The sequence below is a fragment of the Myripristis murdjan genome, chromosome 6, assembly GCF_902150065.1.
Source record: "Myripristis murdjan chromosome 6, fMyrMur1.1, whole genome shotgun sequence".
Lineage (NCBI taxonomy): Eukaryota > Metazoa > Chordata > Actinopteri > Holocentriformes > Holocentridae > Myripristis > Myripristis murdjan.
Genome location: NC_043985.1, coordinates 22122984 through 22193636, shown reverse-complemented (window position 1 = coordinate 22193636; position 70653 = coordinate 22122984). Strand labels below are relative to the sequence as shown.

Sequence of the window (70653 nt, the reverse complement as noted above, 5' to 3'; positions counted from 1 at the left end):
AAGTGGTTCTCAAAATTAAGACCACATTTCTCATTATTGCTGATGCTTCTTGTTGCTAGTAGGGGATGCTACTGCTCGTCCCTCCCTCCTTGTCCCTGGCATCACTGCATGCATTTAATTCCCTTTTGTTTTACTGAAGATTTTCACTTGTTCCACCATCTGCCATTACAAGAAAGTCTGGGGGCTTTAGCCCTGTTTTGAACTGAAAGAACAGCACCCTCTTCCTGTTTTGAGCTGAAAAGCAATCCAGCAGATTTGTAGTACACACTATAAAGTGCAGCCAATCTTCTCTTTGATGTTTACTTTAATTATACTGCACTAATTTCTCACAAATAATGTGGTGATGTGGTGTTGCCTCATGCAGTACCTTTAGGCTATATAGGACACGAGGGATGTAAAGGAGTAGGGAAAAAAAATACAGCTCTTTCCAGATTAACACATAGGCATTTGTTATGCATGCTTGTACGAGTCTGTTTGTATCTCTGTGTGTTTAAGTGTGTATATCTGTGTGCACATGTGTGTCTCCACCAATTAAAATCGGAACAAGTCATTACTAGTCACTCTCAGCTAATCCTGATGGACGGGGGATAGAGACAATTAAAACCCTGGGGAGAGGCACAGGGAGGAGAAGGTGTGACATGAAAGCAAAGCCCTTTCTTTCTGTCCTTACTTTTTCACCTCAGATTTCAAGTGATCGGTCTCCTGACCCTCTTATGTGTCATGATTTCCCTCTCAGACCTCATCATAACAAGCGACTTCGGTATATTTTAGGCTGTTGTATGGAGAGATTTATGTGATCGACCTTGAATACATGCATATTTTAATTCACTAATCAGATTGGCTTTCCCTGTTTTCCTGCTAACAAGACAGCTCTTCACATTGACAAGGACCCGTTCAGTGCTACCTCACACCTTATGGAGGACAGTCAGCCCCATCAGGACTTGTCTCAAAAGAGGGTGGAGGATAAGAGTGCGCGCGCACACACACACACACACACATACATGTATGCAAATACGTTCATAAACACTTGCAGACACACTTGCATAGACGAAAAGAGAGAAAAAGTGAACTTGGAAGCCAAAAGAGACTGGTCTTTCTACTCAGACATCTGCTCGGTCCCAGAGACAGATGGTGAGCCAATCAGACCGCCTGGTGCCTCTGCTACTCTCCACCCCTCCTGCCACCGTGATGCCCCTCCCCCAAACCTGCACCCTGGCATACAGGACAGGTGGCGCCCCACAAATGTCACATCGCTACTGCCCTGGAAAATCATTAGTTTCTTCATTACATAAAAAAAAAAAAACTAAGATACAGTTGAGAAGCATAAAGGTCTTGTCATCTTTTTCATCTATCCTCCACTACAAATCTTTGCTTCCAGGTTCAAACAGGACATTATACTCGGAGTTGTGAAAGAACAGCACTTAACCGCCTACTTCCTCTGCTGCAAGAGCCGCATTGCCCCTAACAAACTTAGAGGCTCGCTCTAGGCTCTACCATGATTGATTAAACTGGAATACACTGAGCTTATTATGTTTAGATGCTCTGGCATTGAGCTGGAAACCCTCATCTATCTAGCCTGAGAGGTTTATTTCCACAGTAGCTTGACCTTCTGAAGGGGATAGCCGTCAGATAAATGTCAAATACGAGGGTTTGGCCGTGGGCAATTCAAGTCTACGGCAAGGGGATGAGAAATTCCTGAAGGTGGCACGGGAAATTCATCTTTACATTTCGACCCTGTTGTGAAATCACTGGTGGATTGCACCGTCTTGTAGGTCATGTATATGTGCATGGGTAATGTGGGAGTGTGTGTAGGCGTTCAGGAAATACAGAGATGAGGTTCTCTCTTGTGCTGCTGTTTGATCAATATGGGCCAGTTAAAGAAGCTACATCTTCTTTAACTGGATGCATCTGAATGCAAAGACACATTTCAGTGCTCACTTTGGAATGTGCACGTACACACACACAAGCACACACACACTGCAAAGACTTAAGAATCACATAATTAGCTAGCCTAATTTCATCTGTGTTATTTCAGTGCGTATTAATGCAAATCCAGAGGCAGCCAGTGGAGAGAAGCAGAGCCCCAGTAAACAGCATGATGAAGGAAGAAAAACAGAGCAAAGGGGAGTGCTGGCAGACTTTGATGAGCATCTGCCATGGCACACATGCGGGGTTACGTCCTGCCCATTGATGGCTGTTTCATCGGCTCCTTCATCGCATCATCTCTGCACACCAGGCTCAGCTGATAACCTTGAATCCCACAGCCAGTTGGCCACGAGACACACAAAGAACGCTGTCACACTCCACTGAAGCCCTGCCATACATTAGCATGCGGGGAGAATGAGCTCTGCACTGCTCACACACACACACACACACACACACACACACACATACACATAACAGTATACACACCTTATTATGTATTCACACCTGAGACCTCTCTCTCTGTCTCTCTCTCTCTCTCGCACGCATACACAGACAAACAAATGACCACAGCTGAGTGAGCAGATACTGCGAGGAAGTCAATTAGAATTGGGGTGCCTTCACCTCTGCAGCTCATCAATAGTCTTTAAACAGGCTGCAGAGTAAACAACTCCGAGGATTTAATGGTGTGCTCTGGTCAAATCCATGTTCCGATAAAGCCGCATGCACACAAGTACACACACACTCACACACGCAGACACACACACACACACACACACAAAAGCCTTTATACATTTATGCATGTGGTGAGGAGTGAGAACCATCTTTATCGCTTGCCCCTGTTATTTCTTTCTCTCTGGCTTCCACTTTTTTTCTTCTTTCACTTTCTCGTCCTCTCTCTGCAGTAAAGTGAAATTCCTAGTGGCTGCAGTGGGAGGAAAACACTGGCATGCGTTGTCTGAATGATTTCACAAAGATTATAGCCTGATCCTCCCTAAAATAGAATTAACATTCCTTTGATCTCAGACAGGCCAGTTAATACCTGATGATGAAAAAAGAGCCAAAGCTCAAAACCGGAGAACAAAGCTCCAATCAATACAACACCTGGAGCTTTATCATGTATCTATGACTTTGTGGACTGAGAGGACAGTTTTAAATTCCACCTTTCGGCAACTGATAATATAATTAAAGCCAGACAAGTCTTGTCAAAATCTAAAACAAGTGAAAACTAGCACGTTTCAAGCTCAGAACTTGAAGCTTTAAAGCATCTTGTGGTTGTAGCTGTGAACTTATTGTGTTCTTAAGGCTTAACCCACAGCCTCCAGGCGATGTTCATGCTCCGCTCCATTCCTGTACAGTTATTACAACTGATGCACAACATATGACAGGCATGACAGCCAGACAACCAACAACAACGCTATAACAGTTGGCCTCAGGCATTAAACACCCAACATTTTGTCCATTTTGGAAGAAAAACAGAAAACAGGAAAGCTACCTCAGACAACACGCGTATTAAAGAAATGTTGCTTTCATTTTTGCAGAAATATTGATGTTTTAAAGTTATCACATGGTTTTATTTACTGTAATAGAACACTTTGCAATGCACAGTCCTAGGCAAGTCCTGCAGCTTGAAGGCAAGATGACACTGTTTCCTAAGCGTTCCTCACAATTCAGCTGTTCAGGAATGGAAAATCTAAAAAAATATGTATGTATAAATGACTAAATATAATCAACAGCCATAATTATGAATGCCCCTACCACCACATTAAGCCATAAACGGTCAAATTTCGCTAATATCACACAATGCACATAGTTACAGCTTACTGGGTAACCTAAATGTCACATTTTACACAGAGAAACTCCAGAACAAAAACAACTGACACAAAAGTGAAATGCCGTCTAAAAGATATTTTTTTGTCCTGAAATGAAAGTGTTGCCTCCGCCCTGCAGCAACTCTGAGACGGAGAGATCCATGGCTGGATTTAGCTGACATCAGCGGTTCAGATTCCTCACATCACTCAGGCATGCCTGTTCTGCAGTCTGACTCCGCGCTTTGGACACAGCTTTAGGAAAATGACAAATTGGAAAATCATTAGGGCTTTATTTATTTATTTATTTATTTATTACATAAAAGCAGCATACTGCAGATAAGCAGAAAACCAAAAATATGAGTCAAAGTTACACATCGACTTTTTTCCCCCTCAAGTTTAAAAGAGATCACTGAGATTGCGCTCTGAGGAATATGCAAAAGTAGGAAATACAGGATAGGAAGAAAAGGTGGTAGACAGAGGGTGAGAGAACATCAATGATACATTGCAAAAAAAAAAAAAAAAATGATATAGCATCTGTGTCTGTAGCTCTAATTCTATCTAATCATCCATAGGGGGTAGAAATCTATACGGAATATAAATTGGTTCAGCAGGAGAGCCTGGAGATTGATTAAATTTTGCACTGGCAGTAATATGAAGCTCTGCGTTTGTGTGTATTTGTGGATGTATGTGCAAGAGTGTGCCTGTGTGTGCATGTATGCGTGTGGACGTGCATGCACGCAGTCTGGTGTGTGTCTGTGTGCAAGGAGGTGTGTATTCCAGGTCACCAATTCACTGACAGGCTGATTCATAGCTTTTGACAGTGACAGAGGACAGATTATAAAATGTGAATCACCGCAAGACTCTGTACTGATTGAAATGTTTTGTCCAAACACTTATTTGGCCAACTAGCTGTGGCAAAGCCGCAAAGTACATACCAGACACTTCTTAAATACACAAGCACAAACAACCACTCACAAATAGATACACGATTTTATCAGCTTCTCTCCCTCTGCCATTGTCACAGGGCAGTAATCAATTATCTCAGTATGATGTCATCCTGCTCCAGGATACACTAACCCTCCCCCACACTGTTCAGCCCTCCTCCATTCATACAGAGGCTGCTCTGCTGTTGTGTGCAGCTGGAATGAAAAAGGAAATTTTTTATCTGAAATGCTAGGCCTATTATATTCCAAAACCAGACACTGATAATATCCTATTCCTTTCGGATCCCCCTTTATTTGCAATGAAAAGGACATTTTCCAACACATATCACTGATGGATACAGTTACACCTTATCTTCTCACCTCACTACCCACACACTCCCCACAGGTGCCCCCCGAAAATCATACTGGAAGCAAGCACATTGAAGAGGGATAATATAAGTGAGCTACTGAGTGAATGATACAAAAAGTAAACAAATACATGACCAAACTCAAACAGAAAGAGAAAAAAGGGCTTACTGCAATCAGTCTCAAGTAAAAACGACAGCTGTCTTCATGGTCATGGTATGAGTGGTTTCCAGGGCTTTAAAAGCTTGTAAGGAAGCCTTTGAAGGAGAATTGTGCCTTCTGGTGTCAAACAGTGCATGATCTCACCGGTCCGGCTACTGCATGTCGGGGGGAGAAATGTTTCCATTTGCGGAGAACAAGACGTCGAGCTAATAAAGTGGCGAGGGCGACCACCCTCCTCTGGGTAGGAGGAGGAGAACATAATAACCTATTTTTCCATGTCGTGACTCCTGCAAGGATAATACAGACACATAAACATAGACGCACTGCATCCCATCATAGAGCAGTGATTTGATTAGTGCAGCATGAATCTTCAGGCTACATCACACTGAGTCATCTGGTCTCCATCCTCAGCGGCAGGATAATTGAATGAAGGTCAGTAATGAAGAGACATGGACGCCAACATGAAGGGCACTGTAAGGTCTTTGGTATGGGGTCGCCTCTCTCTCTCTCTCTCTGTGGTCATAGGTTGTTAGCTGGTGGCTTGCCAAGCCTCTCCATTATGGAGCTACCGACGTGACTTCACATGTAATCAAGTGCAGGCCACACACCTGCATCATACTTGATGTGGTAATTGGTTTAGGAGGTGTGTGGTGATGTCATCTACAACACTAACACTTTGTCATGCAGGAAGCAGACAGAAGGCCACAGATGAAGTGGAACATGCATGGTGCCATATCGCTGAGGAGCAGTAGGGTTGTATGCTGCTGTTCTCTCATTGGGGCTCTGTATGCAGAACAGAGCCCTCTAGCAATATGACGGTAATCCGCTTAGCTTCCCTGCGTGTCGAGATACTGACTTGGCCTGCTTTCTCTCAACTATGTTTACAGGGTCCGGCAGAACGGATAGCAATATGCATATTGATAACCCGCAAACCTGCAGGTGGAAAAAGGCAAATACTCAAACAAAAACAAGAAGAGTGGAAATGAAAGCCAAGCCAGAGCAGAACATGCAGACGAACTGAGTTCCCATTTTTTTCAACATCATCTAAAATAGTTCCTCCCAGTGCTATATAGGTGTAATTCCATGTGACACTACAGCATTTTTAATAAAACTAGCTGCATCAAAAAATTAAATCCCAATGACTGAGGCCATGATCAATTCTGTAGACAAAGTTGTTTACCTCCCACACAGAAGGGACCAATTTAAACCAAGTCTACCTACGCTATCCATATTTAATTAGCACTATGGTTTTGTTGCCATATAATTTTGTAGTTCAGGGTGACACCCACGCTATCCATCTTGGAGATAGCTAAGACAGGCTCTTCTCGGAGCACTGAGGAGTGGAGCTAATCAGCTCACTGATGAGCGTGGTGGCAGAGAGTAAAGCTGCCCTACTTTTGATTTTAAGCGGAGCGAAAGCCAGTGATAAAGACCTCACACATATTAATTTATGACATCATCATCATCCCAACATAATCACACGAGTGACTGCAGAGGATCGAAATGGATTCTGTTGTATCACTGAGGTAAGATGCTGCTATCTCTGGTGCAGGTCTAGCAAGTGTAATACCACTTTTACACCAAGGGACTACCGGCTAATAAGACGTGAGTGATATTGTTCATATCAGCAGAAGCCTTCTACACGTTTCACATCCACATTACCTGGTGTCGTAATCCTCCAACCTGACAAAGAGCCAGCCTTTTTCCGCCTTGATGGTTGCTTATTAAACTACACAGTGAACATAAGTCAGGGTCCAATACATAATATGGTGATTTATTAGTTAATTATTGTGTTACACAGGTTACAGCAGCAAAGATCACAACTGTGGAAGGATGATTTAAGTGAGGGTAGACGTAACTGACAAATGTGTGGAATAAACATTCAACTTGAGTCTACAGTGGTGGAAAAAGAGTTTTCGGACACTCCATGCATTTGTGAAATATTGCATTAAGAATCACTCTTAGGTCTTCAAGTGCAATTTCTTTTAGTACAGTCACAGCCAAAATACTAAACAAATCCTAGAAAAGCCATTAAAAACTTAAAATTGATTGGTTCTATAAAAATACATAAGAAACTTTGAGAATAGGGTCATTTTGGTACCAGTGATGAAGGTCGTTCTTTTTATTAAAAGACACAATTTTTGTTGCCAAGCTTTGTGTCTGTATAAAGCCAGCGCATTTGAAAGTTTTTGAGACACAAAAATGGCTAAAACAAGGAACCTAATGCAGGAAAGAAGCCTGAGGATAAAGATTCTCAGCCAGGAAGGGTACAGCTGCCGCCAGATAGCCAGGAAGTGCAGATGCAGTCCTTCAGCAGCTGGATACACTCTGCAGAAATACAGACGAACCAACAGCTTGGAAGACAAACCAAGATCTGGGCATCCAAGGGTTTCTTCAGCAAGAAAGGACCGCATCCTGATCCGCATGTGCAGGCAAAACCGCCGAATGACATCACAGGAGCTTCAGCAGCAGTGGTCAAACCAAACTGGTGTCCAGTGTTCCACCCGCACTGTACCTGGCCGACTTTTAGATCATGGCTTAAGGTCCTACAAGGCTATCAAGAAGCCCCTGATCAACGAGAGACAGAGGTTAGCCCGGCGTCGTTGGGCCCAGGCACAGAAGAACTGGACAGCCAGGAATTGGAAGAAGATTCTGTGTGTTAAACTGTCAAGAATTTAGTTTTGTTCGTTTTTCTTGTAAACAATAAACACAAAAAATATAATTTGTATTTGTTTGTATCTGTCTAATGCAGCCACACCTTTTGAAACACAAAAAAGATTTATCCACAAATATTTCATGATAATATTTGAGATTGTGTAAAATTTTAAGGGTGTCCGAAAACTTTTTTCCACCACTGGATTATGTTTGTATAGTCGCTAATATCCTAAATTACGTGCAAATTCCACATTTTTGTTAGCTGAGTCTAAATGGTCATGCCCACCTGTAAATGTAATGCATGTTCTTTGTTGTTGTACCTTACACAGGTCACAAACTAGCGAATGACCCACTTATACCTGAGCCAGTTGGAGCTAAAACACTTTTGCATGGCTTATAATGTAAGACTGAAATGAAAGAGGTTAACCTGTGTACACTGAGCTCACGTCCCGGATGGTAATGGGATTTTAGGTCAATGTAAAAAGGGATTAAGTAGAGCTAGCAGGTAGAACCATGTCGCTAATCTCTGTGATAGGAATCTCAGCAGTAAAGCCACAGCCAGCACTGTTGAGGTCAAGCGATTCCAACTAGCTCATGATCCTATCTGCTCCAATATCAGATGACAACATGTCTGCGTGTGTCTTCGCTGGAGACAGGCTTGTTATCGATCTCCAGATCCTCGGCTAAAACTGAAGCCCTTCAGACGAAGCGGCATACAGGCAGACAGAGAGAAATGCCGCATCTGCTCAGAGATCATCTCCACATGAGCAGAAATGCCAGGAAATCCCCTTAACATCTTTTGTGAGCTTGTGAGCCCTGCAACACGAATCGTATGATGAAAAGGTAGCATGTTATGTTTCAATGAGATACCATGGCTGATCATGTAATCACTTAAGATAAAGGACATGAAATCAAATAAAAATCCCCTCTCGCTCATTCATCTATTCCCCCTCCAGCCATATTACATTAATGACCCAACCCATTCATAACAATATGAGGATATTGGCTCTGACGCTCAATCATACTGAGCAGCGCTCTCCCCCACTTGGCCCAGTCTCTATGACAGGCATGAGACCATTCTGTTTTATAGCTGAGCTACTATACATCTGGGCCAATCACATTAGTTCCAGACCAATGGAGCCCCGAGGAGAACTAAAACACAATTTGCTGCATTTATTTATTTGTATCAGGCACAACAGACGAGTGTGAGAGCACAAGCAAACGTCATTTTCCTGTTTGTGATAACTGAATGAGGTCACTTCCTGCCAAATAATTAAATGGGGTTGGCAAGACTCTTGTTGAATGTATACATGCATATGTGTGTGTGTGTGTGTGTGTGTGTGTGTGTTGTGTGTGAGGGGGCTTGAATAGGGCACAGTGAACACACATAACACTGAATTCTACAGTAGTCTTCCACATGGACACTGAACCAATGATTATTTATGGTTCCTCTTTCCTTGTGCTTCCCCAAGATTTTCCACATCCATTTTCATTTGAGACAGTGAAACTTTTGTGTAAAGTACACTTTGATTACTTTATTATTGCAATCTTTAAGCTCCAAGAGATTAGAAACAGGAACAAGAGGAAAACAAATTGCAAAACAAATCAAGCACAAATACCCAAATACCCATTTATCTATCCATCTATCTATCTAGGTTGTGGGTTATGTGGGTTATTTGTTGTGCCGTCAGTGAGAGTTATTAAAAGCACTTCCTGTAATTACTGCAGGAGATAATCACTTCTTCACTTGAAATATTAATACACACAGAGGGAGGAAGCATGATCAATATTTATCTTGGCTCATGCACAACCACATGCACATACTCTCTCTCTCTCTCTCTCTCTCTCTCACACACACACACACACACACACACACACACACAAGCTGCATAAACTATCATTAATAATTTAAGCGAGTTCAAGCATTGAACATGTCCGCGTGAATACAAATTCAATGGATGTCATGGTCAAATCACTGAACTTCTAAATAAGTTATGCAATCCCTATCTATTTAAAGGCATGTATTTAAAGGAAAATTCAAGCAGAATTCAGTCATTTTAGTCTTTTTTTTTTTTTTTTTTTTTTTTAGCTCAGTTGAACAAATCCCTACTAAGGGAAACACCAAAAGAGCCGGTGAGCTCCACACTAAATGGGGTAGCTGTTTGCCAACTGAGCTTAATGTGATTTTGAATGGTGAGAAAATAGATTTTGTAATCATAACTGAGCAGTAACAATAAACAGTTGTGACAGTAAGCTAGTTTTCCTGTGCTATCTGGGTTGACAGCCAGACAGTTTTAAGACTGTCAGCTCTGACAGTAAGAACACTTGTAAGGAAACGCCCTCTATGCTAATGCTAACATATGCAGAGGCAGTGTAAAATGGAGTCAGGGGAATAAGGAACTGTCTGCCAGTGATATTATACTGTGCTTGGTAGGTGAACCCATTCACATCTCCAACCCATACAGGGCTGTGAAAAATTGTCTATTTTGGTGGAAACAGCCCCACAGATGACAATGTTTGTTCTAGCATGCCACTTTTGTGTGAAAAATACAATCTGCCTGCCTCCAATCTCCCCCCTCCTCTTTCCCATCCACTCCATCTCCTCCCATTCCCGCCCTTATCAGGCACTCTTCCTTTTCATCTTCCTCTCTCTGCCCTGCCCGTCATCTTTTGCACTCTTCGTCCAACCCTCTCCTTCCTCTGTTCGCCTCTCCCCTGAGCGAGGTGCATGGCCTATCGCCATAGTAACAGACAGCCATGACAGGTGGAGATAGCAGGTAGTGCGGCGATGCATGACTCCCCCTGGGACTGCAGAACGCCAGCACTATAGAATGAGAATGAGCAGAACACACTCTCCCATACAAAGTCACCCTGCATGCAGCGTGTACTACTCTGAGCATTCAATCCACTGAAGCTCATCATGAGAGACGTCTGTACCTTATCTGTATGCTACACATGCCACAAAGCCCTGATGCCATTGTTTGACTGTCCGGGCTGGACAGAGGGCAATTCAGTGGATTTTTTAGCATGTTATGTGTTTCTATGTCATTGCTCTCTATGGCCACATCTGAACCAGGCCAAGCCAAACCAATCTGTGTCATGTCACTGAGGGGATGTGCTCTATACTAACAAGGTCCTATAAATACTCTACCATAAGCTGCAGCGAAACTATTCTTTCTATAATGTGCACTTCAATTGATTCAGTCTTGCTCTGAATTGCTGTTTTGATGTTGATTGATGTTTCTCTTCACACCATGACAGACACTTTTAAGAATTTAATTCCATCATTGCTATTTTTTTTTTTTTTTTACTGCTGTTATCTTTTCATTTTCATTCTCAAAAGTGTTCATTCTTTCATTTTTTTCATACCAGTCTGCAATCCAGTCTGGCAGGCAGACATGGACACAATGGCTCAACCCTGACAAATGAGGCTGCGCATACATGCACTGTCTCATTAGGAATACATACACTTAATTCTTAATTACACACATATGCGGACACCATGTTCAGCACCCCACCCCTCTGCCTCCAATAGTGTGTGGGATTTCGCCCTCCGCTGACCACTGCAGCATGCTCTGGTTGTGCACGTGGAGCACTTGAGACAAAGCTAGAGGTACGGTTTTCTGCGTTGAATGAAAAGACACGCTTTTCTGCGCCGTGGGATAGTGGCTGCTGAATCTCTCTGGGAAGTTAGTGGAGGATTTCAGGATGGTAGACAGTAGTAAAGGGGAGGAGCAAAACAAGCAGCATCGCTTTTAATGAGATGACAGCTCACCACTTGCTTTAGTTGCCGGGCATTTGAGAAAGCTGAGAGACAGACAAGAGAAAGAAGACAAAGAGAGGGAGACAGAGACAAGAAACACAAACCAAGTCACATACTGTAAGCAACATACTGTATCTCATCCAACACTCACCATAAGCAAACACACGGCTGATTCAGGCATGAGCTGGACGGCCATGATGGGATGCTCCTGTGGATTCTTGAGACACGAAATGACACAGGACCTCCTTCGTTATCTTCTCCCTCCTTCTTCTTCCTTTGAGTCTTCACTCACTGGGCAGCCTCCTCTCAGTCCAGCTGACCAGTCCTCCCACTCTCTGTCCTCAGCAACCTTCTCTCCCTCTTTCTCGGTGCAGCAGACACCCTCTGGTCTTTAATTGTAATACCACAGTCTCTGGAGAGCCTGTGACTCCCCAGTCTCTCTCCGACTCCTCAGATTGAGCGAAAAGCACTCCCTCTCTCCCTTTGATCTGAGAGCAGAGCAGACCCCCCCCTCCTCCTCTTCACTTTTGATACACTCCCTGCAGACCCCACACCCTCCTCCCCCAGAACCCCCCTGTGACTCCTGCACCCCCTGCTAAACACTCCCCTCCCTCTGTTGCTGCCTTCCGTCTCTCTTTCCCAGTTTGCTCTCCTCACAACACAAAGCAGCACATCAGGCTTTTTAGACACTCGTGCACGTGGTTTTCAGTCTGTCCGTTTTCTCCTGACACTGTCCTGCCGCTCCTCCGGAGGACCCAGCCCACATCGGTGGCGCTCCCCAGTCTGAAGCACTCCTCACCGGGTTGGGAGAGAAACCACTTCACTCAGAGATCCAGGCTGCTAAGAGCGCAAAGAGCTCCCCCCTTACACTAATCCCCCTGCCTCATATATCAGCACGAGACAAGGAGAGAGAGAGGGAGAAAAGGAGGGAAGGCAACAGAGAGTGTGTGAAAAGACAGTTTGAGAGAAGAGAGGATGAGTTAAGGGTACCAAGGAGAAGAGATAAAGAGAGAGATGTAGTGGAAAGAGCATCTACTGGTGAGAGGTCCACGCTGTGCAGAGTGTAAATGAAGGTGGGTGGAGAGGAGGGAGGAGAGAGAGCAATGGAGATGGAGAGAGCGAGAGCAGACCGCGCCTATCGATGCTGACAGGGAGCACATCAGAAACAGCAAAGGAGCATGGGATGTGGGTAAATACACCTCTGCTCACTTAATGAAAGGTGTGCCTGTGTGTGTGTGTCTGTGTTTGTATTTATGGGTTAGTTTCAGATCCCCTGCAGCCGTCATATCTACAAGCACCTGCGCTCCAGACTGTGATCTTTAGATTTGAGAAGTAAAAGCAGCATTAAGACATTAATAATTTAGACAGAAACAGTCTGAGCATGGCTTTTGTCTCATGCGTGAAAGAGATTTGGAGGCAAAGTGGATGAGGAGGAGATATCGGGAAGCAGGTTGCAAGCAGATTGCAAATGCGTACATTTTAATATTAAATGATTAATGTTATTAATAAAATGATTGCAAAACTCACTGCAGCTGAGTGGCTCTGGGTCAGATCTAAATATTGCGACCATACAATCACCTCCAACTGTCCCTGTGTATACATTGTGTGCATGTGTGCATACTAACACATGTGCACACTTTGTTGTGTTGGAGATTACAGTTAAACGATTTTTGTAATCACCTTAGGGCTGAACAATATATGGTAAATTACACATGTTTTAACTGTTTTGCTACAGCGTCAAAACATTTCATATAAAGTATAATGGCATTTGCACTTGGCCATATTGCAGCTTTGATAATGCTTTGAAAAGCTGTTCAGCCCTCAGTCAATTACGGTATTTGATTACTCTACATGTATGCTGTTGCTGCCTTACCCGTGTAAGTGGGTTATTTTTTAAACGTCTCACCCACGCAGATGGGAAAGGCAGGCACGGCTCCAGAGTGTGAAACTAAGAATAACATGGGGAAGAGAAACATTTTTTTTTTTTTTTTTTTTTTAAAGAGGATCTGTTGTTGGCTCAGTATGAGACTATTATCCATGTTAAGAATTATACTGAGAAACAAATTCTGTCTTATATGTCTTATATACTACTATTTAATACCATATAACACCATATATTACCATATATTGTTTGGCTATAAACTGACTACAAAAATCCTATTACTGTCATCCATTGCAGATCCTGATAAGGCACAAGTTGGAGCATGAAACTGGGAGTGCATTAGGAAAGTTACACACCCAACTCTGCACGTGTTAGCACGCACGCACACACACACACACACACACACACACACACACACACACACACACACACACACACACACACACACACACACACACACACACACACAAAACAGATTATCATGCCATTTCCTCTCACATTATGCTTTCTGCCAGTCCTTCATGATAAGGTAGTTCAGAATTACATGATACCAGAATCTTTTAAGTATTATTACAGCGAATACTGTATCATTTATGTAATATCTGGCTGTCATTTGAACAGCAAATGTTAAATGAAATTTTGAATGAACGTTACTTTAAAACCTCGTTGGGGAGAGAGCTGACACGGAACGCCACACTGTGTAGCTGACATCAGCCTTGGTCCACACACCATGCTGCTTGACTAGGCTCAAAGTAAAACTTGCTGGATTATTCACCAGGTAGTCCAACCCTCAACCGCAGATAACACTGGTAGAAACAGGAAATCGGTTGCATAATCCAATTCCACCATAATAGAGATGACTGGCAGACACTGACTCGTCGCTGATGTTGTCATTATAATCTATAGTAACACATATGGGATTATAATATGGTGAGTACCGGCAAGTTTTAAACAACATACTAAAGGGGAAGGCGCCAGGGAGTTGTTGGAGCGGATGGAAAACTTTTTTTTTTTTTTTTAAACTTACTTACGGAAATAGGAGGTGAACTCAGCGCTCAGTCTCATACCGTGCATGTTGTGTGTGAGGCTGAAATGTGCATTAACAATGTAGTTCTTTGTAGAGTGAGTGTTGCACGCAAAGGTGTCATATCCCGATGAAATTGGTGGAATTAAATTCTTACGTACGGACTGTATTGTTTTGCGCAGACCTTGCAAAATGCAGTCCGCACACTAGTTCCCTTTTTTTTTTTTTTTTTTTTTTTTTTTTTTTTCCCCACAGATTTATTGTGTGCAGCCGCGGTGCGCTGCCTCAGACTTTCAGACATATCGCCATACACGGAATACATATTTCGGCTGATGTCTGCAGTAAGAATCAAGTCAGTCAACTCTGCCACAGTGTTTTTTTTTTTTTTTTTTTTTTTTTTTAGTTTAGCCTATATTTTAAAAAGGGCAACACATTGTTGCAGTCATGCTTACAGGACTATTAATCAAGATGAGAGCACATAATTATACCACTGTACTTAGTAGATATTTCATACAGTTCCTTCTATGTAAAAAATAGTATTTTGTTGGCTTGCATTGTTTTCCTTATTTCAGGCTACAGGCCAAAAAAAGATACTTTAAACATTTAAGCTTCTGTAAACTTGTTAATGTATGACATTTTGGAATAAGTTCTGTATGCTGAACTGAATTCCTGTTTTACTTTTGCAGTGGCACCAAAGCCTCCATTAAGAATTTCACTGCTTTGCTATCAAATAATTGGTATAGTGACATTCTGAAGATGTCACTTAGCATTTCACCAGCTTAGATGCGGTTTAAAAGTGAGTCCTGCTAAACAATAATTTCATGGTTTAACCTGCAGTGTGACTGCTGTATCAGAACAAGCTCATGCTCAGCTAAGCTGCAGCTAAACCAGAGGGACTGAGAGGTCTAACCAACAACCATGATTCAAATGACAGCACATGAAATTCTGTGTGATGCTGTAAAAGAATTAGTCTCACTTTTTTATTATCTAGTTTATCATTTCACTGTTTACCAAACAAATGTAAGAAAATTAACATATGCATTACATAGACCAGTGTAGGCTACATGGGTAATTCTTCAATTGAGGCAACTTTTGACTTCTTAAATTGTAAGAAAATACAACTTGTAGAAACATATTTTTATCCATCTGAATATTGCTTTTATTTTCTCAGGAATTCATTCTTGTGGATGGTTGTGACCATTTATTTCAGATATATTAATATATTTATAGGTTTTTCCAAGATGTCAGGACAAAACGTCATTACCATCACATCATCAAATAATGAATTATTTTTCAAAACAACATGAAAATATGGTGTTTTTAAAACATTGCATGTAATTTCAAACATTAATTTTGACTAAGCTGTGCTGAGAATGATTTTTATTTCATTTTAAACATATTTATAGGAGTTGTTTGTTCTGATATTTCAATATTATGTTAGATGCTACTCTGACAATTAAATTTATGCTTTCAGTACATTAATAATTTATATATTTTTTGGATAAAATGTTAAGAAAAAATGTTAAATTCTCACAAATACAAAATAAATATATAGAAATTATTTAATAAATTTGTTTTTCTCAAAAAATATGCGCTGTGGTGGTAATGACTGTGTGTTGCGGTAATGACAAAATGTTTTGGTAATGACATTTGATACAAACAGCTAATGTAAAAATGAATCAAATCCACCTTTTGAAATAGAAAATGTTTATTACCTTGTTACAAAACAGTTAACGTTAATGTTTTTGACCTTTGCGCAGTTGTTTTTGGTGTCATGTTGAATTAACTGTAGCCTATTAAGAGAAAATGTATGAATTTATTTTAAAAGACACGTGAGGCCTTTATAAAATATTCAGACATAATATTTATGAGTTGGTGCAGAAAAATGTTATTCAATAATGTTATTTAACACAGCTGTTATTTAAAAATTTTAACACATATTATCCTTGGGGTTAAACCTCCAGAAAATCACACACACACACACACACACACACAGACAAAGACAGACACATATGTTTTATAGAAGCCAGGGCCCAAATTGACCGCATCTAAAACCCCAGTGTCAAAATAGTCAAAATGTGTACTAGACATTGATAATACAGTACAGGCCAAAAGTTTGAACACACCTTCTCATTCAATGCGTTTTCTTTATTTTCAGGACTATTTACATTGTAGATTCTCACTGAAGGAATCAAAACTATGAATGAACACGTGGAGTTATATACTTAACAAAAAAAGGTGAAATAACTGAAAACATGTATTATATTCGAGTTTCTTCAAAATAGCCACCCTTTGCTCTGATTACTGCTTTGCACACTCTTGGCATTCTCTCGATGAGCTTCAAGAGGTAGTCACCTGAAATGGTTTTCACTGCACAAGTGTGCCTTATCAGGGTTAATTAGTGGAATTTCTTGCTTTATCAATGGGGTTGGGACCATCAGTTGTGTTGTGCAGAAGTCAGGTTACTACACAGCCGACAGCCCTATTGGACAACTGTTAAAATTCATATTATGGCAAGAACCAATCAGCTAACTAAAGAAAAACGAGTGGCCATCATTACTTTAAGAAATGAAGGTCAGTCAGTCCGGAAAATTGCAAAAACTTTAAATGTGTCCCCAAGTGGAGTCGCAAAAACCATCAAGCGCTACAACGAAACTGGCACACATGAGGACCGACCCAGGAAAGGAAGACCAAGAGTCACCTCTGCTTCTGAGGACAAGTTCATCTGAGTCACCAGCCTCAGAAATCGCAAGTTAACAGCAGCTCAGATCAGAGACCAGATAAATGCCACACAGAGTTCTAGCAGCAGACCCATCTCTAGAACAACTGTTAAGAGGAGACTGCGCGAATCAGGCCTTCATGGTCAAATAGCTGCTAGGAAACCACTGCTAAGGAGAGGCAACAAGCAGAAGAGATTTGTTTGGGCCAAGAAACACAAGGAATGGACATTAGACCAGTGGAAATCTGTGCTTTGGTCTGATGAGTCCAAATTTGAGATCTTTGGCTCCAACCGCCGTGTCTTTTTGAGACACAGAAAAGGTGAACGGATGGATTCCACATGCCTGGTTCCCACTGTGAAGCATGGAGGAGGAGGTGTGATGGTGTGGGGGTGTTTTGCTGGTGACACTGTTGGGGATTTATTCAAAATTGAACCATTTCAGGTGACTACCTCTTGAAGCTCATCGAGAGAATGCCAAGAGTGTGCAAAGCAGTAATCAGAGCAAAGGGTGGCTATTTTGAAGAAACTAGAATATAAAACATGTTTTCAGTTATTTCACCTTTTTTTGTTAAGTACATAACTCCACGTGTTCATTCATAGTTTTGATTCCTTCAGTGAGAATCTACAATGTAAATAGTCATGAAAATAAAGAAAACGCATTGAATGAGGTGTGTCTAAACTTTTGGCCTGTATTGTATATCTGTGAATTTTATCTTTACTCAGTTATCTCCATTAAATAAGGAAAAATCATTGAGTATGAGGCAAGAAAAAAAAAGAAATGTCATCACCACCACAGTTTGTCTTTACCATCACAGCTTATTGTGTGGTGGTAATGACGTGTGATGGTAATGACATTTCTTACTTTCCTGGTAAAAAATAGCTCATTGTATGACTTGGCAAGGCTAACCCAACAGCTAGCATAAAATGCACTCTAGCTACACACAAACAGAGCAAATTTTCATAAAACTACACTAAAATAACAACATTGAAGCTTATTTGGTAATGACGTGTAATAAACATACTCTACTGTCACCCTATATAAATCTTGAATTTACTTACATTTCTGATGATCAAAATGTCAAACTTTCCTCTTGACAGCCATGTGCTCATCTGCCTCTTCACATATGCAGATGAGTGAAGTGAACTGATTTTGGAAAAACTTTATTATTCTGTGATTTGTTCAAAGTGATGGTAATGACCACAGTACTTAGGGACAGCCATATTTTGTTTGAGAAAACCCACATATGGCACATTAAAATGAAATATCTATGTGAAATTTATTTATTCAACTTGTTTTGAAGAAGTATAATGTAAAAATTTAGTTATTTTTAAACTTTTTTTCACTTTATAACATAGTTGAAGTACCACACTCTGGGCTGGGGACATGGCCAAAGCACTGAAAATTTGACATAAAACACATTTAAAAAAGTATAAAAATACATGACAAAGAGACAATAAAAAAGTTCAGGGTTAATTTTATTGCTACTTAGCAAATGTGACAAAACCTAATATGATTTTAATTTTTTTCATGAAATTTTAGGCCAGGGACTGAAAAGTTACCCAAATTGAAGAATTACCCACATATATTTTATAATTTGTAGGCAATGTGCACTTTGATTCTTGCAAACAAAAACATTAAAAATATAACATACAGATGGGTGACTAAAAAAAGGTTCTTGCCTAAATAAGAAATATGACTGTAAATATTTCCATGCAGTTGTACTGCATGATACAGTTAAACAATTACACCCTCTCATGGTACAACCTTCAGACACAAAGACTGCCCTCTAGTAACATCCAGATTTAGATCTATGGGAAAGAAATCAGTCGTTAAGTAGCACAATTCAGTAGCACAATTCAATGAGCATGATGTTTGTGCATTAGTGCAATCAGGTGACTGAGTTCTCACTGGACCAGACAACAAATGCAGGGAATGCTGGGAAGTGTCCTATGTCACTATGACAGTCAGTGGGTCAGCAGTGAGGTCCAGACAGGCATATCTCCAAATCCATTCGTTGGATCACCATGAATTTTGTTGACCACATTCATGTTGGCTCCAGGATGAAACTTTGCAATTGGGGCATCTCTATGACCTTCCTCTAGCACCACCAGCAGGCCCAATGGGGCATCTGCATTAAAAATAACACCCTTGTGGTTGTAGATAGATAGATAGATAGATAGATAGATAGATACTTTATTCATCCCGAAGGAAATTCACTTTTTTTTTTTTTTTTTTTTTTTTTTTTTTTTGTTGGGCCCATTCACAATTGTTCTGACGTAACAGTTTGGCAGAGTCTCTTGGCTTACTTATTGAAGTGTCTCAATTTAAATGTATTGAGTGTTGCATTTGGCTTACACAGAAGCAACTGCTATGTCGTGGCAAGAGATACCTTTTTTTTAAATTATTAAAGATTGAACTTCAGTTACATCGTGTGTGTAGCAGGTTTAGTTTAAACCTCAGATACAGTGAGTTAGTGACTTTTAGGCGAAGACACAGTAACTAGGTCTGAGTACACAGCAGTGGGGTTAAAAGACCATGTGAATTGTTCCAGACATCTCAGGTTTAAACTAGTCTTCAACCCTAAACTGCAGCTAAGCCATAGCAACTGCCCCACCAAGTCTGCAGTCTTCCTCCAAGGTGTCACTAAATGGTATGACTTCCCTGTCAAACAGATTATAAATAAACTGGTTGACAAACAAACTTGTCCAACGGGTTGTTGTAACACAGTCACACGTGGACAGCGGTTAGGCCCAATTCCAGTTTACTTAGATGGATTACAGTGATAATAAGCTGTACCATGCTGGGGAGTTAACAACTCCATTCACACTCGAGACTAATTCAGGTGAAATACACACACAAGTTCATTCACTCAGAATAAACAGAGTAGCGATTCAATAGCAGTGGTAAGGCGAAGGCCAAAGCAAACATCCTTGGGAGAACTGGAGAATATATTTATATATTTTAGAACAGACTCTTTAAGAAATTGATTTAATCTCAGATAATACAAATTAGCCAAGTACCATTAATTAAAAGCTGTGGTGGCTGAGTCTGCCAAAGGGGGTAGACTGTCCAACGGGGTGCACAAAACTCACCACAGCAAACAAAGTTATCCAAGGTGCCCAGTGCTCCAGTCACAGCATGCAGCAAAGGGACCTCACCAAGGTGGCTCACACCACCCAGCAGCACTCAGCTTACCTAAATGAGTCTAAAAAACACAATGAAGCAACAAGTATAGACTTTTTTCACAGTAGTCATTTGACATGAAACAGGGCAATCCTGTGTTACCAGTGATACTAATGAAGGTTCTGTTCCATTTGGGTCGGCTCACAGGAAAGGCTCTGCTACATTAAATGGAACAGAACTTGATTTGATTAACAACCTGTGTTCACCTGCTATTTTGCATCAAGATGGCTGTGAAAATGTGAAAGTGGTTTACAGCAAGTTTATGTCAGCAAACCAGGTAAAAATAAATACTGAAATGTTTTATAACTTACCCACACTTAACGCCTCCATAGGTTGGAAGCACAAGCTGGTGGCAAAGAAGCACTCACTAAAACGAAGCAACTATCCAGCATTTAATAGGAGGCAGAACAGCAGCTGCAGGATCCCATAGAACAGAAATTAATATGTTGCCCTGCAAACATTGCGACCCAAGAAGAATTTACTCCAGATGCTGTAAAGCACCCTACTTATCATTCTTTACTCTCTTATGGGCCTACAGTGACCAACTCAGTTACATCAGCAGAACTAAATTCAGCCTACCGTCATTGGCTTTCCCTAAGTGGAGGCCACCACAACACAAACAACACAACACAAAATTTCATATTCAGATTCCATAATCTCTATGTAAAGAAACAAGGATACACTAGCAGTGAGAAGAGCATACATTACATTGTATGCCCATACAATGAAACTGTGTGAGCAGTCATTGCCTGTTTATACATGTGTTGTGATTTGGATATCTAATAATGCCATATTAACCACTGCATGATTATTTCTTTGTGTGTTTCCTAGAATTGAGACTACCATTGCTCTGCCTTGTTTCATCAAGAGATGGCACTACCGAGCCACAAGGCTAAGCTGATTGAAGATGAGAGCCTGGAGGACTGGCAGTTGATTGGCTCAGGGGGGTTTGGGCAGGTTTACAAGGCGAGGTATAAGACCCTGAAGATTGATGTGGCCATTAAGCTGTCTCGTTATTGTGAAGGGTACGGAGAATAATAAATATCTGATCTATCTGTGATTTTGCTTGATAATCATCTACCTTTTCTGAATGAACCTTCCAAAACTTACCAACTCCTAACCTGTGCCCTACCTCACTCCAGCTCCATCAGGGATGAGGCCCTACAGCGAGAGGCCAGTCACCTGGTTAAGGCTGACAGTCCTTTTGTGCTGCAGGTTTTTGGACTGTATCAGGGCTGTCCACCAGATATGGGATCTGACATGCAAATGGGTATAGTCATGGAGTTCATGGAAAGGGGCACCCTGCGGTCCCTCCTGCAGTTATGTCGTCCACCGTGGCCCCTGGCCTTCCGGTTGGCCCACCAGGTTGCTCTTGGCATGAACTTCCTCCACGAAATAGCACATCTTCTGCACACAGACCTGAAGCCCAGTAATGTGCTGCTGGATCAAAGCCTCAATGCCAAGGTAGGCTGATATGACCCTAAATTTTGATACTTCTATTAAACGGAGGATTGATTGAGGTTGTTCTTAAATCTCTCTCTAATGCTCCCATGTCATGTTTTTCCTCTCGCTGTGTAGCTCGCAGATTTTGGCCTTTCCAACAGTAGCACAGATACAACAGTGCTGGAAGGAGGGACGTTAGCCTACACGGCCCCAGAGGCTTTTGCTGAAACATACCAGCCTGTTCCTGCTTATGACATCTACAGGTCAATTCTCAAATGAGTATTGTAATATACTGTTTGAAAATAGTTTTACATGTATAATAAATGTATACCAAAATATATGTTTTTTTTTCTTTATCAGCTATGGTATACTTCTCTGGTCAATTCTCACCGGTAAAGAGCCCTATCCAGGTAAATGAGGGCTATTTTAACTCATTTTTATTCCAAGTTCTCATAATTTTATGAATGGTGCGTAGGGGCGACATCTGTGTAGCTCTTACATGTGTAAACGCAAGATATTGGGGGCCTGTTTAAATTTACCCATTTTATTCCTTTTCTCAAAGAAACTGCAGTATCTTTTTGGAGAGTTTTTAAGAATTATGCATGTCTGTAAAATGTGTTACATACTGTTCATGCAAAAGCATCCTGATAGAAAACACCCCAGCATATTCTGGGATATGACAAAATAGGAGCCAGGATAGGAAGGTAGCGCGTAGTACATTTGAGTGCCTGAATGTATTTTGTCTTCACTGTAACTCATGTAGATGCCAATACCAGTCGTGTGGAGTTGTGGACGGCTGGGCAGAATAAAAGACCACCCTGCGATGAAATCAACAGGATACAGGCAGATGGGATCAGTGAGCTGGCTGACCTCATGGTGAAATGCTGGGATCGGGAGCCCTCTAACAGGCCTCCATTCATAGGTTTGTGTCTTTATACTGATGGTCACCTAACTGACAATTGTACTTTTTGCACTTGAGAATCAAGTAGGATTATTCTAAATGCTTAAGTTTTGATAGAGTGCTGCTTTTTAGCGTTTATTCAACCTGCAGTATTTACACTTCTGACACATTCTGCCCTCTGTATTACAAAATTTAATAAAATATTGGCTTTTGTTTCAGACTGCCTTGATGTGACAGAGTGTGTGTACAGTAGGCATAAGAATGGAATTCGTGATGCCGTCAATCAAGTCTTAATGAAGCTGGTACTTAAGTTAATTAATTATTTAACTTATCTTTATTTGGTGAAGGTGACATTAAATAAATTGCTGGATTACTCATGCATAATTTTATCTTCCTCTAGGAGTCAGGAAACAATCATTTGCCGTCATACGCGACTGCACCAAGTTCTCTCTCTCAGCCTCCAGGTACATATCTTTACAACATCTTGGCTGGGATTGAATATATATATATCGTAACTGTTTCCTTAATGCCCACAATGCAACTCAGTGCAGAAATGTCTGCTTTTTTCTAGCGGCACGGTCAAATGATACAGTGGATTATCCCAATTTTGCAAGATCTGAGGATGCTTCAACAATGGTAATGCACTTTTTTCTCAGGTGGTCCCTCATCATGGTTGTAATGTGCTGGTAATTAAGTTATTCTTGTCAATGAAACACTGTATTCAAAGAAATCTTATTTTGGTAAGAATGGACTGCATGTTTAATACCATATCTCTATGTATGATTCCACCCTGCAGTCATAAAGAATACACAAAATGAAATAAAATGAAACAAACAAAGAAAAACAACAATCAACAATCCTTGTAGAAATTGAGTTTGAGAACAACTAAATACCGCTAACTAAATACCATACAATATTGTTATTATGAAAACGGTGAAATTATATAATATAGACTTAAATTGTTTTTATTTTGTTTTGCTAACAGGATTCAGTGGATCCAGTGAAACTACGTATTGAAGATAAAGGTGAGGATGTTAAAATTTTGGTTCCTGATCTATGCCCACAAAGTGAGACTCACACTATTGCAAATGATTTCCATTAAATGTATTGTAGCTTTTAATGGTCTTTAAAACTTAATTGGGTCTCAGTAGTAGTCTGAGACAGACAAATAGAGAAAGATAGGATTTTTGACCTTGTTAATGGTCAAAAAATTTGAAATCTATGCATAAAGTTGCATAAAAAAATTATACTTTGACATGTACTTAGCTTTATCTTTTTGTTTTACTCTTACAGTTTGCAGCAATTTTCCAGTGAATCCATCTTTTTATATTTTAAAAACAACAAATGGGCAAGCTATTGCTGTGGCATCTACAGTAGAAGGGTCATATTCACAACTAGACCCAGTGGCTTACCTTACTTTTCTTACTTTGATTCCTCTCTTTTCAAAAATAGGAAAGTTCGTGGACACTCAGAGGGCAAAGTTAATTCAACTAACGTCCATGGTAATGCCAATCATAGACGACCTTGGGAACATGGTCCACCCTGAGGCCTACTCACGGATTGAAGCTAAAACGACAGACCAGGAGAAAATGAGGGAGCTATATAAAACTCTGCGCTCAGGAGGGTTAAAGGTCAAAGCAGCCTTCTATGACGCCCTCTGCAAAAATGAGCCACTTCTACTAGAGAACCTCAGTAAGGTTCACTCTTAAAGTGGTCAGACAAGATACTTTGAATGTCGAAAAATTATTATGCAAGGCCATTAACTGGAATTATTTGCCTCCATTAGGTAGCTCCTGATATTCAGAGCAAAGCAAGTACTGGCTTACTTGCAGTGGGTGACAAACAATTGATTGAAGTTGCTGTATCTACATGAGACAAGCCACACGATCAATAGTTTGTCATGAATTTAGTGACTGCGGGATCTCTGGATATTTCAGCAGACGATGAATCAGCTATGACCCTGGAGACATGGTCCACCCGGAGATCAAAATGGATCAGCCATGACCTGTGATTTTTTTTTTTTTTTTTTTTTTTTTTTTTTTATTGTTATATTATTTTGTAACTGTAAAACTACATCAATTGTACTGTTATGTAAAGCAACATATTTTTTGTTTCCATTACTTTTAATTTTGCATATTTTGTAATAGCTGTGAGCCAAAAATCACTGGTAAAAATAAGGCCCACTGGGGTCTGTGCTGCAGCATTTGTATGTGTACTGTTGTTCATTCTAGAAAGAGGTGTCACTCTGTTTTGTAATTAAAAAGTTTGTAAAATAAATTCAGAGATAGATAAATACCTAATCTATACAGTGTTTTACAGTGTTTTCAACCAAAGGGCAAAGTGATTACAATAACATCAACAAAAAAACATAGCCAAAAGAAAAATCTAGAGAGCACAAAATCATTTGTTACTTAAAGACTGACATGAAATATTGCATCTACTCATCAAGCTACCTAACATTAGTGTTATGACTGTGCTCTTGTATGGAGAAAAGTAGCGCTGGTTCAGTGGAGTGACCTGATTTTAACCCTTTGGCGCATAGCGGTCACTACAGTGGACAGCTGTTTAAAAGACATTTTCTCCTAAATGCAATGGTTTCTATGGTGGAATTGCACATCAGCTGTTAGAATGCTCTCTGCTGCTCCCCCCATTGAGGTTTATGCAGAGACTGTCAGTTCTTGTTGCTGAACACATTAATATTAGTATAATGATATGATAATACCAGTCCTGCATCCTTAAAGAAGTATGGAGACTCACAAAAATGTTCATGCCCTAAGAAGAGTAAAAACACATAAGAAAAAAATCTTGACTCCGGCTATCATAATTCATGCATCAAAGGGTTAAGAGAGATACAGTGATTTGGAAGTTTTGGTGCCTGAAATTAACTGTTGTGTCAAGCTGCATATTGGTGTAGAGAGTAGAGAGTTTTTGAAAATAAATGTAATGCTGGTTAGGATAACAAAAAAAAAAAAAAAAAAAAAAAAAAAAAAAAATCCCAGTTCACATATGTAGTGTATCACTCACAGTGGCTAATTTATCATAGTAAATTATAATGTGCAGCATACATATTTTGGGCACTGTTAAGGTTATGGGGGACTGTTCCAGCCTACCAGTAGATGAGGGAGGACAAAAATAGAGGGGGAGTGAGAGAAAGAGAGACCAACAGACAGAGAGAGAGAGAGAGAGAGAGAGAGAGAGAGAGAGAGAGAGAGAGAGAGAGACTGGGTAAGAGGCTTTTCTGGTTCAATCCCTCAGTAACTGTCACAAGCAGTCAGTCAGTCAGTCACCTGCAGATGATGTTGTTGAGGGCATCCCAGGCAACAAAGTTACTCGCCTGTCTCAGTTTAACGTACAGGTTTGGCTTTCACTGCGCCAACACTGCAAGTTTGTCCAAACAAATTAGTTAAAGTCTTATACTGCCCTTTCAAACTATATTTCCTTTTTCTCATCTAGTCTTAGAACAGTTTTATAAAAGTGGAATTGTGAGGTTTGTATTTTCAAAGTGTGTTTTGTTTCACAGCGAGGTCTGGTGGTGCCACATTGTCAGAAACAATCAAGGTGTTACATCACAGAAGCACAGTTCCTTTGAAAAATAAACTATTCAAGGATTGATGGATGAAAAATCAATTAACACTGTGTTCCTGCCTTGCAGTTTAGTAGGTTGACTTCTGTTTACACAGCATGTTAATTAAAAGACTGACACACAGTGTCTCTCGCTCTCTTCTGCTCTCTCTGTCTCGAAGGAGAGAAGCATGATGCCAAACAGTATCCTGGGATTTGACCTTTGTTTGTCTCATGCACAGTTCTGTCTCCTTGAGCACAACGCACATCTTCACACCATGGTAATCCTCAGAAGGGAAAGTGCGTTTAAGTGTCATCTTGACCCCTCCTTCTCTTTCTCAGCCCTACTCCCTCACTCCACCCTACACACACCCCCTTCTCACTCCACCCCATCCTGTATTAATGCTCCCAATCCTCTTTGTGGGAGAGTGACGTCTGCTACTGTCAGAAACAGAGTTAATCTCAGCAGGCACCGGGAGAACAGAGTGGAGAGAGGCTCCCAGCCTCAGGAATAACCAAGCAGCACTACTAAGCAGGCCCTGACTGCTCTCCCTGGTGGCTGCTGATGCCCTGCATGCCTCCAGCTGGGAAAGATCCAGGGGATAACTGAGTGTGCTGTGCCAAGATAGTGGACCTGATCCACAGGTCAGCTCAAAACTTCCAGCGCTCTGTTCTCCCTTGCCCAAGAGTGTTAGTCGCCTCACTCTCCATGGATGTATGCCGTGAGCAGCTGCAATGAAGACTTTCCTCTAGGCAAAACAATGCTGTTTTGACGGACTTGTTGCTATTGCTGCTTCCATGTTTTTGACAAAATCTTTGGGGTACTGAGAGGATTTTCACCTTTTAGCCAGCATACATCTGCGGGACTGCAAGATTGAGTTTGTTCAATCTTGTATTTTGGCCAATTCTGGGTCAGCTTGTTTTGCACCAGGAGCAAAACAAATGAAACAGTCAAGACTAATCACTGCCATCACAGGTGTGTGTGTGTGTGTGTTAAAGGTGTTCATGTGAATTCAAAGCATCAGGTGTTCATGAGCGTTTATTATTGAGAAAAAAATAGTGTGCTGCTGCAAATTTGAGTATACACTATTGCTGCTACTTTCTTTGTGTGTTAGGGTGTGCGCTTGTGTTTGTGTGTATGTCAGAGATCAGAAGTGTTTAAAGTTTGTGTGTTAGGCGGCAGGGCCTGTGGACATTGTAGCCCTGGATTTCCTAGAAATGGAGGGTCATAGTTATGACCGGTTTGGGGATGGTGAGAGGGACAACTACCAGATTGACTACCGGAGGATTGTAGGGGACATGGAGCCAGCACGACCACGCCTCGCAAGCAGGGATGGAGAACAAGCCCACCCTTTTGGAGTCTATGCCCACACAAGTCCACATGGACACGGGCATGAAACTGCAGCACAGCGATACAGCGCCACACGTATCCAAGCCGGATATGAACCAGAGAGGTCAGTCTTATGCGCTTGAGTCCTCGGACTCTCATATAGACCATGAGATCATGACCTTAACCTGAGTCCAGACGTTCAAAGAATTCATTACACAGAAGTTATCTTTTGTGTCTTTTGTGATTAAGTAACACTTGGCTGGTGAACATCTTCTGTAGCAAGTGCGATGTTTTACTATCTACTGACATTGGCTGTGGGCTTTTAAAAGCCTAGTTGTCAGCTACCTGGGCAGCCAGGATGATATAACCAAATCCTCTTACCTGCAGTACTGCCGTCACAAATGTCTGGAAGGAGTTTCCATTGACAAGGACAGATTCCTTTTTGTCAAGTGTTTTCCTACCTCACATATCAACATTTATAATGGGATCTATCTGTGAGAAAAAGAACAGTTGAAAGAAAGGAGAGTAAAACAACAACAACATATACATAGTCCTTGTAACAGGTTTCTTTGTGACAGTCGACTTCTCCACAAAATCTGGAAACTCTATAATGAACAAGAAATCCCGTGATATAAAATCTAGGATATCCATAAAGCCATTCATTAGCTTTCATGATAGAAAGTCCATACACTGTGTTGCCACATCTTTGTATGCTTATCAAGTATTCAAACCTGGCTCTGAGCAACTGATATTACCTGGTGCACCTGGTGAACATTGTGTGTGTGCACGTGTTTGTTCATATTGCAGCATGGCTGACTACTTGATCAGCGGAGGGACAGGATATGTCCCTGAAGATGGACTAACAGCACAACAGCTCTTTGCTATAGGCGATGGGCTCACATACAAGTAAGATATGCTCCAAGAACAACCAATTACACAGGTTCAGTTCACAGATCCACATCACAATACTGATAATACACTGACACACATGCACATACACTTACATATGAAAGCAAGAGCACACAAATAAACATGCATGCACACAATTATGCATTGTCTCCCATTAAATGGTTGGTAGTCATATCAGTGATGACACATCTGCTTGGGTTTTGGAGGGATTATTATTATTATTAATACCACTTTAAAGAGTCACTGAGCGATTACACAGACATCTGCCATTAAAAGGGAGGTGGACCAACGGTGTGCGTGTGTGTGTGTGCATGTGTGTCAATGGGTGTCTGTGTAGTTTCCTTAATGGAGGCTATATGCAGGCTTTATCAGATTGCAGAGGATAAGTGTGGTAGATTTCAGTGGGTTGAAAGGCCGGCAGATTATCTGTGCTCACTGTCAGCTAAGTCAGAAAACTGCTGCTTCGTAGGAATGTATATCTACAGTTCACATACACAGCTGACACTATATGCTACTACTATGACTATTACTACTAATAATGATACTAATCATTATGATGAATGTGACTTTGTTCTTGTTGTTGTTATCAAATTCTCACATCCCCATTCTGTGTCTCTGTTTTCTCGCTCCTCTTAGTGACTTCTTGATCCTGCCTGGCTTCATAGACTTTACCTCAGATGAGGTGGTGAGTATCTGTGAAGAATAGTAAAAACCAAAAATGATGTTTCCTGGTGCTTTTCATCACTAGTTGTTTACTTGTTTGTGTACCTGTGTCCCTCCACCGGCTTCACCTGTAGCTGAATGAAGTCAACACCCACTGTAATCCTATTTCCTCAATAAGACTGCAGCTGCAGGTCATAGTGTGAAGATTAATTTCTTAGCCTATTTGCAGAAACTTGACCGGCAGTGGGGAAGTGCAATCAAGGTGTGTGTGGATGGCTGTTTCCTGCCACTTATTTTTTCACCATGTTTACACTGGCATGGTACCTGCTTGGGCTACACCCATATCTGTTCTTGTCCCTATCCCACTTATCTCATTTTGATTGGCCATGTTACTGTCCACTTTATTTTTCTGTCCAACCACCGATTGCATATTTAATGCATACTGTATTGCATAAATTTGTTGTGTGAATTAATGTTGATTATCAAGGCAGTCTCCTTCTCTGTAAGTGATGTGATGAAGGGCTGTATGAGCAAATGAATGTGAACTTGAGCTCATTCACAGCTATAAAAGTGTAAATACCATCTAAGCCTGGTATTAAATGAATCAGACACAGTCTGGAGTTTTATTACTGTCTCAAACTTACTTTTGCTGTTCCATTATGAATTACCATTAATGCCATTAATGTTTGTCTGCTATCCAAACAATGAATGGATATCTTTCATTCAGTGAGGTTTCCACTTTCACATAAAAATCTTGCAAAGAGTGTTTTTTTTCTTTCTTTTTCTTTCTTTTTTTAAATTGACTTGTTTTGCTTTTCTCTATGTAAACTCTACTGGGAGATTTAAATTATTTTTTTCGCTGCGGTCACATGGGTTATTGCTGGATAGCAGGTGCTCAAAACAGACGCACACCTGCGCCATGTCACACTCAGCAGGTGAATTTAACAAGTCAGCTTCTAATGTAACAAGAGTGGCTTTTAAGTTGTTTCACTGCATGGCAAAATGATAACAAACTGCCATGTACTGTGAACAAAATTGCAGACTTTGTAATACACAGGCTTTTGTTTGCTATGTGTGTCGTCCTCCATTGAATATTTTCATCATTAAGTAGGTCTTAGGTCTATCCTTACAAAGCTGATGCACACATGCACTCTAAAATGCTTTTGAGTAATTTGGACTAATGCCACAACACAGTTTTTTAGTTTATATCTAGGATTTAATTTTGAAGTTGAAGTCACAATGAAATGACAGATAACTTTTTCACCTTGTAAGCTCATTTTACATGTCATAGTATGCAAGCGCAAATAGCTTGCACTTTTAATTTCAAATCGCATTTCTAAAACTTCAAGGAGGACAGTGTATCTTTGAAGGTTAACTCATTGTGTACCGGTAGGAGTAAATAAAAAATCATCATCATACATCATCACCTTCATCACAGATTACTGAACAATCCAGTCCATCTGCTCTTCATATAAAAATGCTTTTCTCTCCCTGACTGACATGCTCTTGATTTCCACTTTTGAATGATCTGTCCCCATTAAGTTCCACCCCAGTATCGTATTTCAACAGGAAACTCATCACATTAAGGTAGCAGTAAGCTCTCAAGATGTGTGCATTGTGACCCGTCTACCCAGTAAGCTCACAAGGTAATGTTTCTGGTTCTAAACACATCCCACCCTCAGGATCTAACCTCTGCGCTGACAAGGAAGATAACCCTGAAGACGCCTCTCATTTCATCTCCCATGGATACAGTCACAGAGTCATCCATGGCCATCGCCATGGCAGTGAGTATTAAAACAATATAGCCTATCATATGTAACTCCTAATCATTCACCCAGTCTAGTGTAGTACAAGTACCAAAAAAACCCAAAACAACAATAATAATGATAATAATCTGGCCATAAGCTCTTTTCAGAACTGCGTCTGATTGTGATGTACTGTGATGACTGCACTAATATTTATCTTAGAGAATGTTTTGTTCTGCTGTCTCTGATTGGCTGGTTTATTTGTGTTTCAGCTGATGGGTGGGATTGGAATAATCCACCATAACTGCACTGCTGAGTTCCAGGCCAACGAAGTGCGCAAAGTCAAGGTAAGGTGGACATAGCCAACAAAGATAACCACGTAGGAAAAAAATACAAAACCATTTGCGAGATCGTTGAATCCCAGACAGCGTTTAGCCTACAGAATAAGATGTTAAATATGCACAGTCCCTTAATCCTACCATATTTATGGTTTTGTTGCTGCCAGAAATTCGAGCAGGGCTTCATCACAGACCCAGTGGTGATGAGTCCCCATCAAACGGTTGGAGACGTGTTTGAGGCCAAGGTCCGCCATGGCTTCTCTGGGATCCCTGTCACAGAGACTGGCAAGATGGGCAGCAAGCTGGTCGGCATCGTCACCTCTAGAGATATAGACTTCCTTTCTGAGAAGGACCACAACAGACCCCTACAGGAGGTGTGTGTCCTATTTGTGTGTTTATGTATGCAAGTGTTTGCAAGCATCTGTGCATCCTTGAGAGTCATAACCTTTGGGGCATCTACTGAATATGATGTCATTTAAGTGTGGTGTTACAAGATAATTAATTTTATAATGACAAAAAGTTAACTGCTTGAAACAATTTTACCTCTGTTTGATCCAGGCAATGACAAAAAGGGAAGATTTAGTTGTCGCACCAGCTGGTGTCACGCTAAAAGAGGCTAATGATATACTGCAACGCAGCAAAAAAGGTAAACCTGTCAAAGAGGTCATGCTACTGTAGAGTAAAAGTAGAGGGCAATATAAGCAAACAAAACACAAAGGGACAAATGCAGTCTGTCAAAGTAAGTTTTAAAAGGCAATATAGAGCAGAGGTTTTCAAACTTCTTCACATTCACATTAGAAGTGATTTTGCCCTAGGACCCTACTATTAAAAGATATTTTGATTTGCATTAAGTGTTAAATTGTTTGGATGTCATGCCTTAACTCTGAAATTGATTCAAGGTTGTGATATTTAAAAGATAATGTTAAAAAAAAAAAAAAAAAAAAAAACACTTTTGGTCACATTTCTAAGGAACTAAATGATAGTGAAACTAAACTAGTCTTCATTTTGCTGAGGACCCTTTGGAAGGCCCTTAATGACCCCTGGCGGTCCCCAGATGATTTAGTCAGCTTGAACTCCTCGGGCAGGTCATTCCAAAGTCTAGGAGCCCTGATGGCAAAATGTGACTCATACCCTGACTTGAATTTGAACTTGGATGCAGACTTTGACTTTATTTTCCTTTTTATTTCAGACTTGCACTCTGACTCTCTTAACTGTCTGTCTCTCAGGCAAGCTTCCCATAGTGAATGACAGTGATGAGCTTGTGGCCATCATTGCCAGGACTGACCTGAAGAAGAACAGAGATTACCCTCTAGCTTCAAAGGACTCTCGCAAACAGCTGCTGTGTGGAGCTGCCATCGGCACCAGAGAAGACGACAAGTACAGGCTGGACCTCCTCATGCAGGCTGGGGTGGATGTGGTAGTCCTGGTGGGTTCTGACTTTGATGTGACTAAGCTTTCCATTAAGTTAGGATTGGATTATAACTATAATGGGACATCTTTCAGCTAACTGTACCAGCGAGAGTGACAGTCAGCCTACTAATACAGGTTGAAATGGATGTAGTGGTCTCTCACATTTAGGTATTTGAATTACAGGACTCCTCTCAAGGAAACTCAGTATATCAAATCAACATGATAAACTACATCAAACAGAAATATCCTGAACTTCAGGTCGTCGGGGGAAACGGTAAGCTCATATCTTTTTTAAACTCTCTCTCCCACATTTGTGCTGTGGTAACTCCAATCCTAACCTCGCCTCCCTTTTTTGTCTCTTTTCTGAATCTCTGTCTCTCTCTAGTGGTGACAGCAGCTCAGGCCAAAAACCTGATCGATGCTGGTGTGGACGCCCTGAGGGTGGGGATGGGCTGCGGATCGATTTGCATCACCCAGGAAGGTAGGACGAAGAGAAAAAAACTGCTTCTTGTTAGCCATGGACTTTTCAAAATTCAACATACAGACTACATGAGGGACCATGTTACAGTTGAAGTTATAAAATAAATAAATAAATAAATAAAAATATAACTTGGTTTTCACGTGACAAACGTTAAGTGGGGAAAATGCTCGTTTGAGTTGTATTCTGGATGTTTCGCCGCAAACACACAGGATAATGCTCTTGTTCCTCAGTGATGGCGTGCGGACGGCCGCAAGGTACATCAGTGTACAAGGTGGCAGAGTATGCCCGACGTTTTGGAGTGCCAGTCATCGCTGACGGAGGCATCCAGACTGTTGGACATGTGGTGAAAGCTCTGGCCCTGGGAGCTTCCACAGGTGGGAAAATCGTATTTCCCCCAAATCATTACATTGTAGTCATTTACAGTTTAATACTTAGCTGACACTTAAAGTGGTTTATAATGAGTGATCAGGGTTCACTCCCTTGCTCAAAATACCCTTCAGCGGGATACATGGGTGTTGCCTTTTTCCAGCATGATTAAGTCATCGCTTCATGTGACCTTTCACCTTTTGACCTCTGACATTTCTACCTTCAGTGATGATGGGGTCATTGCTTGCTGCAACCACTGAAGCTCCTGGAGAGTATTTCTTTTCGGATGGTGTTCGTCTGAAGAAATACCGTGGCATGGGCTCCTTGGATGCCATGGAAAAAAATAACAACAGCCAGAAACGCTACTTCAGGTACAGGGAGTGGAGTGGGCGTGGGGTGGACCTGCAAAAATTCACAGATTATAGAGAGGGAATAGTAGACTGACAATTGAATATATGGCAGTTCAAAAATGTGACAATACATATTGTTGAGCTCTAAATGTAATTGTGATAATTCTATCATAGTAATCGTGAGAATGAGAGGACTTTCCCAACATAATTTCACAAGCTGTTGATTGAAATTACACCATTATTGAAATAACATGTTTGAATTGTTTACATCCTAGCAAGCTAAGTCACACTTTAATGCTGCTGAATCTGGTCTATAACATCATATTGTGGTTGCATCAAATTGTAAACTCTGTATCACAAATCATATACTGCGAGATGTAATTTTATCCCTATAGGTCAAAACACACTCATACAAATAACCTGATTGTGGCATATTTATATCTTTGTGTGTGTGTGTGTGTGTGTGTGTGTGTGTGTGTGTGTGTGTGTCCAGTGAGGGAGATAAAGTGAAGGTGGCTCAGGGTGTTTCAGGATCAGTACAAGATAAAGGCTCCATCCATAAGTTTGTTCCTTACCTCATTGCTGGTATCCAACATGGCTGTCAGGACATAGGAGCCAAGAGTCTGTCCATACTGCGGTAAGTGTGTGTGCATGTGTGTATGTGTGGGTTTAACAAGACATTTACTGCGTCTGTTTGTACGAGCTTTGGCCTGGCGTGACCTGTGCATCTTTGCCCAGATCCATGATGTACTCCGGAGAGCTGAAGTTTGAGAAGAGAACCATGTCTGCTCAGGTGGAGGGGGGAGTGCATGGCCTCCACTCGTAAGTCTGACTCCTGACCCCTGACTTTTGACCCTTGACCCCTGGTGGCTTCCTCCCCTTGCCTCCAGCTCCTCTCCTTGTTCCAATCCTTTTTTTTTTTTTTTTTTTTTTTTTTTGCTAAATGGCATTTCTGTTGTTGTGTCCTTGTGATCCTTCCTCTTTTATACGTGTGTTATCGACTATACTCTTGTCTAATTTATTTGGATAGAGTATCATTTAGTGGTGGCAGAGGTGGCTTGGGAAATCCTGGCATCTTATGTGTTGCCTCCCTGCCTGAACATGAAATGTTTACTGTCTAATACTTGCAATGATTTCTACTGTTCACCCCCTAGCCGAAAACCTTTCACTGTCAAATGAAATGTAATTTATTCAAGGCTAGCAGCATCAAATTGTCTTCTCTCTTCCTTTTCTTACTCATGCTCTCATGTTAGATATTCTTTTGTGCCATGTAAGTACATCCATGCTGTCATTGCACCTCCATCCTCGTGTTTCATCCATTCATCGCTGCCCAACATTGTTTTTGTAGTGATCAAATGTTATCATATGACACATTCACTGCTGACAGTCGTGTTTTTCCTCGCCAAATGCAGTTATGAGAAACGGCTTTACTGAGGGAGGAGGAGGAGGAGGAGGAATCACTCAGTCAGCACCAAATGTCCCATCACCAGCATCAACAAGCAGATACAATGGAGGCATATGATCAAACTACAAACAGAAAGCCATGGTGGCTGTACAACGTCACCGCTCCAGAACCTGACTTTGCTCCTTTTTCTCTCCCTCTGTTGTTCTTGTTTGTCTCCTCTGACCCCTTCAAGGATTGATATTACATCACACTTTAACCTGAAGACTAAACTTCAAAAATCAGGTGTACGGGCTCATAGAAGAGAGTCACGTGATTGCACACCACCTGGGATCTTAATCTGTGTTTTCTTCCTCTCTGTCCAAGGTGTAGCGGGGTAATGTTATTGGATGGGTGAGCCAAGGTAACACATGGCAGTTTAGCCTTGGCTGAAACTGCTCCTCTGAGCTCTTTCTGAGTTACATGGGCAGCCAAGGAGACATATATCAAGCGTGTCATTGCTTATCTAAAGAGAGGTGTGCCTTCCCTTTGGCGTCTGAGTTGCACCCTGACAGCAGAGCAAATACAACAGATTTTGCAAAGGTACAGCCCAGCCCTTACAGATTCTGCATGTTTATGAACTCAACATATCAAATATTTGCAGGAACCTAGACAGTTAAATTGTCGGTTTAAAAAAACTGCCTTTGGCAACACTTGAAATTTATATGTAAAAATTGCTTTTTTTTCTCCAACAAGGAAAGTGATGAATCAAAGTTAAATAGCCTCTGGCAGTACTGCAGCTCTCTGCTGAAGTTCAAAGAAAACTCTAGCAAGTTTAAGCAAATTCTAAGTTATTGTATATTTACTCAAACTCACACTCACTTAACCTGCACATAATACTGATTAATTAAGCACAGTTATATTCTAACTGGCCTCCTTAAGGTATCACAACATTGGATTTCCCTCAAATTAAGCAAGTTCAGAGCAATGTTCAAACAGGTGAAAAATTCAACCTGTTACCGGATAGAAATGTGCGTCTTTGAAAAGGATTCTCTGGGTGCACGCTGTACATCTTGATGGCTTAGCTTGCATGTCAGTTCTGTATTGTAATCTGTGTCTCAGCTATTTTTTATTATGAAATCTGCATACATGCTACACTAGTGCAGAAAGGACTAAAGCTAAGCATCAGCCTTAACTCAAATAAACACAATGTAACCAGAGCGCCTTAAAGGGGAAATTCAAGTATAGTCATATTCTGGATTTATTTATTTTGATCTCTTTTAGTGTAGAATACACTTGGCAGCAAAATGTTTTATGACTGATATCGAGTGTCTCTGATTTGTTTGACGACGGGATGATTGTGTGATGAGGTGTGTGCTGTAAAAATAAGCTGATACATTAATGTTGTACCACAACAGAGTATCCACCATCAAGTAAGTATATTTTTAATTGTTTCTTGTTTTTACTTTTCACTTTCAAATGTGAACTTACCTGACTATAACTCAAAGCAACACTCCATTTTTTTGTAAGATGGCAAAACTACAAAGGGTTCTGATACATTTCCTTTGACATAAACAATCCTACTTTGTAGAAAAGCATCATTATTAACATGGCAATGGACTGTATACATAAGATAGATAATATAGCTTAGATATTTTTCTTCTTTCAGGCTCAGAACGTTACAAATGAAATGGTGAGTCAGTGGAGTAGGGTAATCACTTAACTGATAAACCAGTTTTGGTTTATTGGTCTAGGGTTGCAGTCAACAACATTTTTTTTTTTTTTTTTTTTTAGTTGATTCATCAACTTTTAATATTATTTTCACAATTTCCTTGAACGTTCTAAACACATTTTAATATTAAAACAATATTTACATAAACTAGTCTTTCATAAACACTGGGTCTTAAGAGGTCACTTTGCTGCAATTTTACCATATAGATGGACTATGTCATTAGTTTACAAAATGACAAAAGGTCTTACTCCTAGAAATTGTCTACTTCCAACATTCATCCTTGGATTTCAGAATTATATTAGTTGTACATAATTTTGCATGAATAAGAATAAAGAGAATTTTAACATAGGCTGTCATTTCAACATTTTTGTGTTAACTCAGAGAAGAATATTTTGACGAATTCTGCACAAGCAATACTCATCTCATCACAGTTTTGCACCTCAAAAATGTCTTCATAAGTCATATGCACTAAAATCAGATAGCCTGTTCGGTTTTTTCCTCAATCAAAGATTTCAGTATTGGGGCACCCCATTAGCTCACTGGAAAAGAGCATGTACCATGAGTTAAGGCTGAGTCCTGATCGCAGCATCCTGTGTTAAAAATCCAACCTCAGGCCATTTGCTGCATGTCGTCCCCTCCCTCAGTATTTCTTAATGATGTTTACCACTGTAGACTGGAATTGTGTCTACATGATCACTAATTGTTAGTCACTTTGGAATATGAACATCTGCTAATTGCATAACGCTAACTGCAAAATCAAATCAAGCCCCTGATAACATGTTCAAGGGGCTCAGATCATAATATGCACAGAGTCACAGTCACATTTACAATCACATAATTTGTGGGAAAATCAGGAAAAACTCAGCAGGAGCCTCTTAAGGTTTATAAGTGAACTATTTATCTGTGGCATTCTTTCTGCTTTGACTGTTACATTCATGAATGCAAGTAAATTAGGTTAAAAAAGAAAGACTGACTCAAGTTTACTTGGATATCTTCTTGGCACATAATGAAAGACAATGCCGGTATTTGAGTGTGGCCTCATTTAAAACATGTGAGATGCATAAAGACTGTGTATAATATAACATTGTTTAAGCCCATATTGTTGTCCCAAAGCCACTGAGGGCTGTGCTGTTTAGGCTACAGGCTTTTCCTTTCACAGGTTCTGACATTTCAATTAGGAACATTGCCTCAAATATCAAAATATTGCAAAATTTAGACAATTTAATGCTGATGCTTGAGACAGTGTTTAAGCATTTATATGCTTTAAGCAATAGACATTTGGTCCTTGACATTCTTATACAGATGAGCATTTAAGGTGGCATCCAGCAGGTGTCAAAAAGCACTGATTCTTTCATGAGTTTCCCATAAGATTGTAACAAAAACATGACTGAGAAGAGGAAAGCATTGAGAAGATGCTGAAAAAACAGTAAGTTTCTTATAAAGTCACCCTTAAAAATTCATTTTTATATGTTGTAGTATCAACTGTACAGTTTCAAAAATTAACAAGTTGGTCTTGCATTTTGTATGAATAAATATCATTGCCCATTGAGTTTTTACTTTACAATAGTTCAGTTAATTATTTTCATCTTTATAGCTATTTTGACATACAGTTAAATTCTTCCATTCAAACTTAATCTGCATCTGCTATGTTCTGTATTTTACAAATCTATGTTCAGTCCAACCAGAACTGGAATTATTCAGCTTCCTACAGTTCGATGGTGTCACTACAAACACTCAGAGAGTCAATTTGTCTGCACACGTTGATAAACTCTGCCTGTACAGCCAGATCCTGCTCCAGCTGTTTACTTTCACTCAGGTGTTCAGTCCCTGCTAGACGGCCAGATCCTTGACTATCCTGAGAGGCTAAGCTCAGGGTTCGGTAACGCCTGTGATAAGGCAGGTGGGGTATTGCCCGTGGAAGACTGTTCTGTGTAAAGCTTTGCCCTTTGTTTGCCCAGGGATGTGGGCGCATCTTCCCTGCCTCCCTGGGACTGCAGCACAGGCCCTGGGATGAGCCAGTCTGAGAAGCTCGGCACAAGGAGCCAGAGTTACCCCCTCTCCGACGCCAATGCTCAGGTGATGATGGAGGCTTGTTGTGGAATGAGACAGTGCCACGTGGCTGGGAAGGTCTTGAGTTGGATAGAGGGTTCTCTTGATCCATGTCTCCACAGGAAGAGGTTCGGTAAAGGACATTCTCCACAGCATTAGGGCCTTGCTTTAAGGTACCTTTGCTAGGAGAGCTCAAGGAAAGGCTGGAGGAGGTGTGGAGCAGTCTTGGCAGACCAAAGAGACTGTGGGAGAACAGAGCTTCACTGAACAGGGCCTGGTCAATGCTGCGGGACAAGTCTATGGGGGATGGGGGTCGAAGGTCCACAGTAGAGTCAGTGTCCAGACCTAAGCTATCCAATGAGGATAGCTGTGGCTCAACTCCACTTTTATGCTCCCGTGGTGGGCTAGGGGGTGTAGGTAGTGGGAGAATGGAAATCCTGGTTTGGCTGGGATGGGGGGCAGAGTTCAGTCCATTTTGAGGGGCATCCACTATTGAGCAAAGAGGAAGAGCCTCTGACTGTCCCTTAGTGATGACCTCACAGACTACCAGCCTTTCTTGCTTGTCCTGGGACCAGGAACAGTGGGAAGGGAGGACAGGAGAATTTACTCCTCCCTGAGATGGAACGGTTAATCCTCCTGAGGGGGAGCCACAAGATAGGCGGGACCAGTTCCCAGGCCGTTGATGACCAATAATCCTGATGGAGGAGTTAGTGTGACAGAATAGAGGCTGTGTGCCAATCAGAGACAGACTGAGACACACCCCCACCTCACAGAGTCTACAGGCCACCTGGTAGCCCCACCAAGGCCAGGGCTGGAACCCATAGCCGCTGACGCCACCCAGACCGAGAGCATGTAGGATCCCATAGAGCTGTAGCCCTCCACACCCTAACAAACACAGTGAAGCCCCAACTCCAGCAGCTGCTGCCCTGCCCCAGTCCTCCACCTTGTAAAAGGGGCAACTTGCAGGTCGCTTCATTTCAGGGGATCCTCCACTCTCTCCATTGTCATTCAGCCTGTAGATGTGTTTGGTCTCAGCTTGCATGAAGCAGTAGAAGATGAGGTAGAAGCATGAGAGAAAGACGGAGAGGCACACAAACACACCCAGAGGGAGGAGGAAGATAAGGGCAGGGAGGGTTGGTAAAACCTGGAGTAGGCCAACACACCCGAGAGAAATCCCAAAATGCAGCAGGGACAAACAGACTAAAAGGCAGGGTCTGGGCAAGGCTGAGAAAGAAGTGGAAAGGGAGAGTGGGAGTGATAGACGTGTTCGTAGGCGCAATGAAATAAGGAGGAAAGCCAGGGAAAAGGCTGAGGTCAAACACGGGAAAGGCAGCTCAGAGAGGAGCAGGGAGCCTAGAGGGGGAAGACGGTCTTGGTGACTATAAGCATCATAGAGCAGGCAGAAAGCTCTGATCCCTGCAAATGCCAGGAGGAACAGGTGCAGTAGGGTGAAACACAGGCCTCCTGGGGGACAAAGCAAAGGCAGGCCTAACAAGCAGACAACAGAGATTAGGCCAAACACAGTGAAGACAGATCCCAGACCATAGATGTGTAGCTCCCAAGCCAATCCCCATGTAGCAAGGGCAGAGTTCCAGTCAGAATACAGGGGGACGAAGAGGGGTGGGCTAAAGGCCACAGAGGGGTCCAGGGAGTCGTTGGATGTGAAATCATCTTGGTAGACTGGAGTCCAGGACTGGTTTGAGATTTTGCAGGGTGTGACAGTAGGGTTCATGTTATCCTCTGAGAGAGAGAATGTACCACTGGTCTTTGAGTCCTGCTGCTCCGTTTTTGAGGACTCATCTGTGAAACAAATACCATAAAGTAACAGATTAACAATCAGTTTTAGTGATTTTGTCAATAAACTAATGTAACATTTGATTAGAAAAATATCTATCTATCTATCTATCTATCTATCTAAGTCAATATCGGGTATACTGATTTTGAAACAGGGCATTTCTGTTTGACAAACACGTAACCTTAATTTAGGATACATTCTTGGTTAACACTGTAGATAATGAGGACATAAACTTCAATTCAAAACAACTAAAGGAATGAAAGAATAAATGTAGGCCAAAGTAAGCGTGTCCATGCCAGTAAACGTGGACTGTATAAAAAGAGAGCAAGGGAGAATCTGTAGTGTGTGAAATGAGTTAATCCATAATAAAACAGAGCAGGCTGGTAACTGGGAATCTCTAACTGGGTCATGGAGAGAGCGAGAGCAGAGCAAGAGAGTGTATGTGTGTTTGTGGCAAGAGAGAAAGAGAGGGAGATGTGTGTATATTAGCTAGTATTGACCTCATTGCTGCTCTCATTTTGCATAGCTATTAATAAGCATGGTCAAGTGGTGCTTCGCTTTTAGTGGACTAATGTTGCATCATTTTAAAAGAATTTTCAGGGACAGTTAATGAGTAACGTATTTATCTTGTGACTGTGTTATCACTAAATAATGTAGGCTTTTTATTATCTATGTGTGAGGACGTCCAGTAAAACAACACATTTGCCCTGATTTGACTTAGGTTAAATCAGGGCATCTGCTGATTAAAACTGGAATTCTTCTCACATACCAGTGGTAGAATGTATTGTCAATGCTACATCAGTAAATGGTGTTTCAGTTTCATGAAAAAAAAAACAAAACAAACAAACAAACAAACAAAAAAAAAACAAAAACAAAACTAAACTAAAAAGCATCTTATTTATGGGCCAAACTGCTGTACATCCTCTTGTGGCAAAGTCCCTACAGTTTTTAATGAGAGTTGGTCCAAGGGCAATTCTAAACTTACTCAACTAAATTTGGGTCCTGGGCTAAAAAAAAAGCCTACCTGCATCAGACCTGTCAGTGTTAAATGAACAGGCAGCCAGAGGTGGGTGGTGTTTTGTAACACAGTTGTGTCAGATACATATGTGCACACACACACACACACACACACACACACACACACACACACACACACACACACACACACACACACACACACACATGTACGCGCGCATGCCTGTGGGCACATCATTTGCTTTGACAAGTGCACATATGTGTGTCTGTGTTGGCTCTGTGTGTGCAGGGGTGTACTGTATGTGGGTCATGTTATCCACTGGTCCACGGTTACTGTGGGACCAGTGCTTTTTTTTTCCTGGCTTTCCTGCAAGCACAAACTAGGGGAGAGAGGGAGATGGGAGACTGAAGGGTATATTTGGGAGGAGAACCAAAGCTTGGGGGAGTGAAGTGATGCAAACCACTCTGTGAATGTAAAGCAACTGTGTTTGCCAGCAGAATACATATCACAAATACTGCAGTGGCACATAGACCTGAAGTGTTTCAGGTATATATTTTTTTTTACCTTGTATACAGGATTGAGGCGAAAACAGCAATTCTAAATCAAATGAAACAGTGCCAAAACAATCCAGGATTCTTATATTTATAACAACAAAGCGATACCTGTGATTAGTGTCAAGTTTGAGAAAATATGCATTCTCCTAAGATAGGTCTTACAGTAAGACTATGCTATATTCAGTAATCCTACATGGGAGTCCTACCTTTATCAGCCTCTGTGCCAGTAGCTCCTCTGTGTAACGTATGATCTGTAAAATCATATAACCCATCTCCAGTCTCTTTCATTTGTTCAGTCCACTCCTGTAGCTTTCCCTGTGTATTAACAGAAGGATCTGTGGTCAATGCCCAACTTCCAGTGGCTGGTGGAGGGGTAGGGTGTTCAGGACTGGGCCCAGGCCCAGTAGACAACGCAGAAGAATTGTCCAAGTCTGGACTAGCTGACGTAAGTGAACCAAAGGGAGGAGCAGGTAAGTGGCCAACGGTAGCTTCATTTTCTTTGGCTGATAAAGTTGTCTGAGTCTCTGCTGTCTGTGTAGAACCATTTATGTCCCAGGTGCTGTTCTCAGTTGGCCCATGCTGAAATGCTTGTTCCTGGGTAGTGTTTGGTGATACACTTGCTGATAAAGATCCTTTTGGGCTGGCATACTCCTTGGAAGTCATAATCTCTGCAGCACTCTCTGTTGGGCTGGATCTTGTAAACCATTTTTCACTAGGATACAAAACTGACATCTCTGAACTCTCTTGTATATCACTGTATTCACCAATGACCCCCTGTCTGTCAGCCTCATCAAATGATGATGAGGGCCAATTCAAAGGTAGAGCCAAGAAGTCGGTCATCTCGGGAACAAACAGAGGATGTGTAGCTGCTAAACTGGGTCTCTGAGAGGACTGTGGGAGATGCTGCGCCTCTGTCTCAGTGTCTGGCTTTGGTGTTTCTGTGACATTTTCTAAGGCTGAGGCTACAACATGAAGTGAGAGAGGCAAGAAGAAAGACAGGAGAAGATAAAGATTCCACGAAGAGAACATGGTGGGCATCTTGTACACTCCTCTACAAAGTCACATGCTGTAGGCTGTGAGGGGACCGTCGAGCCACGTGGTTGATGTGACTGTGACCTCAGGTCTCAGTAGATCTCATGCTTACAATACCTGAAGACACAAAGCATAAATCATGCGCAAGTCACAATCACCAGAATCACATATGGTGTTATAAATTGCTGGCATGTCTAAAAGCAAGCCATATGGGATAAGAACTAAAAATGTACAATAAGATAACAATTCTACTGATGTGGATATCATTTTATAAAAATTGCATATTGAAAAGATGTATCCTGGCTTTCTTAAGTCTGGACAGCTGAGTCTAATTACACACACACAAACACACACACACAGACACACACACACATGCACACACACACACAAGAGTACACAGAGACAGAAATAAAAATGGACACAAAAATGTGCACGTACGCAGAGTCTTACCTTTCTTGCTTCCCTTTCTGTTCGGTTTCCTCTAGTCCATCTCGTCTCAGGGCTCTTACCTCATTAATAGCCCACTCTGCCGCTGCCTCTCTCAAGTTTAAACACATCTGCTGCACTGTACTACTGCATGCCTGCAGTCTCTGCGTAGCACTCTGTGTCCTTTCATGCTCACTGTGCTGTGCCCCTCTCCATCAGAAAGCCGACACATGGGACAGACCCCACCTCCTCTAGACAACCCCCACTGTCCCACACACTGCTGCTGCACAGACCTGCCAGTGAGCTTTCCTGTTTGTCTGTGTGCAGGATCCCATTCTGCATGGACTGTGGCATCGCATGAATCACACTCAGTATCATCTCCTTCATGATTGTCTCCCTCTCCCGCACACACTCACACACTCACACAATCTTTCTGTTGTCTGTGCCTTGTGATGTGATGTGGGATATGAATGTAGCATTGTTGAAATCAAATCTCACTGGAAAACGGACTACTGGAATCGGCAATGCTATGGGAGTTGAATAAAAACAGAAGTAATGTGCACACACACACACACACAGAAGAGAAGAGAAGAGAAGAGAAGAGAAGAGAAGAGGAGAGGAGAGGAGAGGAGAGGAGAGAAGAGAAGAGAAGAGAAGAGAAGAGAAGAGAAGAGAAGAGAAGAGAAGAGAAGAGAAGAGAAGAGACCATAAATATGTCATAGGGACCAAGGTTCAGGCACATCAACCAACAGGCAGGCAGTCCTGCACTGAACTAATGAACAGATCAATGTATGGTATTGAGTGCAATTTACAGCTGTTGCCGTGCCCTTCCCCTTCTTTCAAAGTAAATATAAAATAGGTTGCTCAGGGGAGTTCATTTTGAAACATGCCTGGACATGAATCCAAATACAATTCAGAATGTTCTCACTGAATCTAGTATTTCATGCACCTAGTTTCATCAAATATTGCTGGAGATAAAACTCATTGCAATTTAAATGCATGTGCATATGTAATGCATAATGCATGATACAGGTCTCATGTGTGAATGTGTACATGCTGTACTCAAGCCTATAGTGGAATAGATGCACTGTTTCAACTACTGACCTAAAGTCCTTGATTGCTATTCACATGACCCTGCAACCTTGTCAATTATGGTGGCTAGAGGCTGTTACAGCTGCAATCACTCTGTGTGATGACACTGTGTTCAGTTTATTATCCTCTTTTCAATGCTACCCAGGCTGCTCAGATGTTGTTTTTAACCCAGTGGGGGAAATCCAGCAGCCTCATGGCCTAATTCAGTTCCCTTTTGCTTTTAAAATAGACACTGATCCACATACCTTCAAATGCATTTAAAGTCAGAGTTTGAAGTACAGTCTTGTGTTATGTGGGTTTTCTGTTTGGCTGATGGAGAGTTCTGAAAAGTTTTATACTAAATCCTTCAGTGACCACTGTTGATATACCATTTATGAAGCCATAAATATTATTGCAAGTGCATTGTGTCGGGAAGGACAGACTAATAAATGAATGAGTGAATGAATAATGAATAATGACTCAATGAATTAATAACTTACAGAGCAAACAGCACAGAACTTGAATGGATTACAATGATAACTGCTCTGTTTGCTGTGGCTGCAACAAAATAAAATGTAAAATTATAGTTATTTGCTCTGGTAACAAGTCTGTAGGGCCGTAAAGTGTGTCACACTTGCTTGAGAACTGTGCAGAGATGTTGTAATTCATTGTGGCTATAGCCTGAAAACAGAAAAAAAAAAAAAAAAAAAAAATTGCTGAAACTGCTGAAAGCCAACATTTGAATCTGTGTCCAGATGTGTTATGCGAGACTAGCAAACTATTATTAAGACTGTGCAACTGCAAACTAGTAAACCTAGCTGGTCAGCATCATTAAATATACCCTTTACTGAGTAGAACTCCTTAAATACTACAAACTACTGAAGTTAAGCCAAATTTTAGTAGAAAAGAAAAGTCTGTTGACTTTAAACATCTAATGGACAGTGTCTGAAAGGATCTCTCCACTGCTTTGGTCCTTGCTGTAAAACTCACACCTCAGTGAATTGCAGCTTACCTGAAGTAAGTTTATGCAGAGACTTCTGATGGCAATGATACACATAAAAATGACCACTGCTCCAGCCATCTTGGTACAATATGATAATTTGAATGGGAGAGACTGCTCTACTCCATTCAAGTTCAGGATATAATGTTTTTACCCCATTCCATTTGTCTGCTTAAGGATATCTCTAAAGGTCATTAACATATTTGCATGAAACTTTGCAGAAACGTTGGTCATGGGTTAAGGAGGATCTGATTAAGTTTTTATGCTGATTGGCCAAAGTCGGGCATGGCAGTGCTTGGCTTTGCATAAAAGGACACATAACTTTTGAACAGATTCACGCAGCATCATGAAACTTTGTGGAAAGGTTTTTCACGGGGGAACGAAAAACTGATTAACTTTCCAAAACAACTGGCTAAAGGGAACAGGGGTGAGCATGATTAACTTTTGATGAACATCCAGCATGTGAAACTGGCATGTCTCGACAATTGCATAGCAATATTTTCTTGTGTGCTTTCTAATTATAACATGGAAACATGAAACACAAAGTCTGCATCAGAATATCAATCCTAATATATGGCTCTGATAGCAAACAAATTAGCTTCAGAACAATGAGGCATGGTGGGGGTCATAGGTTAAATACGTCACCACTCATCATTTATATGCATCAGCACAGAAGAAGGAAAAGAGAGAGGGACATTTCAAACCATTTAGACAGTTAGTCAATGGTGAAGATAGGGACTTCCCGAGGGGCCTGATTGACCCGCTATCTGATGAGGGCACAGGAAAGCACCAACCCAGCCGTAACTAAGGGGGCTGGAAAAGAACAATGGCAGGCCAAACATATGAGCTCAGTTAGGGACATTGCCAAATTATTGCCGCCTCACACTTGCTGTCCAAAGTCGTTGGGCAACTGGTCTCTGTTTAGACAAGTCATCCTCCAACAAGACAGAGTCAGCAGGGACTGGGGTCCAGCTGGAAATGTAGACAGTCAGGACAAGACACAAGAATAAGGCTGCACAAGCAAAGAAGGGGTCACTGGCCAAAACAAAGATATAGCTCTTGATTAGTTACCTAAGCACACACAGCCTTAAGCCACTATTTGCATTGTTGGCAGTGGTGACCAAGCTGATGCTTAGGGTTTAATGTTTAATACATTGTTTGAGAAAAGATCAGGCCACAGTTGCCACAGCCATCAGAAAATAGGAATTAGGAGTAACATCTTTGAGATGAACCAGCTATTTTACAAGGGGGTCCTCACTGACAATAATACAGCATAAACACAATTAGACAAAACAGTTAACAAATAACAAAAAATCACAACAGAATAATTTAACCGTAACAACAATTTATACCAAATAATGAGGCATACAAATTAGGAGTTCATACTCGAAACAGAACATAAAACATGGATCATTCATTAGTAGATTATAGAAAAGTATTAATGTCAAGGAGAGCATTATTATAGCAACAAGTAATAAAGTTATAAAACATAAGTATACAACATAGAAATGAAGGTGTTACTATGGACATTTACAACTGATCCCACAATAAGTAAACAATGCATTTTTTAAACGAATGGAAAGATGATATGGATCAAATGTTTACAAGTAGATTATTCCAGTCAGAGGGAGGTTTAAACATAAAGGCTTTCTTAGCTATCTAACTTAGAGACTGCAGGAACAGAAAAAAAAAGAGCTGGATAGCGTGTCTCAGTTGATAATTAGAGGAGAAAGGTGCCATAAATTGTTTTAAATAGTGGTGATAAAATCTGACTGCAAAGCTTATTCAGTCTGCAGTAAATTAGTTTTAGATGTGTATTATTACAATATACAGCTGAACACAACATTCAGACCCAATTCAGGGGAGATTACTGATAAAAATGGTAAAAAAGAAGTGGACCAAGAGTTGAGCCTTGAGGCATGCCTTGTCATTGTACTAATGTAGGCCTATCAGATTTGTTTCCTTACACGACTACACATTCTTTCATGTTACAAAGATAGGAATTAAATGTGCTTAAATAGTGAGATCTAATAGTAGCACACAATTAAACAGATCTATTAACAGAGACAAAAAAACACCCTCAAAATCAACACTATCATATAAACAAATTAGAAAGTTCTACACCTAACAAACAAGTGGGAAATCAGGCATCAGCTTCCCTAATACTTCATTTGATTTCAAAAATGAATTAAATGTCTTTAATTTGGTATAATGAAGTACTCTACAATTTGACCAAAGCTTTTGATCTGGTCGACAACTACCTTCTTGGTCACAAACCTTAATGACGACTACCCCCTCCAAATTTTATATGGAAGAAAAACACTGCATGTTGTCAATACATATTTTAGAGACCACCCAAAATTTATTGCACGTCATATTATTAAGCTCTCCCAGAGTCCCCTGCAGTTCCCATCCTCCAGGTAGTTTTTTATTCATCAAACATCTGCTTTATAGGGAACCTGCACTTCAGTTTGCATTTGGTCCATCAGATGACAGTGGATCTGTGCTGGGCAGAGTCAGGCAGGATATTTTTTCTGTTGGAAAAGTGATGGTCTGGCTATTATCGGGGTTGCTGGGCTGGACCAGAGCTGTCCTTCAATCCGTCCTGGGACACTTGCCTGTTTACACCTCAAATGCGATTCGGAAAAAAGGGTCCCAGGCCACCTCTCAAAACGCATCACTGCTGTTTGCACCTGTACTTAGAGGTACCAGCTTGTGATTTCTGACTTTTGAGGACGGATGTTAATACCAGGTGGAAACAGGATCGGACGTGTAGGCCAATGTTGTTCATTGCGCTGTTATCCCAATCCTGGTATTTTGTTTTTTTATGCGTTGCCGAGGCTCCACAGCAGTAGGTGGCAGTCGTGACTTATAATCGGCTGCCAAAGTAAAGAGGAAGAAGATGAGTGAGGCGGAGGTGGAAGATGAGGAGGTGGGGTTAGTTTCTATCAACAAAGCTATTGAAATTTAAAAAGCCTCAGGAGGGACGGATGACGAGTGCAAACGACGCCTTCTACAGCAGTAATCTGTGACCAGGTTTGTAACTGGAAACCTATATTAAGTTAAATATAGTTTAGCCAGACATTAAGTAGACATTAAGTGGCCAAAATTCATCTAATTAGCAAAGGGACTTTCCATCAGTCGGCGCTGATGTTACCAAGGCATTTTCTCTCAGCTACATAACGAAGTTAGGCGGCTTCATACTGTTTCAACCTTTAAGCAAGTAACTTTAGTTAAAGTCTTCTTTGTAATATAACTTTTGTGAGCTGGCCATGGGGTAAAAATGCTTGTTCGTTCATTGGAAATGTTCTGATGTGATGGCTAATTAATTTGCTGAGGTAGAATAGATAGAAAAAGGAGGATGTGAAGCAACTTCCCAGAGAGCATTGACTTATTGCATTTGCCAGTGAGCCCGATGCGCACCAAACAAACTCTGTCCACCACTAGGGAACATTGTGTGATTTCTTATGTGTTAGATGTTTTAGTGTGTTTTTTTGGAACATTAAATCTCGATGACACACCGATCAAACAAATGCCGACAACGGCAAATCCCAGGCCTGTTTATTTGCAAATTTGTGTGATTCACCTCGGCTGCTCTTTTGCACAAACCTCTGCCAACGCCTTGCGGTTTCACACTGAGACTGCATTCCTTCTCAGCTTTTGGTGCAACTGGTTTCTCTTAACATGTCCTGGAGATTTTTTTTTTTAATTAAGTCTGCATCAGTTGAATAGTTAACCTAGAATAATGGTCATCATATGTTGGTGGAAACATAGAAGTTGAATCCAGTTTCCGTGGGTGGGAATCTCAGAGCTGGATCATTATTAAAATCTCAAAACGATATATCTGTCTAACACATGCCATGGAAACTGTTAACAGACAAAAAAAAAAAAAAAAAAAAAACAGACAGTAACAGCTAACAAGTTCAGCGAGTTTGTTTGCACTAAATGTTGAATGACTGCTCCCATCCCAGAGGCCGAATCAAGTCGTTTAGTTCCTGAATCCCAGTACCGGGCGTCAGGTTCTGCCACTTGGTTCTTGGTTTCCTGCTTTCATCCTAACTCTCCTTATACAATCATGTATATACTTCAGTTCCATCTGCATATTGTCATATTCATTATCATCTGACATCTGTATATTTCACATCTCATATCTCTTTTTCTAAGGTTAGCCCTTATTGTATATTTTAGTTTTTAGTCTTTATAGTCTTTATTGTATATATTTAGCCTTTATTCTTTTTTATTTAACTTTATTGTATGTTCTACTGTTGCTGCTGGAACACCAGAATTTCCCTGGTTGGGATCAATAAAGTATATCTATCTATCTATCTATCTATCTATCTATCTATCTATCTATCTATCTATCTATCTATCATCGATTCTCCCACGGTTTATTATAAACAAACTGTGCAGTTAAAGTGTTTTTCAGTGTCCGTTTTTGCACCTGTTGTCATTCAGCTTTGTATTCTCCATGTTTCCCCCCTTTTCTGCAGAGACTCTCACCATTACCTTGCTCTCCTGCCAACAGCTATTATGCTGGCCAGGGCAGCCATCAGCAGAGGCATTACTGCCCAGCGCCTCAGTAAGAACATCACTCTCTACCTGAATGAGTCAGCGTCTCCTGCCTCTGAAAATCAGACCCCAGCCTCTGCACAAAATAAGCCCCTTCTGCTGATGCTGCCGTGGTTGGGTTCGCGGCCGCAAGCTGTGTCCAAGTATTGTGAAATCTACTTCCGCAGCGGCTTTGATGTGCTCATGGTGGAGAGTGAGGTAAAGCGACTGTTCACAACATTAAAATTTATAGTCAGATTCAGAGATCCATATTATTTGAAGGAATGTCATTTGTTTAGATTTCATGATCATCATGATCCTTATGAACCAATGACAAGGCAATTATAAGAGATGCAAGTGTGTGGGTTTGGAGCAAATCAACAGGAAAACATTAAAGATTGTCCAGTGGTTGCCTTGATTGCATCAGCCACCACTGGTGAATAAACCTAAGAAAATAACTCACTTACAGCCCAAATCATTTCATTAATTTTAGTACAGATTATATTATTATCTATAATAATCCATAAGTGACATGCTAGCAGTTATTAAAAGTTGTATGCAGTAACTAATGACCGTAATACTACAATCAAACACAACTGGGATAAAACAAAATATTCAGGGTGAACTATTTTCTTTTAAAATCCAAACGTAGACACTCATGAAAAGAACTAGTCCTCCTGCAAATAGCTCAGTAGGTCAAAATAAAGCCTATGGCAGTACAAAGCCAGTATGTGTGTGTATGCTTGTGTGGGCGCATGACTGATGTATTTTACTAGGAAATGATGATAATATTCAGATATTGCTGTTAACAGTTCAGATTTATATTGCACTTACTTGTTTAATGTTTAATGTATGGTATTCTATCCAGTTCAGACTGAATTGCAGTTTTTACTACAGTGTGCTATTTCATTGATCTCACATAGCACTCATGTTGAACTGCTTTCAGGACATTAATGTTTTCATTGTTCCCTCTTTGTCCGCCCTTCATGCAGATGAGATTCACTTGCTTTTTGTTCAAGGTCATCATTATTTATCTTATGTATGCTGAGGGCAAGGTAAAGGTCAAAGTGGGAGTGATTAGCCTGGACAGACCTTATTTGTCTGCCCAGCCTTCAGCAGGGTTTCCTTTGGGCTTTAAACCTCTGGCTTCTATTTTCTAAATCTTGACATGCCAGTGGACAGCGATGCAATTCTTCCTGATTAATTAGGAATTACTGCTTTTCTGACTTAAAAATGTGACCCACGTGAATCATGCAAATCCATAAAAAATGTGTGTATGCAGGAATAGTGAACTGCCTAAGTGGAATTTGTAATTGGGTTGATTTGAGGACATCTGGTTTATAAGCCCTATAAAACAAACTTGCCTTTGGAGGTGGTGGGTGGGTGGATGGGGTGGGGTTGGAGGTGTGCTGAAACAAATGGAGAGTACTGCTTCATGCCTTTTGTTTGTTTTCTTTACACCAGGTCAAAGAGTTCCTGTGGCCACGTCTGGGGCTGGAAAATGGGGCAAGGGTCCTGGAATTGCTCCAGAATGAGCGCTTTGTGACACGTCCACTTCTTGTGCATGCCTTTTCTGTTGGTGGATACACATTTGCACAGCTGCTGGTGCATGTGTCCCGGGATTCACAGAAATACCAGGCGCTGACACAGAGGATCAAAGGCCATGTCTATGATAGCTTGGTGGTGGGCTCACTAGAGAAGATGGCTATAGGTTAGTCAAATGCTTGACATGATTTTACACTTTAAGATATGTCACTTTGCAAGTAACACTGGAGGGTCCATGGTATATAAATAGTATATAAAAAAAGGAAAAATAGGACGATCAAAATAAAACCACAACAATTCATCATTCAGTTCAGGCTCTCTCACCAGTGTTTTCTGAGCCTTGATGAATACTGAGAGCAGCGCTTTGTAGGGTTGGTTAATGCCACTATGATGCTGTTGTCTGACTCATCCAAATGACATAAAATTGTACATCAGTTGTCTTAGAATTTACACAAACAGTTGACTGACACTATACCATCTGGGTACCTGAAGCAGCAACCTTATAGCATCATTGTAAGCCACCATAAACCTCTGCAGAACACTTTTCCTGTAGCTGCACCAGAGATGAGCTGTGTACTGAGGGGTGCTCTAAATAATGAACATTTTACTTTCACAGAACCTACTACACTTGCAATATATTGGCCTGAGTATTTAGTTTACAACACTGTTGATAAATATCTCTGTCATCGTTCAAATCATCAGTGAGAAAATGACCAAGGTATTTTATTTCCTTGCATGAAAAAGAAAAAGAAAATCTTATCGTCTCTACTTCTGACTGTCATGACATTACTTTTTTGTCATTAAATTAAATCATCATTAAATCATAATCTTTGCCATACTGAGAGCACACCTTCAGTAACTGCTGCAGCCCAGCATTACTGTATATGGACTAAAAATTACCAGGTCATCAGCATACATAGGATAAATGATGACAGATTTTCCAACAACACCTCTAGCAAACATTTTCAGATATATTTTTTCATAATTGATTCCGTCAAAGGCTATAGATGCCTCAGTGAAACACATGTTAGTGGCATGGTTTCTTTTGAAGACAAATTGATTATCAGTGATGAGAGCAAACATTTCCAACTTTTGGGGGATTTTTCCAGCAGTTTAGAGAGAATACCAGCAAGGGCAATAGGTCTATAATTATCCATGCTATGTAGTTTACCAGCCTTGTCCTTAATGATAGGCACTAATGATGCAGAGGTGACAGAGTCAGGAAGGGCATCATGAACTTTGAAATCAGTAAAACACATGGCGAGCAGAGGACAAAGCCTGAAACTGACGTTCCCCTGTTCTCTGCCCAGGTCTAGGTAAGACTGTATTTCCTCAGTGGGAGAGTCTGGTGAAACAAGCCAGCCTGTTATACTTTGAAGTCTTCAAACGCCAAACGGTGGACTACTTCAACATCAGCATTGACGCCTTCTGGAATACCCCCATCGCTGCGCCTGCTCTGTTCTTCTTTTGCGAGAACGACCCGATGAGTGACCCACGAGCTATGGAAGAGCTGATCGACTTCTGGCAGAAACGCGGGATGGACGTCACAGCAAAGAAGTGGGAAGATTCAACGCACGCAGGCCACATGAAGAGGCACCCGCAGGAGTATCTGGCCACCCTGGAGACATTCCTCCACAGCCTCAACATCACCCCTCTGAAGGCCAAGATGTGATGTACTGTGGAGACAGGTTCAGTACAGAGAGGTTAAACTTAAAATTAAAAAATTCTGTTAAGGTACGCGTGTAAATAAAAACTTTGTCTACCATAATATAATAGAAGTGACAGTTATATATTTAAAGTAATAATCCACAACATGGTTATTTAAATATGTCTGATTTTAATTTAGAAACGGTAAATGAAATCTTTTACAATAACTGCCAGGTCTCTACAAATAGTTCAAATCCTGCAGCACATATAAAGTAATACGTTGTATATTTCTGACAGCAGCAACAGTGGTTTTATTTGGAATACATTAAAGGCGTACATAAACCTACAGAAACTCAACCTCATCTATGGAAAATATTAGGAAAAAAGGCGTCTCAGTACTGTTGACACTTTTTGCTTTTGGTGAAATGTCACCAAAAGCAAAAACATGGACCTTGACAATTACCACTTATTTTCCTAGTGTTTCCCATCATAATAGTTGTGTTTAAATACACATGGTGGGGTCCAAACATAATCTCCAACAGCCGGATCCATAAAACAGATAAAACACACCCTCTGAACACAGTAATGCTCAACAATAACATAGCAAATGAGTTTCATGTCTGGAGGTGCTGTTATGTAGAGACAGGGAGGGCATGTGAGAGGAGATGCTCTGCAAGGAGTTCACATCCTAAGCTGTTGCTGCTCTTAGTGCCATCTAGTGGTCAGATAAAACTGCTTCGTGCATGTTTACAGTACTGTCTGTATTGGAGAATGATGGCTCATCCAGAATGCCATGGTCCGTCTTGTCTTAAACCGCCCTACATTTTCCCATATAATATTTCCTACTTTCCGTCCACTGGCTTTGCTGATTATATCAGATTCAAAACCTGGATTTGGGATATGACGTTGGTGCAGGATCCAAACCTCTAACAACTGTCCAATCCTGCATTGTTGGTTGACTTTCTCTTCACCAAATCTCCAGACTTCCAAATGGTGCAGTGACTTTAACGCCACAGTCAGGACAGAAAAGTCCCTGTTTCTGCTTTAACTTACACACTCACCTCTTCAGGAAACATTTTACTTTCCCTTTTCTTTTACCTTTCTCTCCCACTCCCCATCTCCTTGTATCTACCTCTTCTACATCTCTGAAAATGGCCCCGTCTGGTTTATTTGTACAATCTCTACCTCTAATATTTCTTTACATAGTACTTTTCTATTTCCTTTCCTTTAGGGGCACAAGGATGTTTGTTTGATCTATTGCACGGTGGTAGCTTGTAAGGTAACCATGTAGCAAATTAGGCATATTATTGAAGTAGGTGGCTCTGGATAGCAACACGAACAAAATGCCTTAAAAGCCGTACATAATGTAAACATAGTATTTAAGTTGTACATTTAAATTCCACATATTGACTCTGTTACAGATAATACTCAGGGGAATGGCTGGCACGCTGTGTAAATGAAGCCAGCATTCAACATTGAATGTCACAATCAATGTTAAGAAAAATATTCAGTTTCTTGTTTTTTATGAATCTGTGTATTTAGGAAGGCTCCCATTAATTAGAGATCATTGGAGATTATTTTTATTCTTTTTTTTATTATTATTTTTTATTGCAAGTACTTAGAAAGGAGGTTTACCAATAATTTAATCCGCTAAACCTTTCGTCTGAAGCAGAAATTATGAGTCATTTCTGTCGACTTTTAAATATCATGCACACGTTGCATCTCACCTTCTAGTCAGACATCATATTCACTCCGCATTGCACAACCTTATTTTATTTTTTTATTGACCGACTCAATTTAGCATTAACTTTTAATAATTCTCTTGATGGAAGTGAACTGGAACTTGTTATCATTACATGGAGGCGTGGAATGTTGTTTATCAATAGATAATCTTTAATAGATTAGTGTCGGAGTGGTAATTCAAGGTATATGAAAGAATGTAGGCACAAAATATGCAAATTGTGACAAAAGCTTACATTCTGTAGGTCTGACAAGGGAGTATATCACCACCAAAAGCCTTTGCATAAATGAGATAAGTAATTTAGTTATGATCCTAAACTATTAGATTGTTGATGGTTGTGTGTCTTTTTATCAGATCTATGCTATTTCACAGTGTGGTGTAACTAAAAATGAAATGCTGTTTTATTATTATTTTGCGGAAGCAATGACTTGTCATCTTATGTTTCTCTTACATGCCCTCAGTGGGTCTCGCGTTGTCTTTTACCTCTGAATCTGGGTTTACACATTTACCCCTGTGCTTCTCCTGTGAATGAATATCAAATCCAACAGAATTAGACCCAAAATGCCACAAGAAGATTTATCAGGTAGTGGAGCTTTCCAGAGACAAGCCCTCTTTGCCCACAGTCAGCACGGCACTGTTATTTACATCTTTGCTACTAGCAGCATCACTGGTTATAAAGGGTGGGTGGGTATCAAGTATGTTGGTGTAGGAGTGCTCATCCAGTTTACCACTTATGCAAAAGTTTATTTATATCAGCACTCAGATCAAATTCTTGACCATGTACTGTACTGTCATCTTTGCACTATGTTTACCTTTGCACTTAAATGGTTGCATTGAATCTAAAATTATTATTGTGCTATTTCAAGCTGCTCTCAACCATGGAGCTACTGAATACTATTATGTACCAGTTACCATTCCAGGGTGCATAATGAATCTTGTTTCCTATAGTTACAGTTATTTGAATAGCAGTTGTACATATTTCAAAATCTACAAATCTCTGGCAAATCTTTGGGTCTGTTCTCTCCTATGTGCCGTCTGCACATTGATAAACCTGCATAAATCAACAGCAATGCCACATGCAACCAAAGGTGGAAGGAGTTAGTCTTGAAATATATATTGAAGTAGGCTTTGTGCAGATGTTTCTATTGTTCATGAAGTATGACAAAAGAGGTCTTTGAAAGTTGTTTTTGAACGTGAAACCACCTCATGGTGCAACTGTGTGTCTTTTTTTGTAACGAAGACGTGCTACCTAGGCATCACTCACCACACTCACAAAATGTTGTCAACACATTTTTGAGCCTGTGTCTTATTTTGGAATAAAAGTGATGGCAACTTGTTGTGGTGCTGTGTATCTTTGTTGTTGTTTTTTCTTCCTTTTAGGGACGTTTATATGGAAAATTAAAAAATGTATTTGAAATGAAAGTGAGTTTTAACATTCAGTTCTGTTCTGAAATGTGGCAGCAGCAATATAAAGTATTTCCACACTATTTTGTTACATGACTTTTATTCCACCTTGGGATCTCTCCTGGGCATACAGGTAAAAACTATGCCCACAGAAAAAAAGCAACGGATCGACATAAATATATAAATATTAAATTTTGCCTTAATACAAAAAAGATCAAAGTTGCACCTGAAAGAACTTTAACTTATTTATTTATTATTTATTGTTTATATGCGTGTATGTGAGGACTGATGCCAATTCTGCCAGATGTTTTTAATGAAGACCCATCTGTTCATGGGAGTTATAGTCAGTCTTGTAATTAGTGATATCTTGTCTTGCTTGAGTTTTGCAGTATCAAACATTTCCTAGAGCATCAGGGACTCCTCTCCGTTTCCTCAAACATAAAACATCAAAAGCCAATGATGTGATATAGGGTAGGTGGAAAAGGCCGCGTGCCTGCCATAAGTGGAAAAAAGTGCACATCTGAAGTTTTTCATGCAATGGCCAAAGTGTTTAAACCGATCCTTGAAATAGTCAGCAGCTGAAATAATTTAAGTATCTTAAGCCGGACTTGAGGTATTTGAGCAGGTTCTTGAAGTAATTAAAGCAGGAACTGAAGCAGGAGCTGAAGTACTTGAAACATTGCTTGAAGTAGCCGAGGCTAAATCTAATTGATTCACACTGTAATCCAGTGAGGTCGTCTGGCCATGTTTCTATCAGATTTCCATAAGTCAGTGCTTGTCCCACCTATAGGCCAAAAGACAATTAAACCAAACATAAGCCTTACAAAGTTTGCATCTGTGCACAGTGTAATTGTTACGCCCCTGAATAAGGGGAGAAATAATCACGAGTGTGATTAGAGTGGTGTTTCCTCAGTAACAAGATTTACTGCAATGCAATAAAAAAATATACACATCAATTTGAAAATAATTCTTACACTACAGGTCAAATGCCATAGCATACAAAACATATTCTTTTTCCTGAACAACACAGTCTCATTATGAAAAAAAGTAAAACATTTTACATCACTGAATTTCTTCATAGACTATGCCTGCTCTGTTAATTGTATAAATGACAAAGTGAAAACTGAGCCCTGAAATATATTTAACATGGACTGAAAATTATCTTCATTCAGAAACAAAATATAGATATGTTATGTGCAAAATCACTCATATCTTTAGTGCAGCATAAAGGCATTTAAGGGATTCTGTGCAACAAAAATCACATTAAAACAAAAACCTGAAGGGGTCGCTACAGACAAATACGCTGAAATATTCTTTTTTCAGTCACAACAAAACGTATTTTTTTAGAGACATTACTCATCCCTTTTCACTCTCACTGGTACATAACATGTAATTTTAAGTCAGAAAACTCTCAGAAAACTCATAATATTCATCAAATAAACAGTAGAAACAATAGTGCAAAATCCATTTCTACCACGCACATGTAAGCTAGCAAAACACTTGCACTCGTTACCGCACTCGACAAAACTTACTTTTACTTACTCAAAAGTTCGTATATAAACACTCAAAAATATCCTCAACATGTTAGAAAATAATCACAACACGTTTAGTGATGAAATATTAGCAACATACCTGAATAAGGGGAGAAATAATCACGAGAGTGATCAGAGTGGTGTTTCCTCAGTAACAAGGTTTACTGCAATGAGGAAAATACCGCGATTCCCCTTGGTAAGCAGGTGAACGCCTGAGTAATCAATCTTAGACGAGTGGATCAAGACAACATTGTCAATCACTGATAACACTGTTACATCTGAATTTTTAACAATGAAAAATGAAATAAACAATGAATTAGTTAGACTTTTTAGCGTTTTACCTTTTTAACCCTTTGTAAACTTACCATGAGTTATTTTTATGTTTTTAACCCATTTTAAAACACATCTTATGAATTTGTTTCTCATGACCATATGATCATTTTAAACATCATCACAGCATTTCAATCGTATTACAGACTATGAACTTGCAATCTTTTTAACTTATCAGCTTATTAATATCATTATTTCAACTTGTCACACACTCCCCTACAAAATAAATGTCGTCCCGACATTAATCAAATTAAACAATTTCCTCTTTTAGTCTCTCATGAACTTGACACATAGATCTTCTGAGTTATGCTCGAACAGAGGTCAAAGGTCACAGTTCAATGACTGTCAACAGTCCATAAGCACAAGGCTAAAGTCCATGTCTGGTGACTGCATACAGTCCATGAGCAATTTTTCAACAGTCTTTTAGTCTTTAATGGGAGTGTTCTGTGTAAACAGCCTATGAATTGTCCATGAAAACAGTCTATATGAGCAGTAGGCTCATGCATGTTGGGGTCCATACATGAAGGGGAGCTGAAAGTAATATGGCTGTAAGGGTGGCAGCCATGGGACCAGTCCTGGTGTGGGGTAGATGGGTAGCATTTGGGGTGTTGGCTGGACATTATAGCAGGAAGGAATGCCAAGCTGATCATAGGTCATACGCTTTGGTGGGTGTCTCTCCCTTTTTGGCAGCTGGTAGGACAACTCCTCAGGTTCAGCGGCAGCGTTTGATGGGGGAGAGGCTGGAGGTAAGTGTTCATTAGGCAAATTTCCCTCAGGTAAGTTTATACCTTCACTTGGTAGAATCTCAGCAGGTGCATTGGACTCCTCCAACTGATTTTCTCCAGGAAGCTGTGCTGGTGGTGCAACAGGAGCTGGTGTTCCAGTTCTCTCCGCTGGTAGGTGACTGTGTTCAAGCTGCATCTCCAGGTTATCAACTGTCTCATGTCTCTCTGCTGGCACTGTGGGGGTCTGCAGTGGCTCATAATGCAACTCATACTCGTCCCCACTATCCTCATCGGATTCCTGTGTTTGAGGCACAAGCTGAGGTCTTTCTGTCTGTTTCCTTTTGTCATTTTTAGCCAAGTCTGATTTTGTCTCAAAAGGTAATGAATCACAGGGCAAAAGCAAGTTTCTATGTAAAACTCTCGAGCGTCCCTTACCCTGTTCTGGCCTCACTTCATAAACTGGCAGGTCGGAGCCCATTTGTCTCACTACAGTGTGAATTGTGTCCTCCCAATAGTTCCTGAGTTTACCTGGTCCTCCTCTGGGTGTCAGGTTCTTGATTAAGACACGCTCACCGGGTTGTAATACTGAACTCCTCACTTTTGTGTCATAATATCTTTTACTCCTTTCAGCAGATTTTTGAGCATTTTGGTTGGCGATGGCGTATGCTTCCTCCATACCTTGTTTCCATTTTTCCACATAGTCTCGCTGATTACTGGGATCTGACTCTGTATGGAGCCCAAAGAGCATATCAACTGGAAGCCTGGGTGATCTCCCATACAGAAGATAGAATGGCGAATAGCCTGTCACTTCACAGCGTGTACAGTTATAGGCATGCACCAGTTTGTTCAGGGACTCTTTCCAATTCGATTTCTGTGTCTCAGTTAATGTCTTAAGCATTTGCAACAAGGTTCTGTTCATCCGTTCCACCTGACCATTCCCCATCGGGTGATAGGGCGTTGTCCTGGACCCAGCCACTCCACTGAGTTTTTTTAACTGGCTGAACAACTGATTTTCGAACTCTCCTCCTTGGTCGTGATGGATGCGAGAGGGGAAACCAAACTTTAGAGAAAAATCATTGAAGATGAGGTTTGCGGCAGTCTTGCCTGACTTTGACGTGGTGGCATATGCTTGGGCAAAACGTGTGAAATTATCAACAATGACAAGAATGTACTCGTATCCTCCCTTGCATCGGTCAAGATGGAGAAAATCAATGCTTATCAGTTCAAATGGCTGCGTTGTCACAATATTGGTCAAGGGGGCTCTTGTGTCATGGCAGGGCTTTTTCTGTTTCAGACAAGTGCAGGCCTTGTTCACATAGTGCTCTATGTCTGATTGCATGTATGGCCAGAAGAAGCGGTGCCGTATTAGGGAGACTGTGCGATCAGCGCCTTGGTGTCCCATGTTATTGTGCAACTCCTCTAGCACCTTCCCTCTGTATCTTTCTGGCAAGACTAGCTGCTTGTGGGCAGTGGTATTTCTGTACAGAATGCCATCATGGTCTGTCATCAATTTGTCCCACTCTCTGAACAGACATTTTGTTTTTTGACTGAATGCTCTCAACTCCTTGACCGGTGGCTTACAACCAGACAGTTTACATTCTATCACAGGACGGATAACTGGGTCGGCTCGCTGTGCTTCTCTTAACTGTTCCTTGGGTATGGGGCTGATTGATGCGGTGGCCGATTCACCGTTGGCTGAGACGGACATAGCTACAGCTGTTAATGACCATGTTGCAGGGGATTCTTTCTGTGCCTCCACAGCTTGAATAGCAGCACTGATGGTGTTTGACGACAGTTCCTCAGAACACTCTCTCATTAGTGACTCTGCATCCAATGGCATCCTTGACAGAGCGTCTGCATCACTGTTCTCTTTTCCAGGCCTGTACTTAATTGTAAAGTGGAAATCAGCCAACTCTGCAACCCACCTGGAAGTGGTTGCATTCAGTTTTGCTGTGGACAGGATGTATGTGAGTGGGTTGTTATCACTATAAACAGTGAAGGTTGGAGCATAATACAAATAGTCACGGAACTTGTCAGTGATTGCCCATTTTAGAGCCAGAAATTCTAGCTTGCCTGCATGGAGGTGATAGTTCCTTTCAGCCGTTGTTAACGTGCGAGAGCCATAAGCAATAACCCTGAGTTTTCCATCTTGATTTTGATACAGTACCGCTCCCAGTCCTTGGTGTGATGCATCAGTGTGTACGATAAATGGCTGACTGAAATCAGGGAAGCCTAATATTGGTGGATGTAGCAGACAGTCAATCAGTTGCTCAAGTGCCTGCTGGTGCTGGTCTGTCCACAGAATCGGCTTGTTTGAGGGTACAACATGGCTCATTTTCCTTAAACCTGTCTTTGTTTTTCTGTTGTTGTCAGGGGATTCACCCGAGTCTGTTTTTAGGAGCTCATACAAGCAGCTGGCTTTCCGTGAAAAGTCTTTTACATACTGTCTGTAGTAGGTGAGTAGACCAAGCATTTTTCTGAGTTGGCCCACAGTCTGAGGTCTAATGTCCTTTAGTGCTCTTACAGCTTCAAAATCAGCAGGATCTACTCTACTGCCCTCTTCAGAGACTATTCTGCCCAGATAGCGGACCTCACGTTTGAAGAGATCACACTTACTCGGCTTGAGTTTGATGCCGTACTCTTTCAGGCGTTGCAGCACTTTACGTACATCATTTACATGGTCGTCAAAGGTTTTACTGAAAACCAGTGTGTCATCCAGATAAGGGACACAGATGTCATCCCGGAGCCCTTCCAAACATTTCTCCATGCAACGTTGAAAAGCCGCAGGGGCGTTCATGAGGCCAAAAGGGATGCGAATCCACTCATAAAGTCCCCACGGTGTCACAAACGCTGTTAGTGGTCTGCTTTCCTCTGACATGAATCCCTGGTGGTAAGCTTTCCCTTGATCTAAGAGAGAAAACCAGGACTTACCACCCAGGCCATCCATAATGTCTTGGACCCGAGGGATAGGCTGACGGTCAGGATGAGTTTTTCTGTTCAAGTCTCTATAATCTATGCACAGCCGAAGGGTGCCATCTTTTTTTCGAACACACACAACAGGCGAGGAATACGAGGAGTTTGACCTCCTAACCCATCCCTGTGCTATCAGGTCATGGAGATAACTTTTCATTTCCTGGTACAGGGGGCTTGGTACTGAAATGTATGTGCGTTTGACTGGCTCAGTGTCTTTAAGAGAAATGGTCATCTGCAATTCTTCAATACAGCCAATATCATTATCTGACCTTGAGAAAGAATGACATTCTTCCCGAAGCATCTGCTTCACTACTTGTCTCTGATCTTCGCTGAGATGACTTAAATTTACAGGGGGATCCCACTGTTCACTGGCACTACTTGTAGATTTTGTGCTAATGTGACTCACTGTAGCTGGTGTTCCAACCTTCTCAAAGACCTGGGCAGGAAGAACTGACATAATGGTTTGTACTGTGCCAATTAAGGTGCGCCCTGGTAAAACAATGTCATGGTCAGTTGGGTTAGAAACATCAATAGTGATAACTGGAAATACACCTTTCCTGACTCTGACTAGTGTGTCATAAAACTCAAGACCATCTGGCCACTGTGGGTTCAGGTCTGGCTGAAATAGCATAGTCATGTCTTCTTTAAAGGGCTGTGCAGCTACACGACAGTTAACCTGAATACTACTGTGTTTTAAAACTGCAACCTCCTCTTTTTTTGTTTTGACTGCATACTCATCTTCTTGTTCTGCGCTAACAGCCTGTATAAAAGCTCTCACCTTGTTTCTTTTGAGGCTTGGGAAAGCTTTCCTCACTGTGTGATACTGTTTAGTCTTTTCAGTATGTGTCAAAATGTGCTCAATAACATTAAAGCCTATGATGGGGCAAGATAGGTGCCAGCCTTTCATTACAAGCACAGGAATAATCAGTTCTGTTGATTGGTCAGTTCCAGAGGCTAGGCGGAAAGTGGTTTCAATCCATCCCAAATATGGCATTTCAGTACCGTTCGCAGCAGTCAATGTCAGATCAGCAGATGAGTCAAGGATCTCTGCGACATCTCTGAGCTCTGTGGTTGGTAAGTATTCCTCTTTCCATCCTTCATCAATTATGGACACCTGAGAACCCGTGTCCCATAGGGCTTGCACTTGGTGGCCATTAAGGTAACATTCAACAAGGCACTGCCGGCCAACTAGCGAGGTAACTCTGTGGGGGCTGTTAACCTGAGCTAGGGGGGGTAAAGTGTCAGCATTTTTCTCTTTACAGGGAGACTTTGTACTGGCGTTTGACTGGTGAGTACATTTCCTCTTATGTTCAGTCCAGTTCTGTTTTTGGCATGTTTTAGAGCAATAAAGTGTCTCTTTACAGGATGAGCACTGTTTCAATTTGTCAGGTGGACCAGCACTGCCACAGTTCGCACATTTTTGGGACTCTTGACCATTTACGGCTAACACCCGTCCCGTGGTGGTAACCGTTCCCTGTTTAAAGGAGCTTCTCTCGACGGTCTGATTCCTCTGATTTTACATCCAGCTTGAAAATGTTCTCCACTTCCACATCGGTAGCAGTGCATGCAGCGTTCATTCGTTCCTGTCTGCTGACAGACAAAACATCTCCGTGGGACATGGATAGAGCGGTTAGGGTGCTGATCAGGTCCATACTGAGGCTGCATTGGGGCAGGTATTTGGGGCTGACTGTAGCTTCTGTAATACTGCTGTGGCAAAACAGGTAGCTGGGAGTCTCTATCTGGCCTACCTGAAGGTGGAGTGTAGGGCTGTGACTGAAACTTACCCTGCTGTAGAGTCTCTTTAATTTGAGCCACCTCTGCACTGAGACCTTTTAAAGAAGCTACACCTACCTTCAGTTCTTGTATCTCTGTTAACAGTTCAGTGGAAGCCTTTGTTTTGACTTCCTTTATGGGGCACTTTGCAGGTAAATTCTCTTCTGACTGCACTACACTCACACTTGTGGTTGATTGTGAGGTACTGAGCTTCTTTTTATTCCTTCTCTCAGCCTCATGAGCGCAGGCAACGTTCATTCTCTCCAGCAGAAGCTCATCTGAGGTCTCAGTATCCAGGAGGAGAGGCTGCATGTCTATCCTGATGCTGTCATTCTGAAGACCAGTGAGTAACGTGTGTAAACACATGCGCTGGACTAAAGTAGGATCATACTGAAGCCCTGACTCTGACTCTTGGGACGCGAACAGTACTTTCTGCCTCAAATCCAAAACTCGCATGAGGAAACTCTGGGGGGTCTCTTTGCTGTTCTGTGCTTCAGAAGCTAGCTGCTTGTAGAGCTCTGTGGCACTCCTCTCTTGGAAGTGGGAGCGCAGGATGCTTCTGAGGGTGGGGAGAGCCAGGTGAGGTTTCCCCTCCAAGTAGCTGCGTAACTGGGAGCCTGGAGAAATAGCTCTAATGACAGCATCTACAATTTCCATTTCAGGATAACCTCTGTTCAATCCATTCTCAATTTGGTGAGCAAGGCTGGAAAATGTCAATTTATCTTTCTGGCCTGGTTCGCCTATTTGACCTGAAATTTTAAAGTCTTTGCGCCAGCATGGGCTTGGCTGCTGTGGTGGGGCACTAACTGAGGGCTGCATGTTGGCTTTTGGGCTTATGGTAGGTAAAACCCACGACTGAGAGTCATTAGCAGTAGCATTAACAGGGGAAAGCTGCTGAATTTCCACATTTTTATGTTGCTTTACAGATATTTGTTCCTCCATTTCTCCCTGTGTTTCTGTGCTTTCCACATTTTCCTCAGTTTGTGCCGCTCTGTTATCTGTGTCATTGATCAAACTTTTAACTTTGTCTTTTAGTAGCAACAATTCAGACATGCCGCCATCTTCTAACTCTGTCACTTCTTCTCTTTCCAGATATTTCAGTACATGGGTCACTAGTGATATGCGGGACTTCCCTTTTACATTTGCTCTTTGTCCTCCTGATATTTCAAGAAAATCACAAACTTCAAGCAAATTGTCTCTAGTCAGTTTATGTAAATCAGCTGCTACCTCTTCCTGTAGCTCTTCCAAGGCCGTCATCGTGTCGACAGGACAGGAGAAATCTTTCTGTACACAGGCTGACTCTGGACTGGACAGTTTTTAATGTACCTGATGATCTCTGACTGGCCTCAGGTAACGTACTCAACCTCCAGCCTCCAGATCTCCTTGCACAGCACCTTCCTCGCTGTCACCTGCCTGGGTTATTTGTGGGGGGGATTTAGCTGCTCCAGACTTTGGCCGCCAGGCTGTGGACACCAGACATCTGAAGAGCCATCCCAGCGGTGCCTCCAAAATGTTACGCCCCTGAATAAGGGGAGAAATAATCACGAGTGTGATTAGAGTGGTGTTTCCTCAGTAACAAGATTTACTGCAATGCAATAAAAAAATATACACATCAATTTGAAAACAATTCTTACACTACAGGTCAAATGCCATAGCATACAAAACATATTCTTTTTCCTGAACAACACAGTCTCATTATGAAAAAAAGTAAAACATTTTACATCACTGAATTTCTTCATAGACTATGCCTGCTCTGTTAATTGTATAAATGACAAAGTGAAAACTGAGCCCTGAAATATATTTAACATGGACTGAAAATTATCTTCATTCAGAAACAAAATATAGATATGTTATGTGCAAAATCACTCATATCTTTAGTGCAGCATAAAGGCATTTAAGGGATTCTGTGCAACAAAAATCACATTAAAACAAAAACCTGAAGGGGTCGCTACAGACAAATACGATGAAATATTCTTTTTTCAGTCACAACAAAACGTATTTTTTTAGAGACATTACTCATCCCTTTTCACTCTCACTGGTACATAACATGTAATTTTAAGTCAGAAAACTCTCAGAAAACTCATAATATTCATCAAATAAACAGTAGAAACAATAGTGCAAAATCCATTTCTACCACGCACATGTAAGCTAGCAAAACACTTGCACTCGTTACCGCACTCGACAAAACTTACTTTTACTTACTCAAAAGTTCGTATATAAACACTCAAAAATATCCTCAACATGTTAGAAAATAATCACAACACGTTTAGTGATGAAATATTAGCAACATACCTGAATAAGGGGAGAAATAATCACGAGAGTGATCAGAGTGGTGTTTCCTCAGTAACAAGGTTTACTGCAATGAGGAAAATACCGCGATTCCCCTTGGTAAGCAGGTGAACGCCTGAGTAATCAATCTTAGACGAGTGGATCAAGACAACATTGTCAATCACTGATAACACTGTTACATCTGAATTTTTAACAATGAAAAATGAAATAAACAATGAATTAGTTAGACTTTTTAGCGTTTTACCTTTTTAACCCTTTGTAAACTTACCATGAGTTATTTTTATGTTTTTAACCCATTTTAAAACACATCTTATGAATTTGTTTCTCATGACCATATGATCATTTTAAACATCATCACAGCATTTCAATCGTATTACAGACTATGAACTTGCAATCTTTTTAACTTATCAGCTTATTAATATCATTATTTCAACTTGTCACATAATAAATTGTACAACTTAGGAATCAGCACTTTCTAGAGGCGGTATTATGAACTTCAGGCTGTGATTACACCTGTCATATCACGGGACTTGAGTGGCTGGAATTTGAAAATCAGACCAGAGGTGTGTCCCGTCCACTTCTGATAGACAAATGTGACCTCTATGGCTTGGATCTCATGTTCCATGTCACAGTATTTAAATCACATCAAGGGGTGGATGCTGGATGTGAGGAGATTAGGCTCCTACTGTATTTACAAAATGGTGTTTAGTCGTATTAGGTCCCCTTTAATAGTTCAAAATAAGACTCAACTTGTCCAACCATATAAAGCTAAGAAAGCAATATGTATTTTAAGAGGGCATGCAACATTACAATAAATAAACCTATATGCCCACACAATATGCCACCACATAAGTATCACAGCCTAATATGATAGTCGCTTAATATATATACAAGACAACACATTGCATTTTTTTTTTCATTCTCACTCATTCATTGTCATTAATGAATTCATTCAGTCATTCACATCCCATCATAACCCATTACTAGGCTGCGGTTTCCAGCACTGAATACAATACAATTCAAGTAGCTTTATTTTAATACTTAAATGAAACAGTTTTAACAGTTTTTCTATCCAGGATGTAACTTTTGTATAAAGTCATGACGTTACCCCCTCCGGTACAGTAGGTGGCGGTATGCACCTTAAACGTTGCTTTGTAGTGCTCCAGTAAAACCAAGGAAGAAGAAGAAGAGGTAAACGATTTTGTAGATGGCTGCCTCCACATGTAAACATGCGATGAACTAATCTTACCGTTATGCCAAAGTTAAGCCGATTCAGACACACGCATTCACTTCACCGTACACTTGTGTTATATTGATATTAGGAGGCGAACTGGTAAGACGGTGTTATTAAGGCATTTGTTTGTGAGTTAGGTCGTGTTTCCAAGCCGGGGAGCCTAGCATTAGCTAGCCAGGCAGCAAAGTTTGAGAGCCATGCCTCCACCGCCGACTCTGTTCGTTCGCTCTCTGCCAACATCGGCTTCTAATGAACGTCTTCTGGAAATATTCTCCGAAATTGGTCCTATAAAGCAATGCTTCGTGGTCAACGAGAAAGGTCAGTCACCCAGACTCGTGAAGCTGCTCGCTTTAATTCAGGCAAATGCGTGTTATCAACATAAATCACCCATTTTCATGTCTATTTCCACAGGCACAGACAAATGTCGAGGGTTTGGCTATGTCACATATTCCATGGAGGAAGATGCACAGCGAGCAATCAAGGAAATCAGAGAATACGACGGACAGAGGATATCCTTGTCAGTCGCAAAGAAGAAAATAAACGACAAGAAGAAAACGGGTAGGCCTGTGTTTGAGTGCATTTTCAAAAGTCACCACTCAAGACTAGTGAATGTCAGGGTGATAACCACAGCTCCGTGTTCTGGGTCTGTTTTCCATTCAGCCCCAAAGGATCCAGCCCCAGCAGCACCGGAGGGGAATGAGAGGAAAGCCAAAGGGATCCGGAAGAACACGCTGAAATCTAGACTTATCATCAGGAACCTCAGTTTTAAGGTATGCTGCCTGCATGCTGCAAGCTTTAAATGTGTTAAGCATGTTTTCATCACCTTCTCGATACTTGAGGTGTAGAGTGTGACGGTTTGTTTTGTGTCAAAGTGCTCCGAGGAGGATCTGAAGCAGACGTTTGCCAAGTTTGGAACAGTCCTGGAGGCCAAAATCCCCCTCAAACCTGGTAATAATAATAATAATAATAATAATAATAATAATAATGTTAAAAAAATCTACAACACACACACATATATATTGGATGTAGAAGTCATCAGTGTAATATTTTGAATCGGCTGACTGCTCTCTCCCCCTGTTTTGGCATTTCTTTGATGGAATAGATGGAAAAATGCGAGGATTTGCATTCGTCCTGTTTAAGAATGTGTGTGAGGCAGGGAGAGCACTGAACGCTATGAACCTGAAGGAGATCAAAGGTTAGTGAGTGAGACATTTCTACTACTGTGGTATTCGTAAGAAATGTTGGTCACTGTTATTTCAAATGCCTCATTTTGAAAAATGAACCTATGTAACTTATGTATAGTGAGGTAGTGATCTATGGATGTCTGAATTGTTGTCGTTTCATTCATAGGGCGACAGGTCGCAGTTGACTGGGCTGTGCCTAAGGACAAATTTGTTGCCACACAGCCGCCTCCCAGCACAGGTAATGGCAGCAATGTACACATGCTTGTGTTAATATTTACCTTTTTACTTTCTTTTTAATTTCCACAACAAATCAGATACATGATTCATACATGCAGCAGTAGAAAATCATTTGAGTTGTGCCGTGGGCATTTGAATGTGTTTATATATCAAGAGACAACCATTACAACTAACACTTGGGTTTTGTTTGCACTGTAGGGCCTAAGAAAACAGAGAAGGCAACTGCAGGACAGCCACACACAGACAGTGATTCTGAAGAAGAAGAAGAAGAAGAAAAAGAGGATGGAGGACAAAAGAAACAAGCAGCACCTCCGACAAAAAAGTATGAATCTCAAGTGTAATTATCTCAGTTGACACACTTTTAAAACTGGCTAACAGTTTTGCAACCATCCCATCCACAGGATTAGTTCTAAACCAGCAGCGCAACAGATGAAGAAGTCCCAATTAGAAGATGAAGATGATAGTGAAGATGACAGCGAGGAGGAGGAGGATGATGATGATGATGATGAAGATGAAGTAGAAGAGAGGGAGGATGCTGAGTCCCAGGAGGGAGAAGACAATGATGAGAGTAGCCTTGAATCAGATGATGATCACGATGAGGATGATGATGATGAGGAGGACGAGGAGTTGGAAGAAGAATTGGGTATAAATTGTATAACTTAAAATTTATTTTCACATGAGATGCACTTTTTTTTCATGCTTAAAAATGTTTTTTTGCACCACTCTTGCTTTGGCTTGTTTTTTACCAATTTATCTCCTCAGAGCGCAAGAAAACCCAAAAGAAACTTCTCCCGTCAGATGTAAAAGAGGGCAGAACGGTCTTCATCAGGTTTGCAGTTTTACACCCTTCATCTCATTTTCAAGTCTGCTCTCATTCACCTCACTGTGCCCTCTTTTACACTCTTTTTCTTCTCTTGACTCATCATTTTATCATCTCGTGAACTTGTTTGTGCCTCCTCCTTCCTTGCTCATTCAGGAACCTGTCCTTTGACACTGAAGAAGAAGGCCTTGAGGAGGTTCTTCTGCAGTATGGAGAACTTAACTACATCAAGATTGTTCTGCACCCAGACACAGACCACTCAAAAGGTCTGTCAGCAGTGCTTGAATGAAACAGATTTCTCTCTCTCTTGTTTCAGAGAATAGGTTGACAATTTTCGGGGGGTTTGTTATTTTCCCAGGTTGTGCATTTGCCCAGTTTAAGAGTAAAGAAGCTGCAGACAAGTGCATTGCTGCTGCACAGGATGAGGCAGAGGTAAGATGCAGCATGATTAATATTAATTTTTACACTATCATTCATTAACAATATGCCAGTGTATTTGTCATTTTTATGTACTTAAGTATTGTGTCTTTGCTCCTTTTGGTTGTCATATTAAATACAATGCACTTGCTTGCTAAGTTGTAATGTTTGTTTGTCGATTCAGAGTGGCGGTATCCGCGTAGATGGTAGAAAACTGCTGATAGTGGCAGCTGTGAGCAGGGAGGACGCTTCCAAGCTCAAGGTGAAGAAGGTGAAAGTAGAAACAGGCACCAGGAACCTGTACCTGGCCAGGGAGGGATGTAAGTAAA

At 41.0% G+C, this 70653-nt stretch overlaps 5 protein-coding genes across 11 annotated transcripts in view; 4 read left to right on the top strand and 1 right to left on the bottom strand.

The window, feature by feature from the left end:
* The first annotated feature begins 14343 nt into the window (after nt 1-14343).
* On the top strand, nt 14344-25087 carry LOC115360458 (receptor-interacting serine/threonine-protein kinase 3-like). Of its 2 annotated transcripts, XM_030053382.1 has the most exons (12): nt 14344-14415; nt 21244-21437; nt 21555-21876; nt 21991-22118; nt 22216-22265; nt 22619-22777; nt 22976-23058; nt 23157-23220; nt 23328-23392; nt 23742-23781; nt 24209-24448; nt 24543-25087. In XM_030053382.1, exons 2-12 carry the CDS (start codon nt 21283-21285, stop codon nt 24551-24553), a joined length of 1317 nt encoding a protein of 438 aa, XP_029909242.1. In that variant the 5' UTR covers nt 14344-14415; nt 21244-21282; the 3' UTR covers nt 24554-25087. The 2 variants fall into 2 exon arrangements, with proteins under 2 accessions (XP_029909242.1, XP_029909241.1); XM_030053381.1 differs by having other exon boundaries at nt 24209-25087.
* Nucleotides 25088-26767: 1680 nt separating this feature from the next.
* Nucleotides 26768-37371, top strand: impdh1a (IMP (inosine 5'-monophosphate) dehydrogenase 1a). Its single transcript, XM_030053380.1, has 16 exons — nt 26768-27771; nt 28455-28553; nt 29193-29241; nt 30902-31003; nt 31237-31311; nt 31470-31676; nt 31861-31948; nt 32529-32728; nt 32896-32986; nt 33098-33193; nt 33424-33567; nt 33786-33930; nt 34403-34546; nt 34648-34731; nt 35163-35179; nt 35322-37371. Exons 1-16 carry the CDS (start codon nt 27536-27538, stop codon nt 35429-35431), a joined length of 1887 nt encoding a protein of 628 aa, XP_029909240.1. The 5' UTR covers nt 26768-27535; the 3' UTR covers nt 35432-37371.
* Nucleotides 37372-38465: 1094 nt separating this feature from the next.
* On the bottom strand, nt 38466-44023 carry prrt4a (proline rich transmembrane protein 4a). Its single transcript, XM_030054235.1, has 3 exons — nt 43879-44023; nt 42603-43545; nt 38466-40871 (listed from the first exon to the last, which is right to left on the bottom strand). Exons 2-3 carry the CDS (start codon nt 43432-43434, stop codon nt 38728-38730), a joined length of 2976 nt encoding a protein of 991 aa, XP_029910095.1. The 5' UTR covers nt 43435-43545; nt 43879-44023; the 3' UTR covers nt 38466-38727.
* Nucleotides 44024-48841: 4818 nt separating this feature from the next.
* LOC115361147 (transmembrane protein 53) lies at nt 48842-56759 on the top strand. 2 transcript variants are annotated; one of them, XM_030054466.1, is made up of 4 exons: nt 48842-48961; nt 50451-50692; nt 51938-52184; nt 53329-56759. In XM_030054466.1, exons 2-4 carry the CDS (start codon nt 50456-50458, stop codon nt 53688-53690), a joined length of 846 nt encoding a protein of 281 aa, XP_029910326.1. In that variant the 5' UTR covers nt 48842-48961; nt 50451-50455; the 3' UTR covers nt 53691-56759. The 2 variants fall into 2 exon arrangements, with proteins under 2 accessions (XP_029910326.1, XP_029910325.1); XM_030054465.1 differs by having other exon boundaries at nt 50416-50692.
* Nucleotides 56760-67602: 10843 nt separating this feature from the next.
* Nucleotides 67603-70653, top strand: part of rbm28 (RNA binding motif protein 28) — an 8992-nt gene continuing 5941 nt past the window's right edge. For 4 of the 5 annotated variants that reach the window (XM_030054337.1, XM_030054340.1, XM_030054339.1 and 1 more), the window contains exons 1-12: nt 67604-67984; nt 68078-68224; nt 68327-68436; nt 68539-68614; nt 68769-68861; nt 69017-69088; nt 69286-69409; nt 69489-69730; nt 69850-69916; nt 70064-70173; nt 70266-70339; nt 70509-70644. In XM_030054337.1, the coding sequence (XP_029910197.1) occupies nt 67864-67984; nt 68078-68224; nt 68327-68436; nt 68539-68614; nt 68769-68861; nt 69017-69088; nt 69286-69409; nt 69489-69730; nt 69850-69916; nt 70064-70173; nt 70266-70339; nt 70509-70644 (1372 nt within the window). In that variant the 5' untranslated portion in view covers nt 67604-67863. Of the gene's footprint in view, nt 67985-68077; nt 68225-68326; nt 68437-68538; nt 68615-68768; nt 68862-69016; nt 69089-69285; nt 69410-69488; nt 69731-69849; nt 69917-70063; nt 70174-70265; nt 70340-70508; nt 70645-70653 lie in introns of all 5 variants that reach the window. The other variant, XM_030054341.1, reaches the window with a different exon arrangement.

Coding starts and splice junctions, on each gene's coding strand:
- prrt4a (XM_030054235.1), bottom strand. CDS start 43,434: ATGCCCACCATGTTCTCTTCGTGGAATCTTTATCTTCTCCTGTCTTTC. Junction 40,872..42,602: donor TGGCACAGAGGCTGATAAAG/GTAGGACTCCCA, acceptor TTTGTTTCACAG/ATGAGTCCTCAAAAACGGAG.
- LOC115361147 (XM_030054466.1), top strand. CDS start 50,456: ATGCTGGCCAGGGCAGCCATCAGCAGAGGCATTACTGCCCAGCGCCTC. Junction 50,693..51,937: donor TGCTCATGGTGGAGAGTGAG/GTAAAGCGACTG, acceptor TCTTTACACCAG/GTCAAAGAGTTCCTGTGGCC. Junction 52,185..53,328: donor ACTAGAGAAGATGGCTATAG/GTTAGTCAAATG, acceptor TTCTCTGCCCAG/GTCTAGGTAAGACTGTATTT.
- LOC115360458 (XM_030053381.1), top strand. CDS start 21,283: ATGGCACTACCGAGCCACAAGGCTAAGCTGATTGAAGATGAGAGCCTG. Junction 23,059..23,156: donor ATCAAGTCTTAATGAAGCTG/GTACTTAAGTTA, acceptor ATCTTCCTCTAG/GAGTCAGGAAACAATCATTT. Junction 23,221..23,327: donor TTCTCTCTCTCAGCCTCCAG/GTACATATCTTT, acceptor GCTTTTTTCTAG/CGGCACGGTCAAATGATACA.
- impdh1a (XM_030053380.1), top strand. CDS start 27,536: ATGGAGGGTCATAGTTATGACCGGTTTGGGGATGGTGAGAGGGACAAC. Junction 29,242..30,901: donor ACTTTACCTCAGATGAGGTG/GTGAGTATCTGT, acceptor TCCCACCCTCAG/GATCTAACCTCTGCGCTGAC. Junction 33,194..33,423: donor GATTTGCATCACCCAGGAAG/GTAGGACGAAGA, acceptor CTTGTTCCTCAG/TGATGGCGTGCGGACGGCCG.